Below are 72,089 nucleotides of genomic sequence, written 5' to 3' on the forward strand. Positions count from 1 at the left end.
CAAAGCCAGGAGTAACCCCTGAGCATCGCTGGATAAGACCCAAAAAGCAACAAAAAAAAAAAGAAAAGAAAATGACATGCTCAGGATTTGCCCTTAAACAATTAAAGATCACTTGGTCGACAAGCCTTTATATTAGTCTTTATTTTCTTATTTTCATTTTTATATCAAAGTCTTTAACAATAATATGGTGAATTGGCTACTCAGTTGCAATTTTTCTATTATTTTATCACCTGTAAAGAAGTTTAGGTAATCAACTATTTTCATCAACCTTATTTGAGACTAAGAACTCCCTTTTGTTGACTGATTAATGGCAGTGTATGAAGAGACGATTAGCTGTAGTTGGGCAGTGGTTCTGTATCTCCCTCATATTCTAGTTTTATATACTCTGCTGTGGCCCCTACTACCGTTCGCTCCACACTGATTGAGGCCAGTGATTAGTGGCAGAGAATAGGAGCTGACTTCCCACAGCCAAGCACCACTCCTCACCATGCCCGTACCCTTCACCCTCTGACTTTCCACAGCCAAGCAGCACTCCTCACCGGGCCCTTACTCTTCACCCTCTCTCTTTTTTTCATCTCAGTCCAGCGCCAACTCTACGACTTCCTCCCCTTCACCCACCTTTCCTGGTGAGGCTGAGATCTGCTCCCCCTGAAACAAGAACAAAATTTCATTCTTAGTCTTCTTAAGTGGAGGTTTCTCTGCATCTCTCTGCATTTTTAAGATGATTATTGGGGTTGATTTGCTGTCCAAACATCAATTCTTTTCCCATTCTTTGCCAGCTGGCTATGCTACTCTCATCTCCTGCTCACCGCTGTTATGTGGTGGTTTGGAAACAGCCTTACTCACTGGACTGGACTATCAAAACTGTGGCATGGTTTTGCTCTCCAGCATCTGCTATCATCAATAAAACTTCATTATCCTTGTAGTTGACTCACCTAATATCCTAGACTTTTGGTTTTGTGATCTCTACTCTACCTTAGCAATCTGATACCTGTGTCATTTCCTTTCTCCAAATGCTGGATCTGCTGAAATAATCAACGCAGACATTCCCTCTCTGACAAATCTTTTGGTCTTTTTGGTTTGCTGGTTCAAAGACTTCCAACAACCCTGTGCTGTGACAGCACCTGATCTTCCTGTCCAAATTTGTACCTGTCCTCTTCTGTCCATCAGCTTCCTCCTGTCCTTCTCCTCTCTCCTTGGTACCTAATTTTATTCATTCTCTAAAATTTTGACTCTTTAATTGAAACTATTTGTATATCCATGATGTTATGATGTTATATGAACCCAACCATTCTCCTTTCTAGCTTGGGCATAAGCATAAAATTATGCAATTGAAAATTGCACTGACAAAGATAGTTGGAAATGATCACTCTAAGAACTGCTTGCTGAAAATAGGTAAAAGAACAAATAGGATAACCTCTCAGTATCTGTGTTTCAAACCATAATACCCAAAAGTGGGAAGGGGGATAGATGGGGGGGGGCAGACAGAGACAGACAGAGATGGGGGAAAACAGGCAAAGCGAGAAAGACGGAAATTGCCAGCTGTAGAGAGAGGCTTGTGGGGGAAGAGTGACGGGAGGGAAACTAGGGACACAGGTGGTGGGAAATGTACACTGGTGGTGGGATTGGTGTTGGAACACTGTTTGACTGAAATCTGACCATAAATGGCTTTTCAACTCTTTATCTCTTGGTGATTCAATTAAAGAAAGAAGAAAAGAAAATGCATAACTAGACAGGTTGTTATTATGAAAAAAATCAAGGCACTGATTCCAACTCTCATTGAACACTTGCCAGAGACCTTATCAACCTTGTTTGGTTGTTATTTGTTTTTATTTTGGGGCATCACCTGGGTATGCTCAGGCCACTCCAGGCTCCGTGCTCAGAGATCACTGTGCTTAGGTGATGATATGTGGTGCTGTGAGCAAACCAGGATCAGCAGTGTGCCAGGCAGGCGCCTACCCTATACAGTCTCAAGCTTTTAATCCAAGTTTTAAAAGTTAAATTCTGCTGTTCTACTTTAGTGATTGTGAAATCCATTCGTTTTTCCCCTGTGTCTTTTTCAGGAGGTGGTCTGGCCTCCCAGCTCAAAGCTGTAAAACTTTGACATCTTTCAACCTAAAGAAACTGTCTGGAGCTAAACCCACCCACCCTATCCTCTCCAACCCAATGTTTCATCAAAGGCATAGTTCTTTTGTCTGTGTCAGCTGCTTCCCCTTCCTCAGGAAGCCTTACTCAGATATCTCTAGGCATTATTTGTCAGTGTTCTTTGTCAAGAACACTGACAAATAATGCCATATCTTCTCTACTTGGTCTATAGACTCTTTTAAAGGCTCTGTCATATCAGTTCTTTAATTGCACTTTCACTACATTCTCTTTCTAGATAACCTCCTCTCCTTTCTATCTGTGTTATGGTATCTGTGTGATGATAACTATCAAGACATTATGGGAAATTATTCCTCTTCCATCCAAGGTGAAACAGTATATCTAACTTTTACCCAGACCTAACTTGCATAATTTAGGGTCACCTCAACCATATGTGAAACATGTAATCGTTTTCATCCCCTCACATATCAATTAAAGTTTCAACTTCTGTATTTTTATGGATTTGAAACCACAAACCACCTAATTGTCTCAAACCAAGAATCTGGTGGTTACCTTCACCTTCTAGTTGTCCTTCACCCATTCTAAATAAATCATATGCAAAGTCTTATTCATTACTCTTTGGTATCTCAAATTACAGTCTTATCTTTATTTCGGTTAGTCTTTGGTCCAACTACTATTACAAATCTTTGAGATAACTTGAGAATATTAGTGGGCTTATTACGTACACTTTTTCTTCTTTCTTTCTTTCTTTCTTTCTTTCTTTCTTTCTTTCTGCCTTCTTTGGCTGAGGAATAGAAAAAAAGAAAGTGGCTTACATATAATGTGAAAAATTCACTGAGACTCCTAGATGTAATCAATGTCTCAATTAAAATTTAGAACATTTCTATTATTCAGAAAGTTCTTTTGTATGCTTTTCTAGTCATTCTTTGCCAAATAATCCTAGACTGGAGCAAGTAGCCCGGGTTATTATACCATAATCTGTTTTGCATTTTTATGTATTTCTAATTTCAAAGTATGCTGCCTTGTGTCCAGTATAAGGTTTATAGAATCCCAGGGGTTGGAGCTATATAGTGCAGCTGCGCCAGGGTTCAATTTCCAGGACTCCATGTGGTCCCCAACGCACCACCAGCAGTGGTCCCTGAGCACAGAGCTAGAAGTAAGCTCTGAGCCCCAACACCAAAATGAAAGAAAAGAACATAAAAGTATTTATAGAATTCCATGAATAATTCTTTTGTATCAGGGAGAAGCATTCTATTACAGGGATTTATCACAATTTGTACACTAACCAGTGGATAAATATTTGGATGAGTTCCAGTTTCTCTAAAGCTGATGTGTATTTTTATACAGTTTGTGTATACATATGCTGTCTTATCTTCTAGGGAGAAATACAAATGGAGTTGCTAAGTATGTATTTACATTTAATTTTCTAAGGAATTTGCCACCATCACATTTGCTGCCTATTTATGAGGATTCCAGTGGCTTGCATTCTCACCAACTATAAAATTATTGGACTTTTAGATTTTAACCTTGAACATTTTTTCTTTTTTTTTAATTTAAATCAGTTTTATTTCAGAATTTCCAACATTGACAACTCTTATAAAAGCATCCGAGCACAGGGTACAAGACCACCAACAGCATCCTAGGGGTGGGCAGGCCCCAGGCCCCCCCCGCCCCCCCCCCCCGCCCTCACTGGCGACTCAGCTCCGAGATTCCTGTACAGCACACAAGCTCATCCCACCAGCGCCAGGCCACATGACCACACCGACAGATCAGGAGCAGGAGAGGACACGAGGACAGACACCATACAGCATTCACAGCAGTTGACAAGGGGGCGGGCAGATACAGTATCGTGTCACTAACACATTCAGCTAACGTTGGTTCGCTAATAGTAAGACTCACTTCAAGTCTTCCAACAGACGTGGATGTCCTTTGAATGCAAGAAACGTTCGTACGTATGTTATCTGCTAACATGGCTCTCCGCACACTCTCGCACCAAAGCCACAGGTTGAGAGACACATCTCGCCCAGTTAAAGAATCTCCATTATGCACCACCAAGTCTCTGCACGCGCTCTCCTGTCCTCGCTCATACCAGCCTCTCATGCCCCGGCACCACCATCAATCCCACACAAGGTTTCAGAAGTTCAGACAGCCTTCTGGTCCACAGCACAGCCTTGCCGTCACAGCGTTGATCCGCCTCCAGGAAAGAAAGAGTAGCGGATAAAAATGGGACACCCACCGTCAGAGACACAGCCCGGCGGCGTGGGGACGAGCTCTTGCGTGCGTGGGCAAAGCAGCGGACAGAGCCCCACGGCGCAGTGAGTACAGCACTCCTGTCAGTGAGTTCTTCTTCCACAGACGTTTGAAATGAGATGAACTGCAGAGATTAAATGAAGGCTTCATATCATACTCTCGCATATGAGCGGAGACAAGTGTTAAGAAAACACACAGAAAGAAAAGAACCAAACATTGCAACACCACGATCTCCAGGGACCTTCCTACGGAGAAAATCCGTATGGTGGGGTTCAAATTAAAACGAGGAGGAAAGAATGCAGCTCTAACCAATGGGTTCCACTTTGAACATGCAAATAATTCAGGTGACAAGTCCAGGGATAAAATATTACAGGAGAAGCTTCTTGATAGCAATTGTGGTGTTGGTTTACCCGTCAGGCAAACAGCAGTTCACTTTCAAACACTCAAGAGTTCAACCCGTTATGTAACAAAACTTAGAAAATTCCTTTAGCTTTTCCTCTTTTTCTAAATGAAAAATGTCAAAATTACTGCTAAATATACTCCACACCAAACAAACCAATTTTGAAAATTCTTAGTGCATATGTATCTTACAATATACTTACCGTGAGTTTAGAAAAATTTGACTTCCCACCAGTCTTTAGCGTCTAACTGACCAGCCCAGCCTACATGCCCCAGCCCGACGACTTCGAGTCCATGCTGGAGCTGAAGTCCATGCATTGAAGCCGCTGCCCGAGCCCGCGTTGGAGGCCGACCCCCACCCGATGGCGGCGCCGGAGTTGGAGCCGCTGTACTGGTTGTTCCCAGAGCCAAAGGCCTGGTTGGGCTCTCTCTGCATGTTGGCCTGACTCTGATTGTTCCCTGATGGGCCCGACTGGTTCTGCTGACTGGCCAGCATCCCCATCATGCCCCAGCTGCTCTGCAGGGTGGCCTGGGCCGTGGCCCTCATGGGCGGGTGGACGCTGAAGGCGCTGAAGTTCATCCCGCCCCCCATGTTGCTGCTCTGGTTGTGGCCCAGCCCCGCCCCGCCGCCCCGGCTGTTCCCGAACCCGCCCTGGTTCCCAAAGCCACCCGGATTACCACCAAATCTTCCACTTCTCTCTAACTGCCTATTGCTATTGTGCTTGGGCTCCGCGTTGCAGATATGCACGCTGATGATGCCTTTGATGATCAGGTCCTCGCCACACAGGGACTGGGCCACCTGATCATCTGCAAATGTGAAGAAGGCAAACGCCCCCCCCCCCCCAAGGGCTTGGGGATGAACACATCGACCACCTCCCCGTACTGGCAGAAGAACTGCCGCAGCTCGTCGGCAGTGAGGTCCTGGGTGCAGCGGCCCACAGACACCTTCCTGCTCCTCAGAGGCTCATCCGGGCTTTGCTTAGAATTTGGAAGTTTGCAGTCACACCACCGTCCATCAATCATGTGTCGCTGGGACATCACCTTCACTTGGGTCTCATACTCTGTGAACCGCACAAAGCCAAACCCTCTTTGGTGATCAGTCTTGATATCTTTTTTTTTACCTGGACCATGAGGACCTCCCCGAAGGTGCTGAAATACTCCTTGAGGTCCTGCTCGGTGGTCTTCCAGGGCAGGCCGAGCACGATGGGGTCGGACGTCTTCTGCACGGCCCTTTTCACCTTCACCGCCGATGAAGCATCAGCCTCCTCCATGTTCCTATTGTTATCTTTGGGGTAGTTGACCACGTAGACCAGGTTGCCCCAGCCCGCGTCGGGCGCGTGCAGGATGCCCTCCACCAGGCGCGCGTACGGCAGGCATGCACTGCGACACGGGGTTCCGGTAGCGCAGGCCGCAGGCGCCCGGGAACTGCGCCGTGACCGTGGACAGCAGCACGATGCCATCGTCCTCGGACGGGATCTCGACAGGCTCGTCGTTCTTGTCCTCCTCCGTGACCCGGATATACTCGGACATCTTCGCCCACTCGGCGTCCGCTAGGTCGCTCGGAACCCACGAGGCGGCGCGTGCAACGACAGCGCCCACGACCGCTCGCTCTCGGCTCGCATTAACCTTGAACACTTTGATGTATTTATTATTCATGTCCGGGGCTCGCTCTGGCTCTCTTCCCCGTGCGGCGCGGCCCCCCCCCCCCCCAAGGAGGAGGAGGAGGAGCAGCGGCGGCGGGTCGGGGTCGTCCCCGGTCCCGCTCGCCCGCCCTCCCGGAGCCCCGCCGCTCGCGAAGGGGGGGGTGCTCAGGGGGTCGCTGAGGCGAGCCGGAACGAAGGTCGCCAGAGAAGTGCCCTGGTTGGTCGGCGGTGTCTGTCGTCCGCGGCCGGGTGGGAGGCGGAGGCCGCGCGCCCTCGCGCGGGGGTGCTGCTGTCTGTCGGGATCGTTCTCGACGTGGGGTTCATCCCGCCGGGGTTACGGCGGCGCCGCAGCCTGGGTCGGGCCTCGGGCCCTCCCGGGGGAGGGTGAGCGGGTGCGAATGGTCGGCGTGGCGTTCCGTGTGCCGCCGGCCGCCGCTCCCCCTCCTCCCGGGGGCGGTCCCCCGGCCCCGGCCCGGCGCCGGCCGGCTCCCCGCGGGCCCGTCCTGATCTTCCGACCGCTCTCTCCCCGCTGCCGCCGGCGGCTTTTCCGCCTCCCTCTCCGTCCCGAACCGCGCCGTCAGTCCATTCGCGTCCATCGCCTGACGCCTCCCTCCGCCGTTGCCTCTGCGGCCCAGGCCCGTCCGGCGTCTTCCCTCGCCTCCCCCGCCGGGGGCGCGTCGCGGCCGTCTCGGTCGCGGCCGCGCCCCCACCCTGTCCCAGGTACCTAGCGCATTCCGGCGCGGAGGTTTAAAGACCCTTCGGGGGCCTGCCCGTCTGCCTCGGGGTCGGGGGCGGATGGGCCCGTTGGGGAGCCCCGGCTCCTCCAGACCCCGCCCCGGCCTTCTCCCCGCCCATTCCCCCCGGGTGTCGTATTTCTATATTCTTCGTGACGTGACTATTCAAGTATTTTACACATTCTTAAATCGAGCTCTTTGGGTTCACCGATGTCTTCTATTTTTCATAATTTTTAAATTGGATTTAATTGAAATGTCATCTTGTTGTGGGACTAGACATCTATGTGCTTTTGAATACATTAGAAAGGAATTGGTGGGACCAGAGAGATAGACAGCAGGTAAGGCACCCTACTTGCACACGGTCAACTCAGGTTCCATCTCTAGCACCCTATATAGTTCCCTGAGCCCTGTTAGGAGTGATCCCTGAGCCCAGAGCTAGGAGTAACCCCTGAACAGAGCTGGGTGTGGCATCCCACCTCAATTAAAAAAAAAATTGAAAAGGAAAGCAATTGGCAAGAACTAGGCTTAGAATTTAGAAAAGAAAAACATTCACTGAGGAGTTAAAAATACCCCCCCCCCCACAAAAAGAATTAGAACGATATGTTTTGCTGACTGCATTTGGAAGAGATTGATAAGAAAGAAATTGACTTTGATGCCGTAGAGAAAAGAGATGAGAGTGACTTCTTAAGTTTCCTTTCTGTCATTTTTTTATAGCCATTTACCCTGATTTACTTTACTGTTTGGACTGATTTTCTTCAATCAACCCAAAGCAGCTGCTTACTTTAGAAAGCAGAATATGTGGGAAAACATTTCAGTTCCATCATGCAATTAGTAATGACAACAAATCCAGCACTTTTGTCAGGTATGATCCAATGCTGAGGTAAGCTAGCATATGAGCACACTAAACAGAAATGATGGCCACTCAATACCTTGGTTGCAAATCACAATACCCAAAAGGAGAGAGAGAACAAAAGGGAAAGCCCTGTCACAGAGGCAGGGTGGAGAGGGGGAGGGGGTGGGAAGGTGGGAGGGGTACTGGGATCACTGGTGGTGGAGAATGGGCACTGGTGGAGGGATGGGTAACCGATCATTGTATGACTGAAATGCAAAAATGAACGTTTATAAGTATGTAACAGTATCTCATGGTGATTCACTAATAATAATAATAATAATAATAATAATAATAATAATGAATGGCTTCTTCTTCCTGGGTCTCCTGTGCTCATTTCAAGAACAGTATATTTTTCAGGTCTTAAAGTTTGAATAGCGGGATGTCAAGTGACCAAGTGAAAGAATTTCATAAGTGCTCCATGAAATTCTTTATGACATCCCTGCTGAGAATGGTGTCTATTGTTTTCCAACCATGCTGTCTCCTTCACTTTCTTAATTTCATACCATTTTCATCCTCAGTATGAAGAGGATCTTTGGTAACTTGGGATTATGCTATGGAGTGATCCTAGTCAGCAAGAAAGGTTGAGTTCGCCCCCCCGTGCCCCTCCCAGCCCCCCTCACCATCCATTTTATATAGGAGCTCCCTTTTTTAAAAAAATTAATTAACTAATTGATTAAGTTTTATTTTTTAATGAATCACCATGAGATACAGTTAGAATTACAAACTTTTGTGCTTATGTTTCAGTCATACAAAGATCGAGTACCCATCCCTCCACCAAGTGCCCATTCTCCACCACCAATGTTCCCAGTATCCTTCCCACCAACCCCCCTGGTCTCCCCCCCAACCCCCAATCCCCCTCCCACCCTTTCCGCTGCCATGGCCTCTGTGACAGGTGGATCCCCTTTCTCTCTCTCTCTCTCTCTCTCTCTCTCTCTCTCTCTCTCTCTTCCCCCCCCCCCTTTTGGGGCGTTGTAGTTTGCAATGCAGGTATTAAGTGGTCATCATGTTCGGTCTATAGTCTACTTTCAGCACACATTTCCCATCCCGAGCGGGTCCTTCAAGCATCCTTTACTTGGTGGTCCCTTCTCTATATGAGCTGCCTTTTAGGAGCTCCTCTTTGAAGAATATAAAGGTCCTTTGCCAAAAATATAAAAAGCATTATCCAATGGGATTTTCTAGATGAAATATAGGAACGAAAGAGAATGAAGCTAGCAAACTGAAGTTGGAAAAGAAGGATCCTAGAGATATCATGGGCAAGGATTACCTAAATAGGCCAGGAAAATGCTCACCAATGGAAAGATTCCTGAAACAATAATGAACAAACTCTTTTTTTTTGTCCAGCCATGACTACAATTAGCTGACCAGATGAATTGAGTCATTTCTTGTGGCTGACCTACATCTTTGGATTTTCTGTCTCTGTGTGCTTGCATGGATCACGTCTTTCTTCACTTTTTTTGTTTGTCTCATTCTCTAGTGATAATTAAAATGATAATATCAATAACAAGCACCACTTTGGGGATAAGGAAATTAAGGCTAAGAGAAATAAGACAGGAATCGTATGGCCAGAAATGGCAGCATTTGAAATCCCAGAGACAGATGCTGGGCTCTTTATGCTGAGTTACAAGGCATGACAGATTAGCAGGGAGAGTATGGGCTTGGAAACCAGGCAGTGTGGATGTGGATCTTGGTTTAGCTTCTTACTGGCTGCAGAAGCAAGTCTTTGCCACGCTGTGCTACCCTCTCCTCTGTGATGGAGAGACGATTAGAGAATATACTTCCTGTGATTGTTAGGAAACTCAATCTGGTTAAGAATGAAAGTGGCCCAAGTTCTCAGGCTAGTATGGATGACATTCACTGTCCAGTTTGCTTTCTCTTCCTTTGCTTCTTATGTTGAGTAACATAGTGCACTGCACACGATTTCTCTGCAGATGTGTCTCAACTTTACATCATGTGTGATTAGTTTTAAGAATAGACTTGTTGGGGCTGGAGTGATAACACAGCAAGTTGGGGCTGGAGTGATAACACAGCGGGTTGGGCATTTGCCTTGCATGCGGCTGACCCTGGTTTGATTCCCACTATCACATGTGGTCCCCCAAGCATCGCCAGGAGTAATTCCTGAGTGCAGAGCCAGGAGTCAGCCCTGTGCATCTCTGGGTATGACCCAAAAAGAAAGAAAAATAGACACGTTTTCATACACCCCACTAGTGTTTGTCAGTTTTTTGTTGTTGTTGTTGCTATTGTTTTTATTGAACAAATAGGCATTGAAAAAATATCAACTGCCTAGTATTATACAGCAGAGAATATTTAAGAATGTAGACTCTGGCGTCTGACTAATCTGGGCTCAATTCCCAGATCTGCCGATCTCTAGCTATGTGCTCTTGAGCAAGTGACTAAAGCAAGCAGTGCCCCAGTTTCTTTTTCCCACACTGGGGATAATAAATATTTCCTACCTGGCTTGTTTATAGTCAGGATTATATATTATTACATGACAGATGCTCAGAATACTACAGAAGTAGTTATTTTAATGTTGTTTTTCCTTTAACGGTTTATATCTTATCTCCCAGAGTAGGCCGTAAACTTTTGGGAACCAGGGACTTGGCTAATACAGCAACACTTCACTTTCCATTCATGCAAATTCCAGCATGGAATTTGCTCAGATCCGGGCTGCTCACAGTGAGGAGTCTCTGTAATGTGTTTTTTTTCTACGTGGTAACTCCATGACCCTGTTTTGCTTCCTTCTCTGAGATCATGATAAGTCACCTCTCTTATGTCAGCACTGATAGAAGACTGGAGGGCGGGAGGGATGGTTTTCAGGTCATTTGCAGCATTTCTGCTTGCGTTTCATTGGCCAGAACATTTCTCATGACCCACCTCATGCGAGTGTCTTGGACAGGACAGTTTTCCTGTGTGCCCATGAAAGCACTGAGGTAGTTTGGTTTACACAGAGCCTTTATTTAGCCATGTCAATTGAGGGCCTAACTCCCCAAAGGAAAACCGACATGTTAGTAGAAGAGAGATGGGAAAATGCTATTGGTTAGATTATTAGATTAATTATAAGTTTATTTATGTGACCCAAGTGTCTCTTCGCAGATGCTCATCTTACCACTTTTGTCTTCAGAAAAATGATAGGGGCTGGAGCGAATGGACAGCAAGTAGGGTGCTTGCCTTGCACACAGCCAATGTGGCTTAGACCCCATGTGGTCACCTGAGCACCACCAAGAGTGATCTCAGAATAGAGCCAGGAGTAAGTCTAGAGCACTGCTGGGTGTGGTTCCGAAGCCAAAAAACGAAAGGTAAAGATTTTTGGGGGGTCATACGTGGTGATGCTCAGAGATTACTCCTGGCTCTGCACTTAGGAATCACTCCTGGCAGTGCTCGGGGGACTATATGGGATGCCGGAAATCCAACCTGGGTTGTCTGCCTGCAAGGTAAAGGCCGCGTGCAAGGTAAACGCCCTCCAGGTTTCACTCCGGCCCAAAAGGTGAAGATTCTTCTTTTTTTTCTTATTTAAATTTTTTTAATGAATCACCGTGAGATGCAGTTACAGACTTACAAACTTTGTGCTTACGTTTCAGTCATACAATGATCGAGTACCCATCCTTCCACCTGTGCCCATTCTCCACCACTAATGTTTCCAGTATCCCCAAAAGGTAAAGATTCTTAAGCACTTGAGTCAGCCACTTCAGACTCTCAATTCCAGCTGCATCCCATGGCTCTTGGTTATGTTCTCAGGTATTGCTTGTTCCAAAGGAAAGTGGCATATATTGTGCCCACATCTCCACAAATCTTCCTCTGCCTTAAATTTGTGGAGAGCATGATCTCTATAAAACTTGCAGGACTGGGCTGGAGCGAGAGCTTTTACCATGCACCCAGAGGATCTGGGTTTGATTCTTGGCACACCATAAGTTTCCCTGAGTAAAGCCACTGATCCCTGGGTGCAGAGTCAGGAGCAAACTCTGAGCAATGCCAGATGTGGCCCCCTCAACAAAACACCACCATCACTACCAACAACAACCCCCCCCGACAAAACTCGAGGAATTGGAAGGAATGTCCAAACAGAATTAAAGGCAAAGGAATCTGATTAGTTTTGTGACTGAACTATAAACAACCTGGAAGATGTAGGCAATTGGAAAGTTGGCTTTTAAATTATCCAACTTTTTTTAGGATGAGAAAAGGACTGATCCTAAGTTAATTTAGGAAAGGATTCCTTACTAGTGAGCTTTGAAATTGAAAATAAAACCAAAAATGAACCATAGGCACTTTGAATTTTTATTTCAGATCCCCCAGTTTATTACTGAGGGTTCTCAGCTGATCTTTCTTTTTTCTTAACAATGTTTTATTTTATGTATCTATTTTTTAAATTTAATTTTACTTTTGTAAAGTTGTTCACAATAATTTGATACATGTAATATTCCAACACCAATCCCACCACCATTACACCTACCCTCCACCATATTTTGAATGTTTCCACACAGACCCCCAAACCCTGCCCCCAAACCAGGACTAAATAATTTATTTTGTATTGCTTATGAATAATCCTCAGGTGATCTTCTAATTTAAGGTTTTGTTTTGTTGGCAGTGCTTAGGGTTTAGTCCCGGCTTTACTCTCAGGGATTACTCCTGAGGTGGGGACCATATGGGATGCCCAGGATCAAACCCAGGTCGGCCTGGTGAAAGGCAAATGCCTTGCCCGTGGTACTATCGCTCCAGCCATGAACTTTTATTTAACTATCTTAGAACAACTTCCTGTTTCTCTGTCCCTTCTGGTCATTGTCCAAGAAGGTCTTCTTATTTCTTTTTTCTTAATTAAAAATATTATTTTTGCCATTTAATTAATTCATTTTGCCTTTGTGCTGTGGTTTATGGATTTGTTCATGATGGTTTGGCAGAGGCATTCAATATTCCAACACCAACCCACCACCATTACATCTTCCCTCGACCATTGTCTCCAATCTTTCCAACCACCCCTTAAGCCTGCCCCTATAGCAGGCCCTCAATCATTCATTTGATATTTCTTTGTATCAATGATTTGCTAAGAGAATGATCAAAAAATATTTCTTTAGGAGAATGTTAGTGAGGAGTGTTGTGTCTCACTTTAAAGTCATTAAGGTTTTGTCAACTCTTTGTGATTTATTTGTGAATCTGAAATAGGCCCACTTTCGGAATGCCGTCTTTTTCACGAAGAATGACAGCTTTGTAATTATTACTCTTGCTCTCCACTATTTACAGTTCTTCATCGCCAAACCCCCCAATCTCTTTGTTTCCCCTTCCTCAGAACTCTTCTTATTTTAAAGAGTTGCTCTTTTCCTGATTGCATCTAAGTTCTTGATTCCACTTTAATATAGACTCTGCCTTCTCTCCACAGGCCCTTTCCCTCCCACATGTCAAACCTGATTAAAAAAAATTATTGTGGGCACCATGGTTTACAATACTTACCAGATCTGATTTATGTTGTTGACCAACTGTTTGTGGAGGGATTTGGAATGAAGCCTAAAAAAACAGAGCTCTGGCTACTTGCATAGTGTTCCCACTAGATGGCAGTAGTGTATGGGCTGTAAATGCAAGTTCCTAACCCTTGAAACGGAGTATCAAAAGAGAACACAGAATCCTAGTCAGTGAACACCCCATTCCCTCAACGGCACCCAGAAAGCAGTATAGGGGTGTGAGCACATTTCTTTCTGTAAGGAGACCAATGAAAGACTGGTTATGAGGGTTAGTATGAATGCAAACTGGGTATTGTAGATTTAACAAGAGCCAATAAAAGTGTTGATGACTCCGTCTCAGATTCCTCCACTCCATTAAGTAAGACAATCTTCCTGACATGGAGCTTATTGTCCTATAAAAGTTACAGCATCAGTGGTCTGCTACAACCAGATATAACAGGACGATAGGATTTGTGCACTTCATAGTCTCTTGTAACTTATTTGGCTACAAGATGTAGCCAAATGTTTGTATAGTAATACACAGTATTCTATTGTCTTGATAATAACTTTTGAAATCACTTAGGGTGATTCCTCAATCTCTGCACTTATTTTTCAAAGTTGTTTTGATTACCCTAGGTCCCCTGACTGTTAGAGTGAATTTTAGAATCAGTCTCACAATTTTTGTAGATCAAATCTTATTAGAATTGAGATAGCTTTTGATAGTCATTTTAATGATGTCTTAATAACAACATCTTAATAATGAAAGAGGAAACCTCAGATTCCCCTTGCCAGGTCTTCATTTTAGCTGTCCTCACTCTACATTTTAAATATCCCCACAAATTCCTGGACTCCTTTTGAGAGTGAGAAGTTTATAATTTTCCAAGACTATAAATTCTGACCCAGACCTTGGAAAGACAAGAAAAGAAACAATACCTGGGCATATGGTAAAATATATAAACTAAACTGTCTGAACTAAAGAGACAGTCCCCACCAGCCTAAGTCTGAATAAAAGATGTTAATTTATCTTAACACCACAAATGAGCCCTAAATTAGCAAGACCTCTGTGTGAAACAGGAAAGTGCTGAGATTTTGTTTGATAAGAAACAGGAAAACTTGGGAAATGTACACTGGTGGAGGGATGGGTGATGGAACATTGTCTGAATGAAGCCTGATCAGCGTTTGCAACTGTGTATCTCAGGGTGATTCAACAACAACAAAACAATAAAGAAAGGAAAACAAAAAAGAAATGCAAAAATCCAGTTTTCCTATGAAAACACCACAAACTGAGCCACACTTGAAAGTCCTGTACTACATTGCTTCTTGCCTGAGGAGTCTCTCTTCTGTTTTCCTTCCCCCCACACCCCATTCCCTCATTTCTAACCCTGAATCTGAGCACCTTTATTATTCATCTTTATTTAAGAACCTACCTGGGCAGGGGGGGTGGGGGGATGGGGGGTGGGAGGGATACTGGGACCCGTGGTGGTGGAAAATGGGCACTGGTGGAGGGATGGGTATTTGATCATTGTATAATTGAAACCCAAGCACAAAAATTTGTTAGTCTACAACTGTACCTCATGGTGATTGCTAAGAAAAATTAAAAAAAAATAAAACAACCCACAAAAATATTGCAGGAGGAAAAAAAAAAAGAACCTACCTGGGAACTTTGGATGAATAAAGAGACCACCCATATTTTCTGTTCTGTGAACGTGGTATTTTCTTGTCTTTATAAAATTTTTCCAAGAAAGTAGCTTTATGTTTTATTTTTGTATTTTGTGCCACACCTGGCAGTGCTCGGGGATCACTTTACTCCTGGCTCTGTGCTCAGGGATCACTTCGGTGGGGATCTGGGGACCTTATTAGGTGCTAGCGATGAAACCTGGGTTGATCACATGCAGTGAAAATACCTCACTCTCGGCACTATCTCTCCAGCCCAGACGTTTTATTACTTACTTATTTTTGTGGTGCTGGTATTCATGCCCACTCCTCTTGCATAAAAAGCATGAACTTTTTGATAGAGCTACATCCTTGCTCCTTTCACTTTATAATATAAACTTTTTTAGAGGTACAGAAAAGTTGTGAAACTAGGTATGTGGTAGGTTTGCCACGTACATCACACCCAGTCTCTCTTAACACCAACACCTTATGTATGCAAATACTTAGCAGTATCCACATAATAATTTAGAAAATATTTGCAATGTTTTGCAATACAAAATTTAAGTGTTTTGTCATATTGACTCATTAAATGAGCCAAGAGAGACTGGCAACTAAAATCCCATATACTTCTCCTACGTCCTCAATCTTGTTTTTTTCCCCAGTACCCTCTTTCTGACCTAGGATTCAATTCAGGATATTTATGTTAGTGTAGTCATTTAGGTCTCCTTAGACATTACTGGGCTGAGGTCGTGAGCAGGATTCTCTTTGATATATTTTTTGTTCTACTTCAAAGTTATCACCTAAAGTTTCCCAGATAGTGAATTTTATATTACATATGTTAAATACTCTCACACAACCCCACCTAAACATGTGTAGGTCATGTTGGTAATATTTTCTGTCCTCTCAATGCCAATATAAACTTTTGAAATGTATCCATTTCTTGGTTTTAATTTTAGAATGCCAGGAATGAAAGATTAAACTTTTTGTGAACTGATGTATTTTAAGCAAAATCCATCTTATTTGTTGTTTGCTGATTGTTTTAACAGGTGATAATAATTAACATGCAACAAATGAACTCAAGGAAATAGATTGTTAATGTGAGTTATTTTCAATGTTTTTTTCAGGACAACTTCTTGGAGGTGGTAACATTTGATCTTAATGCTTAAAAGCAGAAAAACAAAAAGACTTCTGTGAATACAAACACCAAGAAGAAGAAATATGCAGTGCAAATATACTCTAAGAGCTTGCCTGACTAATTCAATAAATATCCAAAGGTCAGGTGACTAGAATGAATTATTCATAGTATACAGAAGCTAAGAGATCTTGATGGAGACTTAACCCGGCCATATCCTATAACTATATAATTTTATAAATTTAGGGGGACGTTTGATTTTTTTCTAAGCATGGTAGAAGACTAACAAGAGTTTAGTTTTCTCTTTTACGAGAAAATATCAGATTTAATGCATTATAGATTTTACTATGTCTTCTCTATGGAAGAAATACAAGACGGAAGCAAGATGTTGGATATAATTATTTATCCATGTTATAGTTAGTACCACGAGGGCTTTTAATGGAGGGATAGCAACAATAGAGATGACAATGAAATAGGCAGTCACCATGAGGCAAATTTTAGGCAAAATTTATTTCCAAACTAAGAAATATTTGGAATGACAAGATATAGTCAGAAAAGGAGAAAAGATTCTCAGGACAAAGTTAATCCCTGACTGTGCATAGATTTGATGAAAAGAAATCCAGAGTTCCTGGAGCATCTTAGGAAAAATAAAATCTTATATAATCAGCTATCCAAAACAACTCAGGGCATTCTATCTTAGAAATATCTACAATTCCTATTTCTGTGTGTACTATATTCCTTTAATACGACTCTTTTGAGTTATTGTTTTCCTTTTTCTAGAGAAGTCCATGTTCTTCCTTGAATATTCTCTACCCTTTATTCAACTTTCTTCTGCTTGAATGCTTTCATTTTTATTTTCTTTCTGTGGTAAAGACAAGGAACTATGCCATGGCTGGAGGTGGGGTCTAACTTTTTTTCTCTGCAAATAACATAACCTATGAGGTTTTTATCTCAGCCTGAAAACCTCAACTTCTCAAAAATCTGGATGAACTCTCAGATTGTGTAGAGTCTCACGTGTACCTTAGCACCTTTGTGTCCATACCAAGTAGGTGCACAGAATACTCATCGTACAAAAAGATGATTTGGTATTACACCTGTTATCAGAGTTCTAACAACAACTGTTCTGTTTAGAGTAGGTATCTATTGCAAGCAATAAACATGGTACACTAATTCCAGAAACTGAATCAATCGTTACAGTCAGAACAAAGGAAGAAGGGAAAGGTGTACCAAGATTACTGAATTCTGGATTAAACATAGTCTAGTTTATCTCATACCAGACACTCTCTAGGACCTCCTAATGCATTACCTTTTTCTCTATATCAAGAAGGCTTACTATCCATCTGGTGTTGGACCTGCAATGAAAAGCAAAGAAAGTGACAGATAAATGGTTTTAGAAGAAACTCCTGAGGAATTTTACAGATTTAATAAGAGCTCAAAATTGTCTATTTTAAGTATAAAACTAGATGGTGCCTGAAAAGTCAGTAGAAAAAAAGTGAAATGGCTGCAGGACCAGAAATGAATTACAGTGTTCAGTGAATAAATTTGATGCTGTTTTTGTTCAGCCAAGATTTTAAAAAGAAAGAAAGAAACACAGCTTTCATCTTGTGACAACTGAAAGCATGCACCTCCATCCATAAAGATTATTTCTTTGTTGAACAGAACTAAATCACAAATTGATCAAGTGTGTCCTTGGGTAAAGGACACTGAACCACAGAGGGTACAGTGTCCTTAAGCACAGTCTTAAAATCAGTAAGGAAAGCCCGAGCAATCTATTTTTAAAGAAATCAATTCTCCATAAAAATATAGGGCTTGACACTGAATTGAAAATAAGCCAAAACAAAGATGTAAGGAAAAGAGATAAAGTTATGCAGAAACTTTGCTTTGAGTGGTCATGCTCAAAGCAATCTAGCACATGGCATTTCTCGAATAAGTGGATGATTACAATCTTACAAAATAGAACTTAAATATCTAGTTTCATAAAGGATTTTTTAAAGATGTTGAAAATCTTTTTTTTGTTTTGTTTTTTTGCTTAAACCCAGTGAGAACTCCTCAGCATGCACATATTTTGCACTCTTTTTTAGAGTAAAATCTAGTGGTTTACATGTTTGGTAGGAGGAAAGACAGCTATGATACCAGACATAATGTTTCATGCAAGAAATTTGGCTTTTCAAGCTCTCGGGGCTTTCATTTACCTTAGGGATCAAGTCCTTACTAAAGTTGCTGACACCATTTCCTCATAGGACATGGTAGTTCTTACATGATTTTCAATTTGTTGGTCATTAAATATAGATCTGATAATGAAGAGAGAGAGGAGAGTCCTCCTGTTCTTCATCGATTTGCTCGAGCGCGCCCAGTAACATTTCCATTATGAAACTTGTTGTTACTGTGTTTGGCATATCGAATACGTCACGGGGAAGCTTGCGGGGCTGTCTGAGACGGGTGGAGGAATCGAACCTGGCTCGTCCAGGCTGGCTGTGCGAAAGGCAAACGCCCTACCACTGTGCTATTTTATTTGCTAGAAACTAATGATACATTTTAGTTCAGCGTTTATTGGGGGGGGGGGTTGTTCCTTCTTGTTTGAGGAGAGGGGACACATTTAGCAGTGCTCAGGGGTTCTTTCTGGCTCTGTGCTCAGGAATTGCTTCCAGCAGGGCTCCAGGGACTGTACATGGTGCAGGAAATCAAACCCAGTTGTCCACATGCAAGGAAAATGCCCAACTCACTATCTTATTGCTCAGAATTCTTAGCTCAGTTTTATGCCTTCTTATAACAAAATTAAGTCAACTAAAATATTTTGTACTTTTGTTGAGATTTTTTCTCATCTATCAAAGGCAATGTATAAAAATTAAAGGTTTATTCCCCCCCCTTTTTTTGCTTACTTTCACACTATATTTATATACACTATCTAGTAGTTATCCAATATAGTTTGATACATAAGTACCTAATTCTTATTTTGGAAGATTAAACGCAAGTCCTTTTTAGATATTTTTTTATTAGATGTTCATGTTTTTACCAACACGATTTCATGGCATATGAACAATGGTTTCCACAAGAAAAAGAAAAAGTACTCTATAAAAATATATCATATATTGATTCTATTTGAGAAAAGTTAAGAAACAAAAATAGTTTAGCGGCTGGAGTGATAGCACAGCGGGTAGGGCCTTTGTCTTGCACAAGGCCGACCCGTGTTCAATTCCCAGCACCTCATATGGTCCCCCAAGTACCGCCAAGAGTAATTCCTTAGTGCAGAGCCAGGAGTAACTCCTGTGCATTGCTGGGTGTAATAAAAAAGCAAAAAAAGAAAAAGCTAAAATTATAGTAGAAAATATTACAAACTATGGGGCTGGAGCAATAGCACAGGGGGTAGGGCGTTTGCCTTGCACACAGCCAACATGGTCGACACAGGTTCGATTCCCAGCATCCCATATGGTCCCCCGAGCACCGCCAGGAGTAACCCCTGAGCATCGCCGGGTGTGACCCAAAAAGCAAAAAAAAAAAAAAATTACAAACTATACAGTTTCAATTTCAAAGAATTTTGATGCCATTTTTGTCTTTTAAAATCAGACAGGATTTCACTCAGCTACTTCGCAGAACTTAGAGAAAACTGATACTATCTGAATACTGAAATCTGCTACTAACCAATTTAGTTATCTTTTTGAATATTAGCACTGTCTTTTTATTGTTCATTGATTTGCTCAAGTGGGCACCAGTAATGTCTCTATTGTGATACTTGTTGTTACTGTTTTTGGCATATCAAATATGTGATGGGGAGCTTGCCAGGCTTTGCCCTGAGGGTGGGATACTCTTGGTAGCTTGCCTCGCTCTTCGAGAGAGATGGAGAAATCAAACCCAGGTTGGCCACATGCAAGGCAAATGCCCTACCTACTGTGCTATCACTCCAGTCCCTAGAATTTTTTTTGTTTCTTAACTTTTCTCAAATAAAATCAATACATAAGATATTTTGATCTTTTTGAACCTTTTTGAATATTAGATTTTAAAACTAAATTCAGCTTTGTTCCTTGTGAAGTCTTCACAAATGTGCTACTTAGCAAATCCTGTGTTATATTAAAGAATGATTTATAGTTTTAGTTCTGCCAAATATTAAGTGTGAAATGTTAAAAGAGCACTTAAACTTTTTAGCTTTAGTTTCTTTAGTTAGTATGTTTTCAACAATTTTCAATATGATTTAAAACTAGATATTTTTAACTATTATTATAAAGTTACAGGAAATTACTATGCTATGTCTAATATTTTGTGAAAAACATACAAAAATAATTATAGAACTACATCAGTGGTGTTATTAGCAGAACTTTATTTAAGAGATAATTGCTGTCTACAAAATATTAAATGAATAAAATGCTATATTTTCTCCTAATAGGATTTGATTTTTATTAATTACGATAACATTTTGCTTTTATTAAAAACACCATGATTTACAATGTTATTCATTATACAGTTTTTTCAGTCATTTACTGTTTCAACACCACCAATGTGATCTTCCCTCCACCAATGTTCCCATTTTCCCTCCAAATTCCAACTTGCCCTCTTAGGCACAAAGTAAATTTACTTTATATTATTTGTTCCAATAAAACTTTAAGAAATGGTAACTAGAATGATCCGAAAATATATCAGTAAGAGCCAAATTTGTGATTGCTCGATGATTTTAAATTATGTAAGCAAAGAAAATAAACCCTTTAATACAATGTAATAAAATTATTCTTCTCATTTGCATAAGTAAGTTTTCAACTCTGAAATCAAGATAGATTGCATTAAATTTTATTTTGTATTTGGATAACATTATGGTAATAATCATTCCTTACCTATCATGAATAAAGCTTTTAAAGAAATTTTGTGCTAATACATTTTGGAGTTTGCATGAAATAGGAAAGGCTTACTTACATAACTTCCACCCCCTACATCTTCTTTAAGTTTGTAGTTTACAAACTTGTTCATGATGATTTCTTAAAGACTTTCACCACAATTTTCTTCTTCTCTCTACCATTGTTGCCAATTTTTCCAACCACCCCTCAAGCCTACCTCCATAAGAGGCCCACAATAATTTATTTTATATTGGTTGTTATCAATAATTTGCTAACATAATGATCAAAAAATATTTCCTTAGAAGACAGTGTAAATTGTAATTATTCACCATGGAGACATTAAGTTCTTGTATGAGGGATTTCTAAAATGTTACAGCTTTCTGTTTGGATAGTCCACATTGGTTGCTTTCTATGTTATGTCTATCCAATCTGGAGAGCTACTACTGGAATATTAGTAACGGAGAGTTTGGAGATGTCACTCTAGGAAGTTCAGAATTTTTAACTGGGCGACAGAGCTGGAGTTAAAGTTTTTAACTGGGCAGCAGCTTTGAAGTGTGGACCTGACTGCCTGGACTTCTGAAGTACAGGGGGATGAGTGAAGGTAGCCCATCCTGACCCTGAGAAAGTCAGGAGATTTCAGTCACAAATACCCACATACCCAAATTTTCAGCAGGGTGATTTTTCTGCGTGAGACTTGGTCCAGAGACGATGGAGTCCGGTCAGAGAAACGGCAGCAATTTTGCAGCATGGGAGCAAGTGGCTCCCAGGGCTCTGTTTGGGTGGGTCCTGGGCTAATCCACCCCTCTCCAAGGATTTGATTTTTCAAAGAAACACTTTTATCTTTTGAAAGTCCCAGGTGAAACAGATATTACAAAAGGAAATTTGAAAGGAGTAGGTCAATACAATAATATTTACTTTCAAGATAAAATGCACAATCCACATATAAGATCAGATATTTTCCTCTAAAAATAACTCATTTTAAAAGGGCACAGTGTAAATGTAAACTCAGTCTAATTTCCATATTTAATAAAAATGGTATTGACAAAATCAGTTCGTGACACTTTTGGAATGAAACCTCGATCTCTGATAGTCAGTTGCTCCTCACGATATGTTAATAAGAGAAATAGTGCAGTTATTAACACTTTGACTTGACAGATGAGGCCCACAAAAGTAAGAAAAGTTAAGTGCATTTTTAAGGACTTACAAGTAACACAGAAGTACCAATTATTTTATATATGCCTCATTGTGTTCCTGGACTTTCCCTGGATTCAAGAAATGTAGTTTAAGAATAGAAATCAGGGGCAGAGAGAAAGTACAGGCGTTATGATGCATTTCTTGCACATTTTGATCCTAAGCACTAATTGAAGTCCCAAAGGAAGCTCTGAGTGTAATTCTGGATGCCTACCTAGGTCCACTAAGTGTGGAACTGCAGGTCTTCATTACTACTAGGGTCATACAGGTAATCACCTTCATGTCAGTGTCTGAGATTCCCACATCCATAGATCAACACATTGAACTGCTCACTCATTTGACTAGGTATCCTGCTCAATTAAATTAAGAAAGTCTATCACTAACATTTATAAATCTCATAAATTCTGCCACTTTAAGTGTATGGGTTCCAATAAAAATTAAGAAAATAAAGTTATTGATCACTTGATCACTTGATTCCCTGTTACTCATAAATTTGCTCGAGCAGGCGCCAGGAACGTCTCCATTCATCCCTGTTGCGTGCTAGTATAGCCCAATGGCATCTGCCAGTTCTAGGAACATGAAGAGCCTCAAACTGATCGTTCAGGGTCTTGACGAAAAAGTCTGATCATCTCGTAGGTGGGCATCCACGTGATCTTTTGACGTCCCATGGAATCCAGTCAGTAATGGCTCTAGTCCAGAGGTCGTCTCCAAACCTCATTATGTGTCCAGCCCATCTGATTTTTGATGCCTTGGCAAATGAGACAGCATCCCTGATTCTTGAGCGTTGATGGAGATCAGAACTCCAGATTCTCTCATTTGAGTGAAGCATGATACTCCAAACATAGCTCTTTTGATTCTTCTTTGAGATACCTGAATAGTGTTCTCATCCTGTTTTCGGAGGGCCCAGGTCTCTGAGGCATATGTTAATGCAGGAAAAACAGTGCAATCGAAGAGATGTGCTCGGAGCTGGAGGTTTTTTGTCCTCTTAGTTATTTCTTCAACACTCTTGAAGGCATTCCAAGCTGCTCTCTTCCTCCTGTGTAACTCAGGTGCCAGGTGATTCATCATGTTGACTTCTCGACCTAGGTATATATAACTGTTGCATTCAGAGACGGTCATTCTGTTGAGAGTGAATGAAATATTGAGAACAAGACTGTTTTTAGAAAACTTAAGAAAAAGTCAGTATACATTTTTTATGCAACTTAATTTATGGAAATAATGCAGTATTGATGATTTTTTTCTTTTTGTGTCACACCCAGTGATGCTCAGGGTTACTTCTGGCTCTGCATTCAGAAATTACTCTTGGTGGTGCTGGGGAGACCATATGGGATGCCACGGATCAAACTCAGGTCAGCCATGTCAAGGCAAATGCCCTACTCGCTGTACTATTGGTCTGGTCCCACAGTACTGATGAAATTTAAGTGTTATTTTCTCTTTAGCTTTTGCATAATATTTTTGTCACATAGTTATTTTTCTTAAAATATATTAAATCACCATGTCTTACAAAATTATTCATAATTTACTTTCAGTTCCTCGATGTACCTTATGGACTATTGTTTGATAATGAGGTCTTTAATCCATTTGAATCTGAATTTTGTGCAAAGTGTTAGAAAGGGATTCTGAGTTTACTGGGTTTTTTTTTTTTTTGCATATGGCTGACCAGTTTTACCAAAATCATTTATTGAAGAGGATTTCCTTGTTCTATTTTATGCTTTTCGCTCCTTTTTCAAAAATTAACTGATTTTGTATCTGAGGATCTGTCTCTACATTTTAAATATTATTCCATTGATCTGAGAGTCTGTTTTTATTCCAGTACCAAACTGTTTTAATTACTACCATTTGTAGTACAGTTTGATATTGTGGTATATATATTGTCATATATATTGAATTTATACAAAGTTTTGAGGACTATTGTCATTTTGCTCCCCATCCAAGAGTAGGGGGTGTGCTTCCATTTCTCCAAGTATACTTTTATTTCTCTAACTAACGTCTTGTGTCATGTCGTTTTCTTTGAATAGGTCTTTAACCTCTCTTTTTAAGCTGATTCCTATGTATTTGGTACTTATTTTTCTCAGACACGAGCGATAGCACAGCGGTAGGGCGTTTGCCTTACACGCAGCCAACGTGGCCGACCCGAGTTCGATTCCTCCACCCCTCTCGGAGAGCCTGGCCAGCTACTGAGAGTATCTCGCCCGCAGGGCAGAGCCTGGCAAGCTCCCCGTGAAGTATTCGATATGCCAGACACAGTAACAACAAAGTCTCCAATGGAGACGTTACTGGGCCCGCTCGAGAAAATCGATGATCAACGGGAGGGCCTTTACTGTAAAAATTATTTTGAAAAAAATCTCTCCTTTGTGTTTCTCTATTCGCATATGGAAAGGTGTGAACTTTACATGCTGATTTCATAATCTGCCACTTTACTATACAAATTTATCATTTCCAGGACTTTTTTTTAAGAGTTGTTAGGGCTTTCTAAGTATAGTTTTGTTTTGTTTTTTAAGAGTCGTTAGGGCTTTCTAAGTATAGTTTATTTTTGTTATTTGTGAGAGCTTGACTTCTTTTTCTATCTGGGTGTCCTGTTTTATTCTTGCCTAATTTCTCTGGTGAGGACTTCCAATACTAAGCTGAGCACTACTGGTAAGAGTGGGTAATCTTATCATGTGACTGATCTTAAACCTGTTCTTCATTAGAGTATAAAGTTCACTATGGGCTTATGGTAAACGGCTTTACCTATGGTAAGGAAAGTTCATCCATGAAGTTATGTATGATTCCTTCAAATATGAATGAGAATCTGGCTAGGTAAAGTATTCTTAGTGAGGCATTCATTTCATTAAATTTTTAACTATATCCCACCACTGACCTCAGGCCTGGAGAATTTCATACGATAAATCTGCTGTAAATCTAAGGTATGATTATTTGTATGTAATTTCCTTCTTTGATCTTGCTGCTTTCAGTGTTGTGTCTATCTATGATATTTGATGTTCTTATTAGGATATGTCTTGAGATCTTTTCATTGGGATTTCTTTTAAGTGGCACCCTTTGGGCTTCTTGGATCTGGATTCCTGGCTTTTCCAGCTTTGGGAACTTTTCAGCGATGATTTCTTGAACTGTTATTACTTTCATTGGAGTTGCCTGCTTGTTACTCTGGGACTCCAATGATTCTTTTGCTGTTCCTCTTGAATTCATCCCATTCATTTCTTACTTGGGGCTGGAGTGATAGCACAGCTGGTAGGGCGTTTGCTTTGCATGCGGCTGACCCAGGTTCATTTCCTGCCTCCATCTCGGAGAGCTCAGCAAGCTACAGAGAGCATCCCACCTGCATGGCAGAGCCTGGAAAGCTCCCCATGGTGTGTTCTATATGTCAAAAACAGTAACAACAAGTCTCACAATGGAAATGTTATTGGTGCCCACTCAAGCAAATCGATGAACAATGGGAGGTCAGTGCAAAGTGCAGTGCTACATCTCTTACCTGACCTTGTGCTGTTCTAAGGTCTTTTTCCATCTTCTTTTGTTGCCTGTATACTTACTGGATTGCATCTTCAAGCTGACTGATTCTGTCTTTGACTATTGTCATTTTACTGTTGAGGGCAACCATTGAGCTTTTTATTTCATCTACTGAGTTTTTAACTCATGGCATTTCTGTTTGTAGTTTTCTTATTTCTGCTCTCATTTCCTCCTGTATCTTATTGACTATTCATTCCACTGTTGCCCTCACATCTTCCTGTATTTTATCGGATGTCTGTTCCACTGTGAGCTCATTGGACATCTTCACCATATCATCTCTGAATTCTTTATCAGAGAAATTGTGTATGTGGATATTCCATGTTGAGACTTCAGGACTCCTATCTTCCTCCCTACCTTGGGGTGGGTTCCTGAGCTGTCTTCCCTTAGTGCCTAGTGAAGTCTGAGGGTAGTGATCTAGGATTTTCCTTTCATTCCTTTGTAACTATGTGGAGTTACTTTGGAGATGAATCTTATGAGTTATACGGAGGGAGTATAAGTGTGGCCACGTTAGAGGCTACCTACTGAAAAAAAAACACAACTTTCACCTTTGTAACCTGTGGGTGAGGTTTAGAAGAGATCCATGGATTTAAATCCTGTGCAATTGCCTCCTATTAATTTGCCCAGTGTCTGTGCAGCTTCTTCTGTCTCACCTGGTTCCTGGAAATATTTTCATATTTTATTAACAGTTATTATTATGAATGGGTGCTTACCGTGCATCTATTGAAGGAATCATATAATTTTTTTGTTTTTCCTTATATGGTGTATTACATTGATTGCCTTGCATATGTTGAACCACTCTTACATTGTCAAGACCCTTGAATTTATACACCATGACCAAGTAGGATTCATTCCCAGCTTGGGACCCACCATCCCTGCCAAATGCAAGTAAGTCTTGAGCACCTATATGTATGGTGCTAGAAACCAAAATGATAATTAAGTATCCATAGATATGGGAAAATATATGCAAGTATATTAAAGATATTTTATCATATCAAATGGAAAACATAGCTCTAAGGCATAAGATAGTCACAGAAATGATACAGAAACTTCAAACATATGAATAGAAACATTATTTGACCTGACTAATTTGCTATTTTTATCATATTGCTGAATGCAACATAGCTGTCAAATGTTATAAAATCATATCTAATGATATGACATTAAAAAGTTCTTTGAAGTTGTTGTTACCAAACCTGAGACATTGGAATAATGTGTGTGTGTGTGTGTGTATGTTTGTGTGTGTGTGTTTGCGTGTGTTCCTGTGTGTGTGTGTACAGGAGTGTTTTCTCTGTAGTCATTCCTCTCAGGCATCAACTATTACTGCAGAGATTTATTTTTTCCCATGGAAAGTGGTCACTAGTCTGAAATTATGATGATCCACAGTGGACCTGTATACTGTCACTTTTTCCATATAACCTGATAATACTGTAAATTTAGAGGAGAATTACTTCAAGTCATTGCAGAGAGTTTAGCAAACTAGAGTCTAACGGTCATATAAAAATAAATGATATAACTTACTGACTCTTACATTTATCTCCAGTCTTTCTCTCTACTCTTGTCATACTGTTCTTTGGTAAATAATTTTGTCATTCACCTTTGTTTTCAAGATTAGAAATATTAATTTCTAATATTTATATTAATTTATTATAATGTATCTCTCATGTGTATATCACTGAAATATTTAATATTCTTTATACACATATAATTTTTAAATTGTATTATAATATTTTGACAAATTATTTTCAGTTCTTTTATAACATGACTAGCAAACAACTCAGTGACATTGATTTCCAGTCAAATATTCAGTCATGTATTGGTAGAGTCTTCTGACATATTCATTAAATCATCTGTTTGTGATTCTGTAAAAACTTCTAGTATTGATTCCCACTTCCAGACTCATTGACACCAGCTCCATTTAATTTCTTTTCATCCCATTCTTTCTACTTGTCTTGTCCTCTGTGTCCTATTTTATAATTTTTTTCTTTCTCTATTCTATAAGATTGAGCTCTATGAAACATTTTTGTTGTCTTATAATTTCTTACTGGATTTTTAAAGGCACCAAAAAATGGAAAATTATAAGAGAGAGTTTGGTCTATCATTTACCCATTCTCTCTATACTTTAGGATGTTCCTGATAGTGCTACTTTGCTTCATGATTACAGCTTCTCGTATGATTTCAGTCCTCAGACTCTTATGTAAACTTAAAAATAGTGAGCATGGGGGACTAAAATAATACCATGTAGCCAACCTTGATTCAAATGCTGATGCCATATATGGTCCCCGAATACCTCCAAGAAGTGATTCCTGAGTACAGAGCCAGAGTAAGCCTTGAGAACTGTGTGGTGTGGCCCCCGATTAAAAAAAATATGATAGACTTCATACTGGTATGTGTTTCTCTAGGCAATTAAATGCATATTGAAAGAATCCTCATAATCAAAATAAAATTTATTCTAGGGGAAATTACCAGATGCTACTTATCTGGAGGTTGTTCTTTTAATTGATCAAATATTCATCTACACTCTTATGTTTGTTTTAGGTGTATAATTTTCTGACTCTTTTCTGTTCACCCACATGCTTTTATTTCTTCTTATCTTTGCTTAGGTAAACTCCACCATATTTCTGAACGTTAGCCCAACCCCTTATAGTAACATTTTTAGGAGAACTTTTCTCACATTTAACAACAAAAGCATTATATTAAAAATAGCATACTAGGATTTTAATGTTCTATATCATTGTATCTCTTAATACTTACAATATCTGAGATGAGGCTCAGAAGATTTCTACAAATTAACACAACTGTAAATTAAAATTAAGGATTGAAATCATGTGACTTCATGAAACGTAAGCTCTGAAATTTCTACACTTTGAAATGTACGCTCTAAAATTTCAACTGCTTTAGGGTAGGGGATGTGACTAGGTAGTAGAATTCCTGCCTTACGTGTGTGAGGCCTGACTTTGACTCCAGGCACCACAAAAGTGAAAAACAAAAACTAAACTATGCTTTATAATAGAATGCTAGTCTGGAAGGTAAAATAAATTGGGAAATAGAACCATGTAACAATTTTAATTTTTCCGAATCATGACTATGGAATTTTTATTTAACTTTTGTGCCTTCAAATTTTCTTAACTATCTCATTTCTTAGATTTTTCCATTGCATACTAGTACATAACAGAGAATGTGGATATTGAAATGAATATTTTACTGCTATTAAATTTATAAATATGACTACATTAAGTATTAATATTAAAAAGAAACTCCTATTAGACTTTGTTGCACTGAAAAACTCTGAAAGTGTCCATTTTGTTTAAATCCCTAATTTAACATGAGACACTGACTAAATGTAGTGATCTCATCTGATCATCTCACTACTGCAAATAATATTTTCTCTCTTCTTTGTAGTTTTAATTGTCTAACAATAATAAATTTATCATATATCAATAACAAAAAAATTTACTCTTAATGGCATTATTTGGTTTGCCTTATATATTGTGATTACTTTTGTCTGCATGAAACATTGTAACTTAGGTACACAGCAAGAAAGCAAAACAAAACAAAACAAAACAAAAAACATTAGCTAGGTCAGAGAGATAGGACAGGGTTAAGATCTTTTTCTTGCATAACTCTGACTCCAGCCCTGTCTCTTCTCACTTGGAGTGTTTCATTTGAGAAATCCGATGTGAATTTTCCCTTGTGTTAGAAGTTTTGCTTCTTTCTTATCACTTTAAGGACTCTCTCTCTTTCTCTCTAATTCTCACTATTACAATTATAATATTAAAATTATAGTATGTGTTCTATTGGGATTTATTTTGCTTGACACTTCTGGATCTCCTAGATAAGTGCAGAGTCCCTTCCAGGCGGAAGTTCCCAGCCAGTAGATCTTATGCACCTGTTCTCCCCTTTATCTCCTCTCCTTTCGGAATTCTGATGATGCAGAGATTGTTCCTCTGGCCATTGCCCATTAAATGCTTGGATTGTATTCATTCTTTACAAAAATCTCTTTTCTATTGCCTCTTCTTTATTCATGATGCCATGTGCTTTGGCCTCAAGGTCACTGATGTGATTTTCAGTCTCTTTCATTCTACCACTAAATCTTCTTCTATGTTCTCCCCTTGTTTTAAGAGTTCTTTAATTTTACCCCATAAGGAGTGAAATAAACATGCTGAATAAGAAAGTGAACTTACTTGCTTTGTTTGGTTTATGAACCAAAATAAGTTTGGAAGTATTTTTATTAATCATTATAAAAATTGAATTGGGGATTGATTGCCTAGATAGGTATTTATATTAATGAGTAAATAAAAAATAGATAAAAAGGATTAAATATTTACAATAAATATAATTTACATATGTAATAAAGAGACCATATAAATTAGCAAATCTCCAAGATCAGAAGCAGATAAGAGACATAAATATCACACACACACAAAAATGTGGGCCTGGGGTGGGGAAGAGGTGGGTGTGGCGAGGATAATTCAAAAGGCCTGATACTAGCATGAAGTGGCCCTGAGTTAGAGGCCTGGTGTTGCAGACTGCTTCCTCATCATCAGGTGTGACCTTGGGAGCCCCTAGCGCTACTGGAGTGGACATGGTGGTACCCAGCACCCAGCACTGACTGAAAAGCAACACTGCATCTCCAGACCTGAGTGTGGAGACTTTCAGGCTCAGGCAAATTTCTCAGGAAAGGGCCTACTCAGTCAAGTTGTGTGATCTTCTGGATGTGTTGTTATTTTCACTCTGCCAGCATGTTGTGAGGATCTTTGCATTGAATCTCATCAGGGATCTTGATCTGTAGTTTTCCTTTTTGTGCTGTCTTTGTCTGCTTTGGGTATCAGGGTTATGTTTGTCTCATAGAAACTGGGAGGAGTTCTGTTTCTTTCACCTTCTGAAAGAGCCTGAAGAGAATTGGCAGTAGGTCTTCTTTAAAAGTTTGGAAGGACTCACTAGTGAACCAAGCTTGTCCTGGTCTTTTGTTTTGGGGAACCTTTTGGTTAGCATGTAGATATCCTCTACAGTAATTGTCTTGTTGGAGTATTCTGTATTTTCTTGTTTTAGCCTGGAGAAGTTAGAAGAGTTCAAAAATGTATCTATTTCTTCTAGATTCTCTCATTCCATCGCATCAAGATTTTCAAAGTATTCCCTGATGATCCTTTGCATTTCTACTGTATCTGTTGTGAAGTCTCCCCTTAGATTTCTAATTCAGTCTATTAGGGGAGCACAGCAGTAGGGCGTTTGGCCAGCCCAGTCAAGCCAGGTTCTATTCCTCCGCCCCCCTTGTAGAGCCCAGTAAGCTACCAAGAGTAGAGTCCTGGTGGCAAAGCCTGGCTGGCTACTTGTTATGTATTCAATATGCAAAACACAGTAACAACAAGTCTCAAAAATGGAGATGTTACTGGGTCTGCTGGAGCAAATCGATGAACAACAGGAGGACAGTGACAGTAACAGTGACAGTGAAAGTCTTGGTAGTGTTCGTAGATCTTATTTATCTTTTCAGAGAACCAGGTCTTGGTTTCATTAATCTTTTGGATCTATTTTTTATTAAAAGTCATTACTTTTTGCTTTAAGTTTATCATTTTCTTCCTCCTTCCTGCTTTGTACTCCTTCCTTCCTTCCTTCCTTCCTTCCTTCCTCCTTCCCTTCCTCCCTTCCTCCCTCCCTCCCTCCCTTCCTCCCTTCCTTCCTTTCTTCCTCCCTTTCTCCCTTCTTCCCACCCTCCCTCACTCCTTTTCTTTCTTCCTTACCTTCTTTTTGTTTGGGGCCACACCCTGCAGTCATCACAGATAACTTCTGGTTATGTGCTCAGAGATCACTCCTGGGGATATTTGAGGCAATGATATGGTGATGACAATGAAAACTTGTCAGCCTTATGCAAAGTAAGTGATCTGACCACTATACTATTGCTCCAGCCATTGAATCCCTTAAATTTTATCTGTGTGAATGAAACAATGAATATCAATATAAATTAGAAATGAATATGTCCAGAGCATGTGAGATTTGTTGTGGTGGGGGGGAACATACTTGGTGGTGCTCAGATATTACTCCTGGTCTTGTGCACAAGGCAACATAATAAGATACTCTCCATGTCATGAGAAAATATTTTCAAATAATACATTAGATAAAGAACTAATATCCAAGATAGAGTACTCATAAAAATAAAAAACAAATTAATAACTCCATCAAAGAATGGGGATAGTATATAACTAGAAACTTCACTTAAAAAGATGTAGAGAGGATCAGTAGGTATATGAAAGAGCAATCGCTGATATTTATTATCTAGTAAATTCACATAAATGAATAATGTGATTTTATCTCATATTAAGCTATCTCTTTGCATCCAGAAATTTAATGTTTCATGTTTTGATGAGCTGTGAATGCAAGGCATACATGCAAGCCAAGTGTTTTACAACTTAAACTATATCTCCAGCAAAAAGTGTCTATTTTTACCACAAAAATATTTATCTTTCCAAGAAAATTTTGTATAAACATGAAAACAGTGCATCAAACCATCAATAAATAAGCATAGCTTAATATTTCTACAGTAAATCTTCGAATTCAAGTTTTAATATCATCATCACTTAAACAAGATTAAAGTGTATCAAATGTATAATATTTGATTACAGATGTAAATTTTTACTTAAGGCCTGACAGTTATTTTAATTATCAAAATTAGATGCTTTAGTTCATTATTTATAATTCTTATCCATTTGAATAAAAATATCTTAACTAATCAAACAGCATAGCTTAAAACTTACAAACAAAGCTAAAAACAGACTTTAGAAGTTGAAATGTCACTAACATAAGAAAGGATCTTTGTATGTTAGTAAGTACTGCGAAGGAAGGTCTTGTGGAGATGTAGTAAATTCACTTTCCTAAAATCAAGAACAACAGTGAAGGCCATAACATGGACCTTAGAGCTCTTCATGAAGGTCAGATTCCTCTACGTATCACTGAAGATTTTTTTCCATAGGATTAAATTAGTGAGTACCTAGGAATGCATTTAATTTTCTATAAAGTCAAAGATAAAGGATTTGCTTTAATTCTGTAGAACAAAATTATGTATTTTTAAAACCCAACAATTATGCCTTTTATTTTTGTCTAAGTAGCCAGACCTGCTAATTCCCCATGACCTTCTTCTTGTCTCCAAACTTGTAAGCCCAGAGAATGCAGAGGAACGGTATGATAATCCAGGGCAATGAAGATAGATGGAGCATTAGAGAAACAATCTAGGAGAGAAGATTTACAACTTGACCTTCTGATATACTTAGAACAGCACCATTAGCTGTCCTAATTCCTTTTTTCTAGCAATTAGATTTTTTAGATCTTTTTTTATTCTCAAAGATACTCATTGCTTATATTATCAAATTCTTACCTTAGTTTTTTATATAGTTTATTTTTGTTACCCTGATTTTTAAAAAAATCTTTATTATTTTATATATTCAATTATTTCTTTCTAAAAGATGTTTTGAGTTTTATAAGTTCTTTTGTATTTTGATTTAAAGAAAAGAATAAATGACTATCCAAAACATATAAACTTTAAAAAGAACATTAGTTGCTCATGAGTTTCAAATGCCAAAAGTTCAGTACTTTGGATACTTGGGCAGCTCTACCAGAAAGTCCTGAAGCCATAACAAAGCCACAAACTGAATGTATTGAGTAACACCTTAAGCACTATGGATATTATTTGAATTTCCATGAGAAAAAGAGAAAGAAGATCAAGAGGCTTAAGAGCCTTTAAAAAAAGCAAAAATGATGATTGGCCTGAAGGCTAAGCTCTATCATAAACAGTGTAGTACTGAAAAAATACAAATGAAAAAGACTGTTAAGATGCATGAAAGGAGAATTCCCAAAGGAAAGAATGATGGAAAGACAGTACAAGAAGCCATACCTGTATATCTGGGTGGAAAGAGGGATAAAGTCCTTTTCCATATGAATAAACAAAAACAACAACAAATAAATAGCAGGGAATTGGGAAGTTCATCTCCAAGGAGAAACAGAAGTATTAAACATTATTCAGACAGGAAAGAGAAAGAAGAAATCATGAATGAGGATGGTTACTAAAGTTTACTTTGTTGTTGATGGCTTCACAAGAAACATAAATTTGAAAAATTCATTAGGCCAAAGGGCTGGAGCGATAGCACAGCGGGTAGGGCGTTCGCCTTACACGTGGCCAACATGACCGACCCGAGTTTGATTCCTCCGCCCCTCTGGAGAGCCCTGCAAGCTACGAGAGTATTCGATATGCCAAACACAGTAACAACAAAGTCTCCAATGGAGACGTTACTGGGCCCGCTCGAGCAAATCGACGGGTCAACGGGAGGGCCTTTACCTTTACCTTTACCATTAGGCCAATGGGTTTACATTTCAAAAAAGGCTTTGTAACACATCTTGAACTGAAAGTTACCTTTTGCCTGCCAACACTTGGTGTAAAAAAGATCCTTCATCTTCACTCTATGCTGCCTTGGTGCTCTCACCAAAGGTACAGTCATGAAGGTGAATATGAGCAAGTAGGGCCTTGTCACAGAGGGAGGCAAGGCTATTTGGGAAAAACATGTCCAGGTTACCAACAATTCTGAAAATGCACTCTTACTGGTTTGACAGTAACTTCATACAAATAACTCCTTATAATTATGAAAGACTGCATACCACTGAGGAGAGCCACCATTGACTACCAAAATGCCTAATATGTATGCAGTCATCAAGAAAAATGCATATGATGTTGCACAAAACATTAAAGTAAGTGATCGTGTTTTTTTTTCCAAAGAGCATTAATGGTAAGGTAGTTAAGGTTCTTGCCTTACATGCTGCTGATCCTCGCTTGATTCCCCACACCCCATATAGTCCCTGAAGTCCAGCCAGGAGTGATCCCTAAAAGCAGAATCAGGAGTTAGCCCTGAGTACAGCCTGGTATGGCCCAAGTACAAAAACTAAAATAAAATAAGGGCACTGAAAGAATGCTGAAATATATAAAACATATGTTAGTAATATATCAATAATTTGATGCATATTAAGATTTTAACATTGAAAATCAATAAACGCAAGTTAGTACTTTCAGATTTTCTAAATTAATTCTAAACTCCATGTACCATTGTCTTCACTTTTTTAATTTCTAAGTCTACTTTTTAACACTTATTTTATTATCTTTTCCTCAGAATACTTCCAGTGGACTAGCCTTGAAGTTATTATTATCATAGGTCCTTTTTATTTATAGAGGTTAAGGGAACTCTAATTTTACCCACATTTTAATAAATGCTATACTCAATTTTTATGCTTTGAAAGAATGATGTTCCATGAACTCTCGTGGAAAAGCCACACATTCCTACCCAGCTGCTTTTGGGTTCAGCTTCCTAACCAGCCTGCACTGACTGTTGATGTTCTCTGCAATCTTAAGTTTCTTCCTAATAATAGTGGTAGGTAGTTAGTGGGAACTTTAAGAGACTATTGTAAACATTAAAGCACACACTGACCTCTTTGGGGGTCCTCTCTTAATGGAGTTTTCAACATCAAGTCGCACAAGATAGATGTATTTCTGACTCTAAGATTTTCCGTGGATGTGTGCTTGTGGTTGTGTGTGTATGTGTGTGTGTGTGCACGCGCATGTGTGAGTGCACGCATGCGCGTATGGCCATTAATTCAGGAGAATCTTCAGAGGCACTGAAACTGTTTGCCAAGATCTCTAACAAAGCATCAATTGATGTTATAAGCAACCTTGAGTAACAGAAGAATTTACATCACATTTTTCATGGTTCATAAGGAACCTCTTGTGATTTAAACGGTTTCATCAGAGAAAGCACCATTTGGGTAAGATTTAGAAAGAAGTTTCTCTTTGGAATGCTCAGTAATATTTGGTGGGAAGAAGAAGAGGGGGGTGCAATACTTAAAATACTGGTGAATTTCAGCTATTGGGTTCTATCTTATGGGAATCATTTGTTAGTTTCAGAGGTCACAATTACCAGCAAATTTCTCACTGTTTCAGTTCAGTCTTTTTCCCGGAGCGGTCCTTCCTTCTCCACCCTTTTAAGCTGCTTGGCACTGGCACTTCCCGGTTTGCCATCCCAAACTTTCCCTGGCAAGCAAGGACTCCAGGCCACCAGCAGTTCAATTATCCTCCTGGTTGCAGCACAGGTGTCCATGTCCTTCTTTGAGCTCTGGAGCTTCCAAAGAGACAAAAACAAAAAAACCCAAAAACCAAAAAAAAAAAAAAAAAAAAAACCTTTCTCCTTCCTCTGGGCTTCTGCTAGCAAGTGTATCCTTGAAGTTAGCAATCTCAGCTGAGAGTGACCCTCACCCTTTCTCCCAGCGCGATCCCCACCACTCCCACCAGGCCATCAGGATTCGCAGAGCCCTCCCCTGTCCTGCGCTCGGTTCCAGTTATCTGGCCGAGGAGATGCGGGGTCCACCTGGAGGCTGTGCCGCCGCCTCCACCCGCGCGGTGTTCCCCGTGAGCGCTGGATTATTCCAGTCTTTGAGCATGGCAGATTTCCACCAGATGACATCATGGGAGCCAAGTGAGTGCGGGCTCCGAGAGCGGGACTGAGAAGGGGAGGGGGAGGCGGGGAGGGGAGAGGGCTGGGAAGCTGAGCCCCAGCCGGGCTGCCTGCCACCCAGCTGCACGGCCGGGAGCTCGCACGAGCGCTCCACCGGCAACTGACAAAGGATGGGGAGATGCCAGCGCTCGGGGCTGCTGGCTGCACGCCTGCAGGCGGCCGCCTGAGCGACTTCGCCCTCCGCGGGTGAGTGATGGCCCTGCGCCTTCCGGCCTGGCAGTGAGCCCGCACCCCCGGGCCGGGTGTCCCGGCAGGTGTGTCCCCGAACCCGAGGGAAGCTTGAGCTCTAGAGCGCTGCTGGAGCACCAGACCCGGCAGCAGGTGCCTTTGCTGGCGGGTCCAGAGAGGAGTGGATGATGCCTCTGGCTGGGATTCTGAGCTGGGATTGGGAGCGACTCGCGGGCGGCAGGCTCAGCTCGGTAGAGTGGATGCTCCGGGAGCCTCCTGCCCTGGCTAGTTACCTTTGTTGCATCCCAGCGCCCGCTCCGCGCGCGCGAGTCCTTTCTGGTGGATGCCCAGTGCGAGGCGCGCTGTTTACACCAGCTCCACACTAGTCACAGAGCCGCACCCCTCGGAAAGCGCGGCATCAGTGACAGCCCCTTGGACAGGCTTGCGAGGTACTGGTGCGGGCTGGAAGGGGACCCGCACCTATGGTCCAGGGTGGTGCTGGGGGGCGGGGGAGGCGCTGTCAACCAGCTGGGCAACCTTTGTCTTGGGTTTAGCGCCTCTGCGCTCCAACCTGAGTCAGGTTTTCTCTTAACTGTGGAGTTGGATCTTACTGAGGCTCAAGCAAGCTTGGGCGAGAGATAATTGGTTTTCTGCTCCAGGAGGGACTGAGAACCGGGGACTTAAAATAGGAGAAGGGTGCTGCGCGCAAAGGTGAGTGTGACAGCTATCCCGGTGTAGAGCGAACTTCTTCAACTCCAGAAAGTGACATGACCCACGGAGGCAGAGAGGCACCCAAGTTCTGTTACCCAATGGTATGGGTAGGCGGCAGCTTAGCGAGACTCACTCTCAGTCTTGTTTTCGAAGCTTTGGTTTTAAGGATTATTGTGGCAGGTGGATGGAGTTAGGGAGACTAGCATCTTCCTGGTAAACCCTTTTTAATTAAGTATTTCAGAAGAGATTCGCTTGCTTAACGTTTCTGAGATGGGTGTGTGGTCTATTGTGCAGCATTGTGGACAGAGAAGAGATTCAAACCTTGCTCTAGCATCTTACTTATTAGAGTTTCATTCTTCGTAAGTGTTAGGAACCCGATACTCCTGCTCCTCCCTTTCTACCCTCCTTTAGTTTCTGCTATCTGGAAAGAGTTCTTTCTACTCTAAGATCCCAGAGAAGTGCCAATATTTATAGGAGTGTTTTGTTTGAATATCGATTTATTTCCAAAAGAAACATTTTATGAAAAAAAAAGACGCACGAAGATGTAACTTTGCTCAATTGAAGTTTGCTTTTTTGCGTTATTTGCTTTTATTTACTTTAATTGAAAATATTTAAATTTTAAGGTACTTTATAATTATGATAATTATGAATTTAGTGTCTCATAAATCATTTCTAAATGCTAAGCTGATTTTTGGTGTAAAATCATGCTGCCGGTTCAGTATCTAGCAATGCTAGAGAATAAGAGAGACACAGAAATCGGTTATAAATTCAGAGGAGTGCTTTATTTTAGAAAAACAGAAAAGTTTCTTTTACTTGTTTAATTTTGTTTTGGGGGTACCCACAGTTGTGCTTAGGGCCTTAGTCCTGGCTTTGCACTAGAGGTCACTCCTGGCAGAACTCTGGGACACCATATGTAATACTTGGGATAAAACCGTGGTCAGCTGAATGCTGGCCAATCCCCTTATCCATGTATTATTTCTCTGTCCACAGAAAACAATTTTTTTCTATTTTTCTTAAAGATCAACAATCTTAATGATTTTTTTTCTAAAGTAGAAATATGAAAGTTAATTTCCCTGGTCAGGGATTAGGCACTGTTTTTCTGACAAAATTTGAGGTCTTTTCAGAACTCACATGTTGAAAAATTAGAGAAATAAGAAATGTGAAATATGAAAAAGGAAGTAGGTAAGAAAATTCGGTGGTTTAACTAAATGTCAGTGGTAGGTCTAAAATGTGTTAAGTGGAGGTCATATTAGTTTGTTTTGGGAATAGTTCATGTTAAGTTTTACAGGCTTGGCCTCTTCTTCCAGGAAGTAGAAGATTACATCTTTGATTTTGTTATATTGTTGTATGTTGTTATATGCTGTAATCTTGTTAAAATTATGTTGTATATTACATTGAGAATGCAGTGGTCTGATTAAAGAGAGCTTCTCTTTATTTAGGACTTAAAAGGTTATCAGCAAATTTTTCTTTTGCAATTCAGGATAATTTCTCATTCTTTTTCTCTTGAATCTTTATCACAAAGGTATTTATGTGTTTTGTTTTTTACTTTATTACATTAATTTCTTTATAATGATGTTTAAGGAATTGCATTGCAGGCTGTTGAGAACCTGTTGCTTATGTTGGCTGTTCTCTACAAATGCTATAATACCAAATCTCTTTTGAAAATGAATTTTTTGTCTGATGATGTGCTACAAGATGAAGTATACCCCCCAAATAGAGATTTTTATAAAATGCATATCTTATTCTGATGAGTCTGCTAGAATCATAAGAAGAATATATGTTACTAGGTCATAGTTTTGTCAAGTAATACTTCTTTTAATAATCAGATGTTTTATTTTCTTTATATGGGTATTATTACTTTATTTCTTTATATGGGTATTCTTTATATGGCTATTAAGGGTAACAGGCCATATTTTATTTATGAAATTTTTCATTTTATTTAGAAAGTCTTTCATCCAAAAAGGTGAAAAATGTTCTAGTACTTCAAAATAGATACACTAGAATATGTGAGGAAGTCCTCAGAGTTTAGGCATACTATGATAAATATTTATGATTTGCATGATACATATATGTTTATAGCATTGATTTGTAAATACATGAATCAAAATTACGTCCTTTAAATAAAGGTAAAGGCCCTACCGTTGATCGTCGATTTGCTCGAGCGGGCCCAGTAACGTCTCCATTGGAGACTTTGTTGTTACTGTGTCTGGCATATCGAATACTCTCGGTAGCTTGCCGGGCTCTCCGAGAGGGGCGGAGGAATCGAACTCGGGTCGACCATGTTGGCCGCTTGTAAGGCGAACGCCCTACCCGCTCTGCTACCGCTCCAGCCCTTCTCAAAACATTCTTTAAAGCATTTCTTATTTTGTTACGTAGAACTCAATTGGGAAAGATAGCAGTAGGAAGAAAGGGTTTTCTTTAAAAGACATAAAGAATACTACAATTCATTGCTAAGCAATAGTGATATTTCAAGGTCATGGAAAAGTGCATCTTGTCAGAATGCTGGAAACTTTCCAAGTAAAGATTATGAGGAATGAAGTTTTGCCATTCGGTAGCCTCTTGCTTCCATTGTTTCGATTATTTGATTTAATAGTTGATCTCCATGATTCAGTAAAGCTCTCTTCACTTTTCTTGGGACAAAATTTACCTTAGCCTAAATCAGCAGTTTGTTTTATGGGGGTTTTCCTATGGTGTAATTTGAATTCTAGTCAAAGCATGCCTTATGAATTACAAAATATTATTATTTTATTTTTTGCTTCCAGTCAAATGTTCATCAAACTGATTAATAAAACAGAAGTCTTGCCTTAAAGGTTCGGGCATGACAGCTTTTTCTGGAACTACAGGTTAGGACTGTAAACCAACAGTTATGGGATAGTTGAAAATAATTAGGAACATGATGATACATAATTGAGTATAGAATTTTTGCTAGGTATTGTCTTTTGTTGTTATTCTTTGGATTTTGACTTCCATTAAATATCTCTACTTCTTTCCTTGGAAATATTATGTCTTCATCTCTAACTGATTTGTTTTGCATTTGTCTTAGTTTTTCTTCATGGATGGTCCGTGATATATATATATATATATATATATATATATATATATAGTCTTTACTTTTTCAGACTGACCTGCCTTAGTTTTATTGAGATATGGGTTAATGTCTTTCATGTGATAAATTCATGGCCTTCAGCTCTCTTCCATTCTTTTTCCAAAGAAGAAATACGTTTGACTCTTGAACTTCTTTTATTATTTTCCATTATTTTAGACTCTCCATTGCATTTTCTTATTTTTGAATGTGCGTTCTATGTTCTTTTCCATAAATGCTAAATTGTGACTTGCCTTTTTTTCTTCTGTTCTTTTGAACAATATAATCAAAATTATTTTAGAAGTCTTTGTTTTGTTCTTGCTAATGTTGATAAATGAAATATAATAAGTTTGTTTTTCACTGTCTTCTTACTCTTAACTCCTAATGAAAACCATAAAGTTGTCAGAGTTTCCTGTTGGCATACATATAAACGGAGATAGCTTATACTATAACGCTCTCTAAGTAACTTGAACTGATTCTTTGCTAATCAACTTCCCCTGCCAGAAAATCCAGCTGCTAAGGTATAGGTATCTTGATCTTTCCCTGGTTCATTCCACTTTGAATTCAGTGTAAGACTTTGAAAATTGTGTTCCTCTTTTTAGAAGTCTCACTCTTTCTTTCTTTGTCTCCAATTATATGTGCACTTTGACACAACAGCCCCAGTGTCATATGGATGAAACCAGTCAAGTATAGCTTCACCATTTATTATTTCTCACTGGGATTATAACATTCCTAACTTTGTTCATCTCCAGCTGTACAAGACTGCCAATTTTTTACTGGATTTCATCTCTCATAACAGAAGTCCTCTGCTTTAGCAAAGTCCCTATTTTCATTCTCTGGCTATGTGTCTAAGTTGACAAATGTCATTGTCACTCCCCATGGTAGGTGAGGGAAGGCATGCTAAATTCAGCTTATTTTTTCAACACATCTTTCAACTGGAATTTTGCTTTGTCTTGTGTTTTTTGCTTTGTGATATTATTTTTTTTGCAGGGGTTGCGGGGCTCGCCTGACTGTGCTAAGGGCTATCTCTGCTTCTGCATTCAGTGATCACTTCTGGTGGAGCTCTGTGGAACCTTATGGGATGCCAGAATTAAACACAGCTTGGCTGCATGTAGGCCCAACTCACTGTATTATCTTTTTAGCTCCCTCTATCTGGAATTTTGAACTCTCTAGTTATGGTTTGTTCAGAAGCTCCACAAGTTTGTTGTTTTGTTTTCCCTTTTTGGGTCATACCTGGTGATACACAGGGTTTACTCCTGGCTCTGCACTCAGGAATAACTCCTGGAAGTGCTCAAGGGACCAAATGGGATGCTGGGAATCAAACCGGGGTCAGCAACTTGCAAGGCAAAAACCCTACCTGCTCTGCTATAGCTACAACCCCTCCACAAGTATTTTTAACAGACTTTTTTTCCCCTTAATTTTGATTTAAAGGCGGGATGGAAGAGTTGGGCCACACCTCGAATTGCTTAGGGCTCATTCCTGGCAGTGCTCAGGGTCCTCACATACAACAAAAGTGCCTTAACCACTGTACTATTACTCCAGAAGCTTTTTTCCCATATTCTTACTCTTTTAGTTGTTCTTAGTGGTACAGTAGGTCTACTGTGAATTATTTCAGCATAACCATGAGCTGAAGTGGTTCCAGTCTACAGTGTCCTAAGAAACAATGAATTCTAAATCCATTTGATGTTAAAGTGTTACTAAATTCTCAGGGATGCAGAGATAGTATGAAAATTAAGGTGCATGTCATGCATGCAATGAGCCTCAGTTTATCACAAGGGTAGTCCAAGTTTGATTTTCAAATGTTACCAGATTGACAGGGATGGAGAGGTAGTATGAAGGTTCATATGAAAGTAGTATGAAGGTTCAGATGCATGTCATACCTGTGACCAAGATCAGTTCATCACGGATATAGCCCAAATAATTCCCAGCACTACAGGGTGTAAACAACTCTGCATTCTGGGGTCCTGAAATGTGTGTCTACCCCTCTGTTTGGGCAGGTGGGACTTGTCAATGCTGAAAGCCAGTGATTCAAACAGTAAATTCAAATTCATGACAAGAAACATAATAAATTGACAAAAATCTTTTTTGATCCTAGGAGTGATGTACACACATATAAAATACACACATACAAATAACAACCTTCTGAATCTAAGTAGCTTATGTTTTCCAAATCATTTCATTTGTAAAGCAATGCTACACATAAGGAGTGGATACAATATGTAAACCCCCTCTTAGAAATAACTTCCCTTTGTTTCACAAAATTTTACTCTGAAAAGCAACTGATATACCAGACAATTTGTTATATGTATATTTTAGAGATAATGGGTCAATAAATAGTAAGGTAAAGGTAAAGGCCCTCCCGTTGATCGTCGATTTGCTCGAGCGGGCCCAGTAACGTCTCCATTGGAGACTTTGTTGTTACTGTGTCTGGCATATCGAATACTCTCGGTAGCTTGCCGGACTCTCCGAGAGGGGCGGAGGAATCGAACTCGGGTCGACCATGTTGGCCGCGTGTAAGGCGAACGCCCTACCCGCTGTGCTATCGCTCCAGCCCAATAAATAGTCATTTTTTAAAATTTTTTGATATATGGGTGAAAGTCAGTATATGTATCTTCTGTAAAAAATGTTATAAATGGTCTTTGGTTGTTTTAGAAATAATGTCATTTACAATATATCTCCAGTATGACCTACTTATTTAACTGTACCTCTGTGGATTGTCTTAGAATTTCTGTTAAAACTGTCTAATAATGAATGGCTAGATTCTCAAGGTGAACTAAAATAAATAATGCTATTTTAAGTGATCACATTTTTTTCAGGTAACATATTAGAAACCATTGACTTTGGTGGACATGATCGCATGCAAGTTGGAAATTTTTGGTCAATTTTACTTGCCTTTCATTCAGTTTCCTGAGACTATTAAGAAATTCATTAAATCATGGAAGGAGTGAAAATTGTGATACAATCACACTGCTGCCTTATTATTTGGGACTGAGTAATGTGCTGATTCTCATTAGTTATATATCACATGCTTCTTGGGCCCTGGCTGTTTTTTCAGTCTTGTTTCCGATTCTGGCTAAGATTATCTCAAGAATTATAGGCAAACTGAACCACACTTGTACTGATATTTTTTCCATCTTGCACTGCTTTTCATTTCTACTATGTGACTTTACCAGCTGGCCTTGTCTTCTTTTATCCCTGGAAGTACAGCCTACTAGTGGGAAGAAACTAATACTACTTTGGGAATCCCATAATCCTTAAAAATAAGTGGACAGTTCTTGAAAGTTTTTCTCTCATTCCTCAGAGGTTTCAAGTCAGATGATATTTTGTTTTTTGTCTTGCCCACAATCCAGCCCTTTTCTTGGCTTTTGTTTGTTCACTTTACCCAGTACCTCTCTCTGATTCCCTAGTGTCTAAGGTTTTAGCGACTGTATTCCCCCTCTCCTGCTCCCCTACCTTCAAAAAATTAGAAGGCTATTTTGGAGTCAGGAAAAGCTAAAATATACCTGACTGAAGCTTGTAGTTTGAAGGATGTGACAACTTCTCTACAGTAGAAATCACCTTGTTCCAATGAAATTATCCTGGCTCTTTTTGGGTCAAGACAGAATCTCAAGAATACTTTTGTACTGATAAGGACCCAAGGCCTTGGGTGGACAGTACAAGGCAGTGAAGACTGACCAGTGAGCCTTTATGGACCTCCACTCCTCTTCCTCTTCATTTCCATACTGAAAAGCAGACACTTCATGGGCTTTTATTCTCTTCTGTCCTTGTGATATCTGGTCATTGTATATTCTTCTGTTGAACATTCACACAATTCTCCCCCATAAAAATGTGTGAATTACCCAAAAAACTATTGGAATATGTATAATCTGTTTCATCAGTTTACCTCAGATGGACCTAAAATCAGATGTGCCTTCTCCTTGAATCTGTAATTCAGCTTAAATGGACTGGTGGACATCCTACCCAGGCTAAGGAGTTTTCAGGCTAATACAGTCCCTCCCTCCCTCCCTCCCTCCCTCCCTCCCTCCCTTCCTTTCTTCCTTCCTTCCTTCCTTCCTTCCTTCCTTCCTTCCTTCCTTCCTTCCTTCCTTCCTTCCTTCTTTGTTGTTTTATCTGAGGAGGGGCCATTGGGGCTACACCCAGTGGTGTCTCCTGGCTCTGCACTCAGGGATTACTTCTGGCAGGACTTGGTGAACCATATGTGGTGCTGGGGAATGATACCTGGTTAACTGTGCAAAACAAGTGACCTACTAATTATACTACTGCTCTAGCACATTTAGCCCCTCTTATTCAGTTCTTCTTATGCTTTTGTTGTGGTGGTGGTTATTAATGTCTCTAGGATCACCTTTTACTATCATGCACATAAGATTTTACTTCAGACTCTGCCTTTGGAAGGAACTGGTCTAAGGTACAGTATTTAGTACTTCTTCCTAGAGGAAAATGGGAGGAGGGAGGAAGAATCATGGAGAAAGTTTAAGTTACACAATTTACAATGGGAAAAAAATTAAAGGAAGAAGATAAATCAATGAATCTCTCAGAAGTATTTAATTTATAAAATATCTTCCAGATAATCAAATTTCCATATGAATATTTTATTACCTATGAAGTCAACTATTGTCTTATTTTCCTCCTTTTTAAAATTTTGTTTTAATATATAATTATTGATAATCCTCTTCATGTCCTGTATATTCATATAAATCCCAGTGATGTAATGTATAGACAATATGTCCTGTTGTCTGTCTCTTAGGAGTTTTTAGATTCTATGAAATTTATTGACTAATAGCACACATAAATGCAAATATGAGAGTGTCTATATTTCTGAGGATAGGTACACATTAATGAGAATAGCAGAATTTGATATAGATAAAGAGAAAGTCTTTGGAGGGAAGTGACACAAGCTGACATTCTGAAGAACAAAATGTTAATTACTAGATGCAATGACTGGTAGAAAGTTTTGAGCACATAAGTCGTACTACGATTCTGTAACTGTATATATCAAAAGCATGAATATTGTGACTGGAGAGATAGTACAGCAGGCAAGACTCTTATTTTGTATGCAGTCAACCTGAATTCAATCCCCATCATTGCATATAGACCCTCAAGCCCTGCAAGAAATGATTCCTGAGTACCAAATCAGGAGAAAGCTCTAAACACAAATCCAGATTGTGGCCCCAAATTTTTAAAAAATATAAAAATATGTATAAACACTATTGTAGTCATGTTTGCTGAATTATAATAATATGTTAATGAATTAATTATTTCAACTAACTATAATTAAAACAGAAATTTAAAGTAGCTAAAGAAAGAAAATATTTTCTAACAGAGGAATATGAATAAGACCTCATTTTTGGGGAATATTTGGTAATTTTGAGTGATTCCAAGTTTGCATGAAGGAGAAAGTATGATGTAAGTTGAGCAGATGTATCAATTATGTGTGATTGTTAGAATATCTTTCTAATATTAAGTAATAAAGTATATATGTATGTTTTGAATGGTATACTATATATTGCATGTCATAGCTGCAATGAGGAATCTAAAAAATAAACAAGGTGATAAATAGCAAAAAATATATATGTGAAATATTTGGGGAACATAAATAAAATATTCTGATTACATTTTATCACATATTTGATCATAAGTATTCAGGAAATGTGAAAACATAGCAGTTGATCATTTTATGTTATTGACTAAATACATAGACTTAAAATGAAAAAAGAATGGGATATTTATTTACTGCCGAATTTATCAGCCATACTCATAGTGATACCTTAAAATCTGCATGCAAGTCTAAGTTACTTACACATAAAGTAACATTTTATTGTTGTAAAATATATATGCTTGTAATAATTATACATTAACTTCAGGATGTTAGAATTTTCAGTAGACTTCTATTTTTTAAAAATGATTCAGCCAAAGTTCCATTTGTGTTTGAAATCAGTATTATACATGAAAGAATTCTGTATGATGTAACTGAAGCATGGTGCCTAGCTACATTTAATTATTAGTCCCCAATTAGTTGTTTTTATTGTGTTAATAAAATTAAATTGCTACTGTATTACAGAATTTTGGATTCCTATTTTACTGGTTTTGCTAATTTCACCAAAATTTGAAATTCAAGGAAATAGAAATAACTTATTTCTTACCTGAACTTATATTCCCTATGATATGATATTTCTTAGTAATATGCCTTGATATATCTCAAAGTAATCTACCACATACAGTGTAAAGAGATGTTTAAATATTTATCATAATATACAAAACTACTATCATTAACATCTTCTATGTTAGTGAGATAATGTAGTTTATTTTAATAGATTGCTCTAAAATTTTATGATGTATAAAATCTCTTAAAAGCAAGTCATTAAAATCATTCATTAGGGCCTGGAGAGATAGTATAGCAGATAGAGCATTTGCCTTGCACATGGCTGACTGAGTTTGATCCCTAGCATCCTATACAATCCTTTAAGCACTGTCAGGAGTTTAACCCTAGCATCACTGACTGTGGCCCCCCCAAAAATAAATAAGTAAACAAAAAACCCACTCATTAGTAGATAAAATTAAGCCTTGATCAGTCACAACTGAATAAATTAATTGGGTATTATTAAGATAGTGAATTTTTAGAAAATATAAGTTACAGTCTAAGACTCTTGGTTCTTAGAACATTTGTGTTAAAGGATAATCACTCTTAGAAGATGAAACTTAAGAATAAGTCCTTCCTTAGTCAAGTAGACAAAGGTTTAAAAATTAATTTCTAGTAAGTATAATGTTACTATGAATTTCTATAGACCTTAGTAATGAAAATGGCATAGTTGTAAATTCTAGAAATTGTTAAAAAATGATGAGAAAATTGTTTTCATTATAAATTGCATATTAGTCCAGAAAGCCTTAAATATAGTTAAGAGATGTGCAAATGGGAATCTTAATGTTAGAAGTCTAGTTACAATAGTATTCTTGTATACAATAAAGTGTAGCTCTAAACTATTGACAGTGTTACAGAACTATAGTTAGTTTCTCTCCTACTCTTTTCCTTTACTTAGAATATTTTCATAGTCTACACACTTCTGATAAGTTGATGTATTTTTACAATAAAATATAAATAAGTAGCAACTAAAATGTGAATATATGAAGAAAAATTAAATAGCATATTAAAACATTAAAGATGAAGTTATTTTGTGGGTGATTGTCACTATTTAACAGTTTTCTACATAAAGATTAAATTACGTAAAAATAAAAGTGGTACTTCTATTTTATGCTGTTATTTTACTCCATATAGTGACAACTAATGCAAAGATTTCTTTGAAGAATTTGCCTCATAAATTAAAGACGTGTGCTTCTTACTTACCGAGTTTGAAGAACTAATATTTGTCTTAAATTATTGAATACCTTTACTAACTTGTATCAGTGAATTACTAAGAGGAAAATTGAATATTGCCAAGTGTTATTTTGATGTGCTTATAAGGAGACCAAAAAACAATCCATATTTCTCCCCCCCTCCTGTTCTTTGAGTGATGCCAGCAGTCATATCAATCTATGCTCAAACCTCACAAGTCCCTCAGTCCATCATGCACTTTAGTCACTTAGCAGCTGTGGTGTGATTTTGATGATGTGCATGTCAGCATATGGGTGCTCAGAGGGTGTCTCTGTTTTTAAAGATAGAATGCTTTTTTGCTAGTTCATTTTTTCACTTAAGAAAAGTGATTTTACAGGGATCGTTTGTTAAAAACAATTTGACATTTGATTTAAGCAGGACTCAGATTCTCTACTAAGGAATGGGAAAAAATGAGAATTGGGAAAGAACCTTGACTCCAAGGTATTTTGAATTATTTTGAAATCTCCCAATAATCACTAATGAAAGCATACCAATCAAATTTCCTGTTATGTTTAAATGTTGACATTTCTACAGTAACACTTGGATACTAATAGCATGATCCTAGTACAGTTTTTATGAGAGAGATGGTAGTACTGTATAAATTCACCAACAGAATAGATCATTCTTTTATCTAAGCTAATAAAGTGCTCAGGTATAATTCTATTGATATATGTAATAAATTCAATTTTTTTATTAAATCACACTGACAAACACATTTAAAAAGTTGTTCAGGATTGAATTTCTTATAATGTTCCAACATGCGTTCCATCACCAGTGTGCTTCTTTCTAAATGACAGTGTGCTTCTGTCTAAATGACAGGAGCAGGAACTTAACAGGTACTGTTTCAAGTACCCTACAAACCTCAGGGTGAATCTAGAGGCAGGCCAGCTCAAGGAAAGAATGGAAGTCATCATTGCTCTGGAGGAATCTAGGTTAACTCAGTCTGGGCCTACTCTCAGCATGAAGGAAAGAATGTGGAAACCAGGATTTCTCCCAGCCCTGAAGAAGGGATGGGATGGACTCTTTTCTGCCAGGACATCTCTGTGGAAAATGAGGTCCAATCACATCCAGTTCAACTTGAAGGCTCGAAGCCATCCAGTTCGTCGTGGGACATCTTATGGCCAGGCCTGGGTAACTCTGACATGCCAGATAAGATTTATGCCATTATTGGTGTGTTTCCTGTTGTTAGCTGACCCCCAGGACTTTGCAGTAAATAATGGGGTATCCCAAATGGAGAGTTCTCTAATTTTGCTGTGTTTATGCAAAAGGACAAGCCAGGTTTGTTAAGCTATCTTGCAAAGTTTTAAAATGAAAGTGGAGAGAAAATCATGTTTCTGTAACTTGTTTCTTGTAAGAATCAGATTCTAATTCTACAGAGGTGATTGGGTAAATGTGTGAATTGGCCAATGTTGCTTTGGTTTCTGTTGCTTTAACTCTTTTTAAGACTGCATGGAGAAATCTCTAACATCCCTGTCCAAGATAGTCTTTCAAAATTGGAGAGGACTCGACCTTTGACCTGCTGTTCTCAAGAACCAAGGGCTCTGTGCTGCTCTGGCGGAGGAATGCTGTTTCTACTCTGATCACCCTGAGGTTGTCAGAGACTCTATGGCCAAGCTACGGGAAGGCCTTGACCTATTATTTCTTAAGAATGGGGGGCTGTGTGCCGCCCTAGGTGAAGAGTGTTGCTTTTATGCTGACCATTCAGGAGTGGTTCGGGACTCCATGACCAAATTAAGGGAAGGATTGGAACAACGAAGGAAAGAGAGGGAGTCCCGAGAAGGGTGGCTTGAATCCTGGTTTAATCAGTCACCCTGGTTAGCAACTCTCCTTTCGACCCTACCTGCACCACTCTTGATACTTCTAACTCTGTTTACCTTGGGACCCTGTATCCTCAATAAATTAGTTACGTTTGTTAAGGAACAAATTAATTATATCCAATTGCTAGTGCTGAGACAGCAGTATCAGACTTTACTCCATGAGGAAGAAAGTACCACCTAAGAATATCTCTAGGATTAGCGATATGCACAAAAGAAGTGGGGAATGAAAGGAGCTAGGAAGGCTAGGAAGGAGTTAATTAACTTGGAAAATTGCTTTCTGTAAACAGTTCAGCAGCCTTGAGGTTACAAAATTGGATTGAATCCAGTAGATGTGTAAGGTATGGGTTAGTCATAACTATTTAAATTGATAGAGTGTTTTGACCATTCTGGAAACTGAAACTATGTGACCGGGTCAAGGTGTTTGAGTTGAGATACTGCAAGAAAAACCACAAGGAACCTAGCAAAACATGTATGTTCAAAATATGTGGCCTTTGTTCTCAAACTGTATAAAAGATGACCTGTTTCTGAGTTCGAGGCTCTCAGACTCTGCCCGCTCATGGGTACGTTGTGGACCCCCAGCATGCTGGTCTGAATAAAACCCCGCTTGAATTCCTGCAGGAACGTTGTCTGTCTGGTCTCTCCGTGCCGCCCAGGGTCAGGGAACTCCCGACCCAACAATATATGAGGAATAGGTGGGTTGGAGTGATAGCACAGAGGGTAGGGTGTTTGCCTTGCACGCAGCCAACCTGGCCTACCTGAGTTTGATTTCTCCGCCTGTCGCGGGAAGCCTGACAAGCTACTGAGAGTATCTCACCTGCATGACAAAGCCTGGCAAGCTACCTGTGACATATTCTATACGCCAAACACAGTAACAACAAGACTCACAATGTTACTGGGCCCGCTCGAGCAAATTGATGAACAACGGGAGGAGAGTGACAGTGACAGCGAGGAATAGGTAAACGTAGACAATGCCTGGATTTACAAAACGTTAATTTCATAGACTACATGGTAGCACTAAGAAACGCTTTAGGAGCTAGAAAGAGTGAATGGTGGGTAAAGTACTGGTCTTGCACACTGACAACCTGGGGTTGACCCCATCACTCTAAATGACAGGAAGTATCCCTAAGAACAGAATCCAGGACTAAGCCAACAACAACAAGTTTCAATTTACATTTATATAATTTTCCAAGCCACTTTCAAGTTATATTTATATCATTTCCTTCAAATCACCATTTTGGTAGTACAATAGTTTTATTTAGAGATCGTGAGAAATAAAAAGAGGAGACAGAACCTGACTTCTCTGAGGAGAGCTGAGAGCAACACCTGAGGTGAAGATGAGAGGAGGCACGCACTTGTCTTCACAATTTTGTAGTAATTTTATAGGTTTTCTCCTAGGCTTCCCCAAGGCAGCTTTTTCTACCTAGATAAGTCTGTTCACTACTACACTATTGTCAAAAAAGAACCTGAGACTTTTGATGACTCTCCTTCATGTGCTCACCACAACCATTGCTCATGGAGGAGCTTCTCTGCAAGGGCTCCAAGCTCCTCTGGGCTTTTGCTGGGGCCAATTAAAGCCTCATCAGACCTCACTTCCTATGTTCAAAAAAGTGGATCAGGCAGTATTGAGTCTTGCCACTCTAGGGCCAGTAACAGTAACTTCTTCAATCTCATCTTGGTTGTATTAATTCTGAAGAACTCAATCCCTGGGAGCCCCCTATCGGCCATCCTTACTAAAGGGAAATGAAAATAATGAAGCAAACTGCACTCATCTGTGGAATATAAAGTAACAGAATGGGAGACTAACACCCAAGAATCGTAGAGACAAGGACCAGGAGGTTTACTCCACAGCTTGGAAGCTGGCCTCAAATGCTGGGGGGGAAGGCAGCTCAGATAGAGAAGGGAGCACCAAGTAAATGCGGGTTGGGAGATGCGTGCCCAATGTAGACTATAGATCAAACACAATGGTCACTCATTGTCTCTATTGCAAACTACAACAACAACCAAAAGGAAAGAGAGAACAAAAGCGAATGCCCTGCCACAGAGGCAGGGTGGGGAAGTGGGGGTGGGGTGGGGGTGGTGACAGGGATCCTGGGACCATTGGTGGTGGAGAATGGGCACTGGTGGAGGGATGGGTACTCGATCATTGTATGACTGAAACGTTAACTACAAAAGTTTGTAAGTATGTAACTGTACCTCACAGTGATTCAATAATTAAAAAATGTAAAAAAGCAATAAATAAAATTAAATTAAAAAAGGAATGATCTCCACATGTTGAAGTTAAATCACCATTTGTGGGTTTTTTTTAAACAGATTTGAAATGAGGCTAAATGATAAATAAAATACTTATGAATTATTAGAAAAACTAATGAGAGCACCTAAACCTACAAATGACAGACATGTCCATCAGAGGAAGAATGATTACTTAGACTGTTCTTTGACCAATCAGTTCTGAATGGTAGAACTCAAACAGTGTAAGTTATTTTAGTCCAAATTCTCTATGTATATACAGCAAATACATATTTTTTATTTTTATATATTTTTTAACAGACTTAGGAATTTTCTTGGGCTGGAGCAATAGCACAGAAGGTAGGGCATTTTCCTTGCATGTGGCTGATCAGGCCAACCTGGGTTCGATTCCTCTGCCCCTCTCAGAGAGCCTGGCAAGCTACCAAGAATATCTTGCCCATACAGGAAATCCTGGCAAGCTACCCGGGATGTATTCTACATGCCAAACACAGTAACAACAAGTCTCACAATGGACACGTTACTGGGCCTGCTCAAGCAAATTGATGAACAATGGGAGGACAGTGCTACAGTGTGTTTCAGTCATGCAATGTTTGAGTACCCTCCACCAGTGTCCATTCTCTATCACCAATGTAAAAATACAATAAATTTAAAAAAGGAATGACCATCACATGTCGAAGTTAAATCAGCATTTGTGGGTTTCTTTAAAAACAGATTTGAAATGAGGCTATATGATAAATAAAATATTATGAATTATTAGAAAAACTAATGAGAGCACCTAAACCTACAAATAACAGACGTGTCCCTCCCACCACCCCCACCCTATGTCTCTGTGGCAGGTGCATTCTCTCTCTCTCTCTCTCTCTCTCTCTCTCTCTCTCTCTCTCTCTCTCTCTTTCTCTCCTCTATCCTCTCTCGGGTGTTATGGTTTGCAATAGAGTTAGTAAGCAGCCATCATGTTTGATCCATAGTCCAATTTCCACACAAATCTCCCATCATGAGCGAGCCCTCCAAGCATCATTTACTTACTGGTCCCTTCTCTATCCCAGCTGCCTTTTCCCCCAGCACATAAGATCAGCTTCCAAGCTGTGGAGCGATCCTCTTGGCCCTTATCTCTACTATCCTTAGGTGTTAGTCTCCTATTATGCAGCAATTATATTGAAATTAAAACTTTCTGTCTTTTATCTTTTATTTATTTTAGTATTTGAACCAGGCTGAGAAGGGCTTAGGGGATAGTCCTTGTTCCATGCTCAGAAGTTCCATCCTGGAGTGTTACATAATTGAGAGAAATTGGTTAAACATACATATGCTCTAAGACAATACAAACCTGTGTGCAAGTGAAACCTTTACACTCTAGAGATAACAAACTAATTAGCAGGAGTGGACATGAGGCATTTGAAATGACATTTAGCACATCTTTCTATTGAAAGGGAGAAAAAGTTTGAAATAAAATTTTATTTTATTAGAAATAGAAATAAGGATACACAATGACCAAATTTGTAGTACTTTTACTACAGGCTGGAGCGATAGCACAGCGGTAGGGCGTTTGCCTTGCATGCAGCCAACATGGCTGACCCAAGTTCGATCCCTCCGCCCCTCTGGGAGAGCCTGGCAAGCTACCGAGAGTATCTTGCTCACACGGCAGAGCCTGGCAAGCCACCCGTGATGTATTCGATATGCCAGACACAGTAACAGTAACAGTTCTACAAATTCTACAAATTTGTAGAATTGTGAAAAAGAAGGGCTGGTGTAAAAGCACAGTGAGTGGGGCGTTTGCCTTGCATGCGGCCAACCCGGGTTCGATTCCCAGCATCCCATGTGGTCCCCCGAGTACCACCAGGAGTGATTCCTGAGCGCAGAGCCAGGAGTAACCCCTTTGCATTGCCGGGTGTGATCCCCCCCAAAAAAAAAGAATTATGAGAAAGAGATCATTTCTCCCCCATGTTCATGGAAAGTGAACACCTATGCAGTCACCCCGAAATCTAAAAGACCACCAGCTTTCCACACTGGGAGGGTGGGGGAAGGGTGAGCGTCAGAGAAGCCAAGGAAGGAAGAAGGAAGGGATCATCCCCCTGAACCTTTCTTGTGCCTACAGTCAGAGGGGTGCAATCTTGAGTGGGGGATATATAAAAGTGAGTGTTATCTGCTTCCTAATTATGTCTGTAATTGTAACAATATATTCATAAAAAATTCAGAACTTCTTTTGTTTTATCTTTTATTTATTTACTTTATTTTCGGTCGGCCCAGGATCTATTCCTTCGCCCCTCTCGGAGAGCTCGGCAAGCTACCCAGAGTATCTCACCCATAGAGCAAAGCCTGGCAAGCTCCCTGTGACCTTTTCAATATGCCAAAAACAGTAACATCAAGTCTCAAAATGGAGACGTTACTGGGCCCACTCGAGTAAATCAATGAACAATGGGAGGACACTGCAATGCAGTGCTCCTTTATTTTAGTATTTGGGCCTCACCTAGCTGGCCTTAGGGGATAATGCTTGCTTCATGCTCAGAGAAAACCCCAAAAGGGTTACAAAATCGAGGAAAATTGGTTGAACATACATAATCGCTAAGAATATACAAACAGTGTCCAGGAACAAGCAGAACATTTCGGCACTAGAGAAAAGCAACTAGTGAGCCCGCACATGAATATTTTGCAATGTCTTAGAAAATAACTTTATGACGAAAGGAAATATGAATCTAAAAATGTCTGTACTTAAAATTTTCTTATTAAAAATAGACATAAAGATACAAAATAATTGGTTTTGCATTATAGTGTTACAAAATGGGAACATTTCTTCCGCCATCTTCCTTAAGTATCAACATCTGATGCAAAGAATTCCAAATTTAGAAAACCACCAGCTGTCCACATGAAGGAAGTGGGGAAGCCCAGAGTGTGCTCACCCCTCCTCTGCCCTCCCCGAGCCCACAGAGAGAGGGGCGCAGTCCGGCCCCACGCGGAAGTATGGCTTGAGCTCTTCAGCAAAGGACTCGGTGAACAAGTGCAGGTGAGACCTGTCGGCGGCGTTGTAGAAGGAAAGCTGGCCCAGCTCCCAATCCAGGTAAACGCCGATGGCCGTGGGTTGGTCCCTGAGAGCCAGAGGCACCGCCCCCGCACTCACGGCCAGGTAGTCGCTATCCTGCAGCTGCAGTGTCCAGCATCTCTTGGGACCCGCCAGGGGACGCGAGGTCTGGGCCGAAGGCGCGACGCTGCACACGCCCACGGCCCACTCGGGATTGGCGCCCACCTGCACCTCCCAGTAGTGGCGGCCAGAAGCGAAGCCCTCCCGGCCCAGGACCACCAGCTGGCCGGTGTCATCACAGGATTTGGTGCCCCTATCCCCTTTGGACCTCTTCCTCACGCAGGTCACCGACTGGAGGTCCTGGGACACTCGCAGGCTGGGGTGGGCCGTGTCGGGGTCCAGGCTGATGCTCTCTCGGAATCTCCGGATGATGCTGTTGAGCGCCGAGTGCAGAGGAGGGAGGCTGTAGGCCACGGGCCTAAAGCGCAGGGGCTGCACGGCCGGGAGCTGCAGGCCCGCACAGCGCTGCTGCAGGCTCCTCACGCCCCTCAGCACCATCTCCTCGGACATCACGCTCCGCTCCGCCACATCCCGTCTGAGGTCTTCCAGCTCCCAGATGTGGTCCGAGTAGGCCTCCAGGTTGTCCCTGAGCTGCTGCTGCAGGCGTTTGTCCTCTTCTGTCAGCCTGCAGAGCGCGGCCTCGTGCTCACGCTCCACAAACTGGGTGAGCTGCTCAAATTCCGAGGCCAGCTGACTCCTGTGCTTTTCCCCGTCCGCTCTCAGCTGCAGGAGGTTTCTGTCTTGGGCGACATCTCGCTTCTGCACCTCTGCCAGCTGCTTCTTCAGGGACTCGATGCAGTCGCTGAGCCTCTGTCTGTGATGAGCCGCTGCCTCAGCCACGGACCTGATGTGGTGGCCCTGGTGGGCAGGGCCCTGGGCACACAGAGGACACACCAGCTCCTGGTCATCCTCGCAGAAGAGGCTCACTCCCTGCCTGTGCTCCTCACAACTGCCCTCCTCTGCCGGTGCCATCTCGCTGCTCCCAGAGCTGTGCAGTAGCATCGCCAGGTCCACCAGCCTGCCCAGCTGGGCGTTGGCACTGACGCGCATCTCCTGGCGGGACTGCCGGCACACGGGACAAGGGAATGTGTCCTTCAGGTCCTTCCATGACATGCGGATGCAGGAGTCACAGAAGCTGTGGCCGCAGTCGATGGTGACGGGGTCATTGATGTATTCCAGGCAGATGCGACAGATGAGGTCTGGCTGCATTTTGGCCAGGGCTGCTGACACCTCCTCCATCCTCGGATGTGGGAAGGGCAGGTCGGGAGTGATTTTCCTCAGACAGTTGAAACCCTCAGGCTCTCTCCTGCCAGGAAAACAGTTACACACTCAGTCATTTGTTCTGATCTCCTCTATGGATGTGTCTCTCTGATGACCAGCACACTTCTAGACTCAAGGGCTTCTCCAAGTGTACTCTCCTAAGACCAATCGAACTGCTGGAGCTTAATGCATTAGGGTTCCCTTTTCAAATAATATTGCTTCATAGATGCCAACTCTCTGTGAATGGGAAAATGACCCCATTCACATCAGAGAAAAGGGAACTTAATTCTGGGACTCAGTAAAAAAAAAATAGATACCAGATAATCAAATAGGTGCCCCCTAGAACCTGCACCAATTGCGCACGAAGGATGCTGTGAAGTTAATTAAGCTCTGGCCCAGCAAGAAGCACATCCCCCCACCCACTGTTTCATCTCTCTGCCCCACCTCTGCCCCACATAAGGCAACAATTGTGATGATCACTACTCACCTTGGTCCTGATTCTAGCCCTGCACAGTGCTCGGTGCTGTTGGTGAGCTTCTCTCCTTGCAGGATACAGACTTCAGGCTGGCACTGCTTGCCCTGCACTCAGCACAGCATTTATATACATCCTAGGGTAGGGCTCAGGAGAACCACCCTGCAATAGGGTGGGGCTCAACTCACGGGATTCTCAGAGGGCTGAGTTATTTCCCAGACCTGTATTTTGTCACAAGGAATGCCATGTTCAGGGAACTAGCTTTCAAGGGAAGCAAGCCCTTCTTCAATTGTCTTCATTTTCCACATCCCATCCTTGTTGAGGAAAAGTAGAAATGATAAATAAACTAGAAACTGAGCACTGTTGGCATCAGAGAGATAGTGGAGGCTGTAAGGTGTTTGCCAGGTGTGATCCTTGAGCCCAGAGGCAGGCAAGTACCCCCAAGCACTGTAGGGTGTGTGTTCCCACCATAAAACAAATAAACAAAGAGGCAAATAAACAAATACTGAAGTGCCAGACTGCACAGCAGGCTTTGTTTTGCTTAGTTTGGGGTCACAAAGAGCTGGGATCAGACTTACCTTGGGCTCTATGCTCAGGGGTTACTCCTGGCAGGGTTTGAAGTACCTACCAATTGTTTTCCAGCAGAATAAACTGGAACAGCTGTGGGGAAGACAGGAAACTTAGTCTCTATTATATTGCTGACCTCAGAATTTTTATTTAATTTCATTTTGTCCTGAAGTTCAATGTGTTAAACATCACCTGAGAGACTTTTGTGCTGTTTTTTTTTCTGCCACATCTAGCAATGCTCAGGGCTTATTCTTCAGATATCACTCCTCGTGTACTTGGGGAACTCTTTGAGGTCCCAAGATTCAATCTGGGTAGTCACATGCATGACAAGTATTATCAGTCCTTCCTAGTGATTTTTTAATTTTTTCCAGTAAGTCACCAATATTTTACAGTCATAATGCTTTGCATTTCTTCTTGATCAATAATATTTTAACACTCATTTACATAAAAAAGTTTTCCCTCATGAAGATCTTTGTAAACCACAGTGTTTATCTAAAGTATAAGAGGAAATTTGGAAAAACCAAGGAAATAAATTTAAACAAATAGATTCTTGAAAGAGGGAAAAAATGAGTTGTCTCATACATGAGGAACTTTGTTGAATAACTGCTAATAAACAATGCAAATATTTTCAACAATTTCCTTGGTAATCTGCAATTCTAATTAGCATTCACAATTAATAAAAAAAAATCGCGTGCCAGTGTAGCCCAATGGCATCTGCTCGCTCCAGGAATATGAAGAGCCTCAAACTGATCTGACCATCTCATAGGTGAGCGGCCACTCCACCGTCCTGTGGAATCCATTTGGTATTGGCTCTAGTCCAGCGGTCCCATGCATGGTATCATGTCCATTATCCCTGGCCTTTCGAGGGTGATCTCTGGGCTCAGATATCAGGTTCGGCTTTCCAGAGATTTTATTTAGACTTGCAGCATTCCATGGGCACATAGAGCCTTTTGGTTATCACTAAATTGATGATTATTTGGTTTCTCTTCAGCTTCTTCTGACATTTTGACATTTCTATTAAAAGGCAGTTTACACAAAGTATTTAACAATCCCTTTTCAGCAGTTGTGATTGTTGGGGGGGTGAATTCTAAATAATAATGGTGCATCTTTTGTCAAAATAATGAATGTAATCAATGTAGAGAAGAGTTAAGTAGAAATCCTCTGCCTCACAGGCATTGGGAGGGGTGGGAGGGGGGTATATTGGGGTTCTTGGTGGTGAAAAATGAAAAATGAGTACTGGTGAAGGGAAAGGTGTTTGATCATTGTATTACCGAGACTTAAACCTGAAAGCTTGGTAACTTTTCCCACAGTAATTCAATAAATAAATATAAGAAGAAAAATAAATAAATAAAGTTATGAGAAAAAAATAAAAATAACTTCTCCCTGTAGGAAATAATATTACAACTAGGGAAATAACAAATTATAAATGTGTAGTCACTAAAAGATAATCATCCAATATTCAAATAAATATACTTTGTGTTTTATATCCAACCTTTAGTTAAGCAGTGTGCATTATTTTTCCAAAATAATTTTACTGTGCATTCAATTCTGTTTGGTTTCCATATCAGGCAAGAAATTAAAAAGAATCATACTTTCCTTAAAAAAAAAGGCAGTTTACATAGAAAATGTTCACGAAACAAAACAAAGTTCTTTTGAAATTCCAAAATAAAAAAATAAATTACAAGTTATTTCCTAACGTTTTATTTTTCAGGCTTCACAAATGTTCTTGTAGCGTCTATATTTTTCCTACTAGTTTCCTTTCTTAGAAATTCTTGAGTTTAGTATGTTACAAGCTCCGTGCTTTTCTCACATTGAAAAGAAAGTTCTTATTTTTTCTTGTTTTTCCTTTTTGTTACAACATGAAAAAAAAAGATATACAAGATGAACATAAATTCGCTCTGAATGGAATGAAGTTATATATACCTGAATGGAATGAGTTATATATACCTAGGTCAAGAAGTCAACATGACGAATGACCTGGCACCTGAGTTGCGCAGGAGGAAGAGAGTGTCTTGGAATGCCTTCAAGAGTGTTGAAGAAATAGCTAAGAGGACAAAGGACCTCTGGCTCTGGGCACATCTTTTAGATCCCATTGTTCTTCCTGCGTTAACATACACCTTAGAGACCTGGGCCCTACAAAAACAGAATGAGAATGCTATTCAGGTCTCCCAAAGAGGAATTTAAAGAGCTATGCTTGGAGTATCACAGTTCACTCAAATGAGAGAAAGAATCCAGCTTTCCAACCTCCATTGATGGTCAAGAATCAGGGATGCTGTCTTGTTTGCCAAGGAGTCAAAAATCAGATGGGCTGGACACATAATGAGATTTGGAGATGACTGTGGGACTAGTGTAATTACTGACTGGATTCCAAGTGACATTAAAAGATAACGTGGAAACCCACCCACGAGATGTTCAGACTAGTCTGTCAAGACCCTGAACAATTGCTTTGAGGCTCTTCGTGTTCCTAGAACAAGCAGACACCATTGGGCTACACTAGCATGCCACAGGGATGAATGGAGATGTTACGGTGCCCACTTGAGAAAAATCAATGAGTAATGGGATGTCAAGTGATCAAGTGATAGAGTTGGGACAATAGCACAGCACGTAGGGTGTTTGCCTTGCACCTTTTACTTTCAGGAATCACTCGTGGCAGTGTGCAAAGCAAATGCCCTACCAGTTGGAGCAATAGCACAGCGGGTAAGGCATTTGCCTTGCACACAGCTGTCCTGGGTTCGATTCCTCCACCCCTCTCGGAGAGCCCAGCAAACTACCGAGAGTATCTCACCCGCATGGCAAAGCCTGGCAAGCTCCTCGTGATGTATTCAATATGCCAAAAACAGTAACAACAAGTCTCACAATTTGTTGTGAGATGTTACTGGTGCCCACTCAAGCAAATCGATGAACAACAGGATGACAGTTCTACAGTGATACCTGGTGATTCTCAATATTATTCCAGGCTTTGCATTTAGGAATCACTCGTGACAGTGCTCAGGGACTATTTGGGATGCTATGGATCAAACCTGGGTTGCCTGCATGCAATGTTAGCACCCTCACAGCTGTGGACATGGGCAGGGACATGGCCGAAGCAGGAGCAGTTTCATGATACTGAGCGCAGGGTTTGCTCTTGGTGGACTGGGTGAAGTTTAGGAATGAGAAAATTCAAAGACAATATTAAGACTTTCACATAGGCAAAGAGGTAAATAAATGGTGGCACAATCACAGAGTGGTGAGGACTAATCAACGTCATTTTAAAAAACAGTTAACTTCATTTATTGGGCTGGAGCCATGGAACAGTCGGTAGGGCATTTGCCTTGCATGCGGCCAACCGAGCTGACCCGGGTTCGATGTCTCTTCCCCTCTCGGAGAGCCTGGCAGCTACTGAGAGTATCTTGCCCACACAGCAAAGCCTGGCAAGCTACCCGGGACCGTATTCGATATGTCAAATGCAGTAACAACAAGTCTCACAATGGACATGTTACTGGGCCCGCATAAGCAAATCAATGAACAAGGGGAGGACAGTACTATGGTGCTAATTCATTTATTATTTTTTTTATTATGACACCACAATCTACCAAGGTGTTTGTAGTAGAAATTGTGGCTATGCCATTCTGACACCAGCCCCACCACAAATTTTATTAGCTGCACCCAGAAGTAAAGTATGCATATTCGAGGAAAAATATTTTCCTGAAAAGGGGAAATTCTGGGACTAGTGACCCTTTCCTTGGGAGAGAATGAACCCACAGAATAGCATGATACTTTGGTATTTTCTTTGTTTAGCACAGCGGAGAGGGCATTTGCCTTGCAAGCAGCCAACGTGGCCAACCTGAGTTAGATTCCTCTGCCCCTCTCGGAGAGCCCGGCATGCTACCGAGAGTATCTCACCCGCATGGCAAAGCCTGGCAAGCTACCCCTGGCGTATTCGATATGCAGAACACAGTAGCAAGTCTCACAATATTACTGGGCCCACTCAAGCTAATCGATGAATAACGGGAGGATCATGACCATGACCGTCACATGATAACACTACATTGCTGAGGCCATTTTCCTGGCTCTGGGTTGAGGGATCACAGCTGGCTGTCACCTTACATGCTCCACTGTCTCTCTGCCTCCAACACTGCTTTGTTTCTAGTTTATGGAACATTTCTACTTTCCGTCAAGAAAAGATGAAATTCGGTACATGTAAACAAAGAGGAAGGGCTTGATACACAGTTAAAATTAGGCTCCTGAAATAAAGACAGTTTCCCTCCACACGTAGTTCCGTGGACTCAGAATAGAGCTATGGGGAACCCATCATCAACCAATCATTGAACCAACCAATCAAATTGATGAAATCTCTTCATCAATTCAACCTCTCCCTACACTCCATTAGTCATTCCTGGATGAGTCTCTCCAGCTCCACCACTGATGTATATAAACACACTGCTGAGTGAAGAGCAAACAGTGCCCAGTGCAAGGCTGAAGTCTGCATCCTGCAAGGAGAGTAGCTCTCCAGTAGCCTCAGGCACTGTACTAGGCCAGTCAGAACCAAGCTGAGTAGGGATCAATTAGGTGTTATGGGGGACCAGAGTGGGTATTGAGATTAACCAGATAATATTTTATACTAAATCCTAGAGTTGAGTGATCACTCCTCTGATGTGAATGTGGTTCTTTCCTCATCACAGAGAGTGATGATGTGAAATAGTATCACGTGAGACAGGGGATCCTAATGTATGAAGCCCCAGAAGTTGATTGGCTTATTGGTAAATACTGTTTGGAGGGCGTTGAGTCCAGACATACACTGGATTCTCAGAGACCATCCCTGAGAAAACCATATTGAATTTAGAACAGAGGTCTGAGTAGGTGAATTTTTTTTTGGCTGGAGAAACTAAGGAGCTCTGCCTTGTGAGGAAAAACATCCCATTGCTGCCCATCCACACCTGACGATGGAGGAGGTGTCAGCAGCCCTGGCCAACATGCAGCCAGAGGTCATCTGTCCCATCTTCCTAGACAACATCTATGACCTCGTCACCATTGACTCCGTCCACAACTTCTCTGACTCCTGCATCTGCATGTCATGGAAGGACCTGCAGGACACATTCCCTTGTCCCTTGTGCTGGCAGTCCCGCCAGGAGATGCGCGTTAGTGCCAACGCCCAGCTGGGCAGGTTGGTGGACCTGGCCAAGCTCCTGCACAGCTCCAGGAGCAGCGAGATGGTGCTGGCAGAGGAGGGCATGTGTGAGGAGCACAGGCAGGGAGTGAACCTCTTCTGCGAGGATGACCAGGAACTGGTGTGTCCCCTGTGCGCCCAGGGTCCTGCCCACCAGAGTCACCACATCAGGCCCATGGAGGAGGCTGCAGATGAGTAAAGACAGAGGCTCGGTGGCTACATGAGTTCCCGAAGACACAGCGGGCAAAGGTGGAGAAGCTCTTAGTCATCCAAGACAGAAAGCTCCTGCAGCTGAGAGAGGAGGTGAGAATGCATAACAGTCAGTTGCCCTCGCAATTTGAGCAGCTCACCCATTTTGTGGAGCGTGAGCAAGAGGCCACGCTCTGCAGGCTGGCACAAGAGGAAAAGAGCCTGCATACAAGAGAATGCCACACACAGCACCAGGGAAGCAGCATGCTCAGAAAAGCTTGGCAGATTACAGGAGGGAAGTTTTCACATAAAGCAGAATTCTAGACGGAAAGAATTTCTACTTTATCATTGAAGTCCATTGGTAGAGAGCCAGTCTGATAATGGAGACAGGGCAATTTTTCCAAATACATGTTATATCCAACAGTGACAATAATAAAGCCAGAATACATATATAGAAATGAGGAAAGTGCTCTGGAGTAAGAAAACAACTCAGTGTCCAGAGAAATTGCAGAAAGGCTGGAGTGCCTGCTTAGCACGGGAACGTAGGGGTTAATTACTCAGCAACACTTAAAGCTTTGAGCACCCTGAACAGCAATCCTAAGCCACACACCTGGAGCCAGGAACAGGCAATGAGCACTGACACTGGGTCTGGCCCCAAATTTAACAACAACAACAACAACAAAGAAAATTATATAGTAAAATTATCCCTAATAACACAGGTACAGGAATTACCAAAAAGTTAAAAAAAGAACAATCTAGAACTAGAAAACTGGGATGGGAAAGGAATTTCAGAGGACTGCAGAGTCATCCCCCTGTCCTGCAAGTTTTCATCCTGTGAACTAAGAATTCCAAGCTTGGCTCTGGTCACCCCAGTGTTTTGCCGTGATGGCAGTTACAGGAAAGGCACTTCCTGAGCACATGGTTTTCTCAGACAGCTCCTTGTGGCCCAGATCTCTCCCTGGACCCCACACACCCCAGGACCCCTACTTACTGCTGCCAGTCTATAGAGGACTTGCCCCCAAACCCTTAGGGCCACTCATTTCCAGTCCAACTACAGTTCTGCTTCCAATCTGACTGGCCTGTGGGGAAATACATTTTTCCAAAAACTTCCTTCAGATGATTAAATAATATTTATTATTATTTTTATCATCACCATCATTAGCATCATATTTGTATTATTTTGAAATGAGGACTGCAGGTGAAAGAGTAGGATAGAGAAGCCAACCTCTCCTTCACCGTCCAAGCAGGCCCCAGCTCGGTTTGCTGTCAAATGTCCCCAACAGTCACTTTTCCTGGAGCTGTTTCCATGCGCTAGAGGGTGGCCGTGGGGTTTTCAATTTGCCTTTGCTTTAATTGCACTAGAGTTCTAAATCACAAGCCTGGTTAACCTTAAGCAGTATGTATTCTGGCAGAGTTTAAAAAGAACAGTTATCTGGAAGCTCAAAGTGGGAACTGAGGCAAGGGAAAAGCACAGGATGCTCTAACCTACGGGTGTGAAATGTATCGCTGTGATGTAGCATCACACTGAGTCAACAATTGCTGTTAACCTATGGTTAAGGAGTAAGCAGATTCATAAAATTTCGAACCCTGTCACTTCTTAGTGCATTGTCTATATAAATATATGGATATATATATATATATATATATATATATATAATGAGAGAGAGTTTGGAGGAGATAGCACAGCGATAGGGCGTTTGCCTTGCACGCAGCCAACATGGCTGACCCGAGTTCAATTCCTCCACCCCTCTCGGAGAGCCCGGCAAGCTACCAAGAGTATTCGATATGCCAGACAGAGTAACAACAAAGTCTCCAATGGACACGTTACCAGGCCCGCTCGAGCAAATCGACGATCAACGGGAGGGCCTTTACCTTTTACCTTTACCTCTACTCTTAGGTTTGATTTATCTTTGACTCTTCATTATGATGTGTTTTGAAGTATCCTATTCTATTCCTAAATCCCTGAGCCCTGGAGGAGTAATTCCTGAGTGCAGAAATAGGAGTAATCCCTGAGTACCACTGGGTGTGGCCCCCAAACAAAACAACAAACAGCTTTCAGGATCTGAGTGTATGATTCAAGCTTTGCCTTGGAGACGTTCTTAGCTTCAATTCTCCCTCCAAAATGTAACACCATATTCTCTTTTCTTTGAGACTCTTATAATAGGGATATTTCTCTTCATGTCAAACTATCTCTGGAAGTTTCTTCTTTTAACATTTTTATGTTTTTTTTAAATATTTTCTGATCTTGGAATTCATCTTCTTCAAACAGTCAGATTTGTTTCCCAGCTTCCATTATTCTGATGTTTATTCACAATGAGTACTTCTCTCCTTCTTGACTATCAAGGTTTAGTCAATCAGGGCGTTATTCATTACTAAATAATGACTAAATTTTTCATGACTGAAATTCTGATTTAACCACATCGAGTCTCTGTCCAGATTTCTGATAGTTCTACCAGGGACAGGATGTGTGCATGTTAGTCATATATGAGAAGAGGGGGGATGGGGAGTTCACAATCCTTATTCTGCTCTCTGATTCTCTATTTTAACTAGGTCTACTCTCTCTCTCTCTCTCTCTATCTCTGTCTCTCTGTCTCTCTCTCTTCCTCCCTCCCTCTCATCTCTTCTGAAAACACCTATCATACCTGGCAGTAAGCACTCACCCAGGCTTCTTCGCCCAACTCTATGGGTAGAACAGCCAAAAGTCAGAGGCAGGGCTAACCAAGAGAGTGACGTGGTGGCTTTGCTTTGTCACCTTATTGCTCATGAGGCCACACTCAGTTCCTCCTGCGAGTCTCTCAACAGTGAGGTATGAGCAGCTTGGTTCCCAGTTTAAACTTTTTCATTAGAAACCATATTCAAATGATAAGAGGACAAAAAGGCGTATTCTAATCCTAATCAATCTAGCCATACAACATTGTGCCATTCTATCTCTTCTCTAATCTCACGAAGCAAATTCCATACTACAGGTGACCTTTGGTGGAAATCCTCTACAATATACTCTGTTCTAATACGTAAATCATAATAGCATGATTTTATCAGAAGTAAAGTCAAGTAAGAGGCTAAGTTCCATTTGGTTATCATTTAATATGCTATATATATACATATATATTCCAAAATACATATTTGTTTTAGACAATTTCTGTACTTTGCATTGATATATGTATCACTTGTTATAGGTGTAATTTTTTTCTTTTGACAGTGTGTTGTGAAGTTATCAAAACAAAGTTACTTGGATATTCTCGACTTGACATAATTTCATCAATTTCTTGTGCCTGTTTTGTAACAGAAAACGCCAAAATGCCAAGATAACTGAGTGAAGGGGACCCAGATTCCCAGACATTGTCATCGGTGATCATCTGTCCCCACTCTCACTTGGCAGCTGACTCAGGATCTGAAGAGGAGAAATCAAAAACAAGTTTGTGGTACTAGAACTTGCTGGGAACCTGGAAAGAGATCAGTTTTCCTCACAGTGTGCGTGCTAAGAAGAACGTTGCTTCTGACCTTAGAGTGGGTGGAGAACCAGAACTTTCTCAAAGGAACTTCGTCAGCTAACCCTATTCCTGACCAATGGCATTTTCAGCTTCCCTGTGAGATACCAGCAGAGGCCAGCTGCCCTCGCTGTCTGGATTACCTGAGAGAACCAGTGACCCTTGAGTGTGGGCACAACTTCTGTGACTCCTGCATCCACCAGTGCTGGGTTGACCTCCAGGACGTCTTCCCGTGTCCTGTCTGCTTCCACCACTGCCCTGACAGGAACTTCAAGAGGAACAACCAATTGCGTCATGTCACAGAAGTCCTTAAGCAGCTCCCCACTGGAAGGAGCAAAAGGAAATGGCAGGCAGAGAAACCCCTGTGTGAGAAGCACAATGAGGCCGTGGACCTGTTCTGTGAGGAGGACCAGCAGCCGTTGTGTCCTCAGTGTCGAGTTTCCACTCACCACCAGGGTCACCACCTGATCCCCACTGACAGAGCTGCAGAGAGTCAAAGGAAGAAGCTCAAAGGATTCATAGAACTTCTGAAGACAAAGATGAGCGATGCTAAGAAGGAGTGTGAAAATCAAATTGCACAGAGTGTGGGAGGGAGGTGGAAGATAGCATCTTGGAAAAGAGAACTACACGCTGAATTTGAGCAGTTCAAACTTTCCTTGAGAGAAGATCAATTTTCAATTCATGCCAGCTTGCTCAATAGAGAGAGAGAGATGGAAGAAAAGATAGTGCAGAATAAGAGTCAAATTTTAAGCAGTATGGACACGGTGAAAAATCTCTCACGTGACATAACAGAGAAGTGTTTGCAGGCTGACCAGAATGTACTAGCAAGTGTTGAGAACCTTCAGAGTACGTATGAAAACCTTCCCTCCCCTGCAGTCTCCTCATGTGAATCCAAAAAAGAGAGCTATGCTCTTCCTCCCCATTATGTTGGTCTGCACAAAATGATGAGCTAATTCCAGGATCCTAAGACTGCCCATCCAAGTCTGACTGTCTCCAAAGATAGAAAAAGAGTCAACCTTATAACAAGTCTCCCACTCCTGCTGGATCACCCCCTTGTTGAGAATACTCCTTTCCTAGGTGTGCTGTGTTGTGAGGCCTTTGATGGAGGCAGGCATTTTTGGCAGGTAGAAGTGAAAGGCATAGGTAAATGTTCCCTCGGAGTGTGTGAAAAATCTTTCTGCAATCATATTTTGACACTTCCCTACTCTGTAAGTGAAATATAGCAATCAGATCTAGCCTTAACTCTCCCTGGTAATATGTGCATTCAACAGCCAGAAAAAATTTTGAGAATACGAATTGGTGTTTTTCTGGATTATGAAATGGGAGAACATTCTGTTTTTAATATGACTAACAGGTCATGTTTGCTTAGGCTCACTGGTACATTCTCAGAAAAAGTGATACCCTATTTTGCTATTGGACCTTTATCGAATTCTCTTACAATGCATATCGTTAGAGACTAATGATGTGAGCATACTGGAGGATAATGTGGTATGTGCTATGTTTCCTTCCCCTGATGTTGAAACGCTCACTGTAAATAAAGCTTTTCGAACATCTCCTAAAAGCCTTCTTCCCCCCTACCCCCTTTCCTGTTTGCCTGGGAAAACTGACAGGAGAGACTTTTGTATCAAGTGAATCTCTTAAGCCAAGCAAGTCCCTAGCAATGCTAGAATCATCACCGCACCCCAGCCACTAGTCCACAGAACACCTAAAATACTTGTCTTGGGCAACTTCAGTCCATTGGCGACCTACTGTGTATTTTTAGCTCATGTGTTTCTAGTTTATTATTTTCCCATAGTTATCTCTGTTTCGAAAATTCCTAGACACTTTCTACTATGCTATTTTGTACTGCATTTGCAGACTTTTGCTCGTTCTCAAGAATTGCTCCAGCTTTTTAAGCTATTTCCTCCATCTAGTTGCTGAAATTAAAAAATATACTTATGGATTGTGCTCCTTAATGTTTTATGTTTTAACCAGGTATAGCCCAAATGTGTGATAATGAAGCTTATTGTAAGTAATGGTATAAGAAGGCTGGAAGCTAGTATTATTCAGATTTAATTTGGCATATGAGTTTAAGTTCCGGCTGGAGTGAACGCAGGAGTTTGAGCATTTTGCCTTGCCATGGTCGACCCGGGTTCAATTCCTCTGCCCCTTTCAGAGAGCCTGGCAAGCTACTGAGAGTATCCCACCCTCACGGCAAAGCCTGGCAAACTCCCCATGAAGTATTCAATATGCCAAAAAAAAAATAAGAACAAGTCTCATTATTGAGACGTTACTTGTGCCGGCTCGAGCAAATTGATGAACCACAGGACTACAGTGCTATTCATTTAAATTAAATTTTGCAATGAAATTAGAAATATTCTTTAAGTATTATCTAACAGATAAGAGTTTTCTTGTGTTCAACAGGATAAAGTTTTTCCACAGGCACTGACGTGGCCCTCAGGGGATGTGAGGAGACATTTACAGGGCAAAGGGCACAGGCCAGGAGAGCGTACACAGGGTGGACTGGGTGAAGTTTTGGAATGAGAAAATTATTCTAGGAAAGAAGCAGGAAGTAATTAATTGATGAGGTTGACATGTCAATCAAAAAATAATTTCCATACTAGATAGAAAACAATATCACAGACCTCCAGAGATCCCTGAAAATGGTTGATTGTGAAGATCACGAGATTTGTATAATCACTTATACTTTCTTAGGAAAAATTGATATTTCCTAGTAAAGACTTCCGGATTTCAGTTTGATCCTATCAAACATTGAACAGAGATACAAGAAGTCAGGGAAAGCCCTAAAAGTGCAACGATCACACATGTCCACAGCCCTGGCTCCGGAACTTCATTTTCTTGGTTTTGGTTTTTGTTTTTGGTTTTCCTTTGGGGTGATACTCAGCTGTGCTCAAGGTGCACTTCTGGCTCTGTCCTAAGGTATCTCTCATGGTGGACTTGAAGGAAAAACTATATGGGGTTGGTGCAAGGCAAATGTCCTACCTGCTGTATTCTACCCCACCCCTTCATTTTATTGTTGGGGAGTCCCTACCTTATAACCTGAACTTTTGTGTGTTCTCTCAGCTCAGCACCAGGCCAACCCTGCACTGCCTCTACTCAGAGAGACCTGAGGTCTTTGCTGTTTGAAATCTGAATTGTCCCACCCACTTTGTGAAAATTCCATCATGGTTATCACAGGATTTCACATCTACAGTTATAGGCCAGAATGTACTTTAACCAATAAGGCTGGCCTTGCACGCAAACCCACATTCAATTTCTGTCACCTCAATGGTATACCAGGCATTGCCAAGAGGGATCCCTAAGAACAGAATGCAGGAATAAGCCCTGAGCAATGCGAGGTGTGACCCCCAAACTACTTTATATTTATATTCATATAATACCCCCCATATCATCTTCCTTTTTTAAGTAAAATTTCTATAGAGAGAGATTATGAAGAATGAAAGAGGAGAATAACTCATTCAGAGAAAACATGGGCTTCTACGGAGGACAGAACTGGGAGCGCAATATCAGGTTTGAGACGCAGGGGAAGAGTAGTTTCATAAGTTTTATCCTAAGCTGCCCCCAGATGGAGCTTTATGCCTACATAAAAATCAGTCCATTGCACAAAGGCAGAACTGCAGACCAATGGAACAGGTTTGAATACACTGACATCTCCCCTCAACCATGTGATCATCTAATCTTTGATAAAGGTGCAAGAAATGTGAAGTGGAGTAAGGAAAGCCTCTTTAACAAATTGTGCTGGCATCACTGGATGGCTACATGCAAAAAAATGGGCTCAGAACTCTGCCTAACACCATGTACAAAGGTAAGATCAAAATGGATTACAGACCTCAACATCAGACCAGAAACCATAAGGTACATTGAAAACAAAGTTGGCAAAACCCTCCATGACATTGAGGCTAATGGTATTTTCAAAGACGCCACGCCACTGGCTGAGCAAGTGAAAGCAGAGATAGATAAATGGGACTATCTTAAACTAAGAAGCTTCTGCACCTCCAAAGAAACAGTGACCAAAATACAAAGACAGTCTACAGAATGGGAAAGGATATTCGCCAAATACACATCTGACAAGGGGTTGACATCCAGGATATGCAAAATACTGGTTGAACTCCACAAGAAGACAACATCCAACCCCATCCAAAAATGGGGCAATGAAATGAACAGAAACTTTCTCAAAGAAGAAATCAGAATGGCAAAAAAGCACATGAGAAAATGCTCTACAACATTAATCATCAAGGGAGATGCATATCAAAACCACAATGAGATACCATCTCACACCTCAGAGACTGGCCCACATTCAAAAGAACAAAAGCAACTGATGCTGGTGGGGATGTGGCGAGAAAGGGACACTCCTTCACTGTTGGTGGGAATGCCGACTGGTTCAGCCCTTTTGGAAAACAATATGGACGATTCTCAAAAAATTAGAAATTGTGCTCCCATTTGACACTGCAATACCACTCCTGGGAATATATCCCAGAGAGGCAAAAATGTAAGTCGAAGTGACATCTGCACTTGTTTGTTCATTGCAGCACTCTTTAAAATAGCCAGAAACTGGAAGAAATCTGAGTGCCCAAGAAGAGATGACTGGTTAAAGAAACTTTGGTACATCTACACAATGGAATACTATGTAGCTGTTAGAAAAGATGAAGTCATGAAATTTACATACAAGTGGTACATCATGGAAAGTATCATGCTAAGCAAAATGAGTCAGAAAGAGAGGGATAGATATAGAAAGATTGCATTCATCTGGGGGATATAAAGTAACAAGATATGAGATTAATACCCAAGAATAGCTGAGATCAGCACCAAGAGGATTACTCCATAGCTTAGAGGCCAGCCGGGCATTCTAGGGAAAAGGGCAGCTCAGATAGAGAAGGGAGCACCAAATAAAGGGTGTTTGGAGGATCCTCCCAGGAGGGGAGATGCATGTCGAAAGTAGACTATGGACTGAACATGTTTGCCACTCAATGCCTCTTTTGCAGATCACAACATCCAAAAGGAGAGAGAGAACGAAAGGAATGGCCTACCACAGAGGCAGGGTGGGATGGGGGGATGGGGGTGGGAGGGATATTATCCATGGTGGTGGAAAATGGGCACTGATAGAGGAATGGGTATTTGATCATTGTATAATCGAAACCCAAGCACAAAAAATTGTAAATCTACAACTGTACCTCATGGTGTTTCACTAATTTAAAAAAAATCAGTCCATTGCTGTGGTCTTTCTTGTCAAGAAGACCTTGAAACTTTTGATGATCAACCTTTATGTGCTTCTCACATTTTTAGACATGCTCGGGAACCTTTTCAAGGGGTCCAGGATCCTATAGGTCTGTACTGGTGTCAATTAAAGTCTTATCTGCCTTACTTCCTGTGACCAAAAAGTGGTTCTGTTCTTTAAAAATTGCTCATTTAGGACTAGTGAAAGTTATTTCTTCAATCTCAATCTTTACTGTATTAATTCTAAAGAACTCATTGCCAGTATACACCATTTCTCTTTTTTCTAGAAAACATGACAATAGAATGGACCCATAGAATAGCTGGTGGGGTATTTGCTTTGCACACACTGTCCCAGGTTCAACCCCTAGGATCCTATCTGGTCCCATGTGCACAGTAAGGAGTAATTTCCAAGAATAGAGCCAAAAGTAAGCCCTGAGCATCACCTGCTGTGGCCACAAAAATAAATAAATAAATAAATAAATAAATCACTGTCACTGTCCTCCCGTTGTCCATCAATTTGCTCTAGCAGACACAGCAACGTCTCCGTTGTGACATTTGTTACTCTGTTTGGCATATCAAATACGTCACGGGTAGTTTGCCAAGCTTTTTGTGCAAGCGGGATACTCTCAGTAGCTTGCCGGGCTCTCTGAGAGGTGTGCAGGAATCATACCCAAATCGGCCACGTCAGCCGCATGCAAGGCAAATGCCCTACTCACTGTGCTATCGCTTCCGACCATTACATAACAGTAGAAACAGAAATTTTAAAAAAAATGAGTATAAGACCGTTCTCATATTATAAAAGGAAATATGCCTCAATCCATACTCCAGATGGATGCTAGTCTTCAAGACTGTGCTATATGCTGTCAGAGGAATAGAACGAACCAGAGCCTCCAGTTCTTTCCTCAACTTTATGTACATGAATCATTCAGTACCTAACATGACCCAAATTGAGTCACTCTTTCTGCTGGCAAAGGATTCACAAGTAAAACTTCCTTCTAGGAAGTTGG

At 40.8% G+C, this 72,089-nt stretch overlaps 1 protein-coding gene and 2 pseudogenes across 1 annotated transcript; 1 reads left to right on the plus strand and 2 right to left on the minus strand.

Annotated features, from left to right (window-relative positions):
- Nucleotides 1–5,015: 5,015 nt before the first annotated feature.
- Nucleotides 5,016–6,282, minus strand: LOC130028363 (TAR DNA-binding protein 43-like; annotated as a pseudogene).
- Nucleotides 6,283–33,293: 27,011 nt separating this feature from the next.
- LOC130028113 (ribosome biogenesis protein NSA2 homolog) lies at nt 33,294–36,272 on the plus strand (annotated as a pseudogene).
- Nucleotides 36,273–54,563: 18,291 nt separating this feature from the next.
- LOC130028114 (tripartite motif-containing protein 75-like) lies at nt 54,564–55,985 on the minus strand. The gene has a single exon (XM_056118837.1). The coding sequence runs from the start codon at nt 55,983–55,985 to the stop codon at nt 54,564–54,566; it is 1,422 nt and encodes a 473-aa protein (XP_055974812.1).
- Between the last annotated feature and the right edge of the window lie 16,104 nt (nt 55,986–72,089).

This window comes from Sorex fumeus, unplaced genomic scaffold (assembly GCF_029834395.1).
Source record: "Sorex fumeus unplaced genomic scaffold, SorFum_2.1 ptg000039l, whole genome shotgun sequence".
NCBI classification, from domain to species: domain Eukaryota; kingdom Metazoa; phylum Chordata; class Mammalia; order Eulipotyphla; family Soricidae; genus Sorex; species Sorex fumeus.

Coding starts and splice junctions, on each gene's coding strand:
- LOC130028114 (XM_056118837.1), bottom strand. CDS start 55,985: ATGGAGGAGGTGTCAGCAGCCCTGGCCAAAATGCAGCCAGACCTCATC.